Below are 60,948 nucleotides of genomic sequence, written 5' to 3' on the forward strand. Positions count from 1 at the left end.
AACTTGTACAATGTAACCCATAACCAATTTGTAACAACTGCATTCTCATTATTCATATCTTATTGTAAGCCACACTGAGCCCGCAAAGAGGTGGGAAAATGTGGGATACAAATACAAACAATAAATAAATAAATAAATAAAATTGAGCTCAGTTCCCCAGAACCAAAGTCCACCACCCTAACCACTAGGCCACTCCTCCACTCCATCATCCTTGAAAACCATTTCTGATACAGGTATTTATTTATTTATTTTATTTTTTAGGATTTATTTACTGCCTTTTTGAAGGAATTCACTTAAAGCATTGTAAAGTAAGAATAAATCAAACATAAGCAATTGACAATTACAGCAGTAAAAATATTCAAATAACAATACAAAGTATGGCCTAGTATAATATTTTCAATGTCAACATATACTCCCCTGTTTACTAAGCCGCACTAGTGGCTGCCGGGCACTAATGCTGACATATCCCATTCACTTTGAAAGGGCTGTGTCAGCATTGCTGTGCGGCTTAGTAAACAGGGGGATAGATAGGTAAAAGAGTAAGAGAAGTTAGAAAATAAGGGGACTAATTTAAAGAAAGTTGCACATGAGGTCAGAAAGATGATTAAATATTGTCTCAGATAGGGTAGGACTTCTTCTATTAAAGGCCTGATTGAAGAGCCAAGCTTCCATCTGTTTCCTGAAGTAGAGATAGTCTTGTGTTAAGTACAGCCTTTCAGGGAGTGCATTCCAGAGTGTGGGGGTCACTCTGGATAAGGCTTGCTTGGAATGTCTTTTGGAGATGGTGTTATTAGGGATAGTCCTTGAGAGGACCTTAGTGTCCTTTGAGGTGTGTAGAGGGTGATCCTGTTCTTCAAGTACTCTGGGCTATTTCCTTTAAGGGTCTTGAAGATCAGACATAGAGTTTTTAATTTAGCCCTGTATTGTACTGGTAGTGAGTAATGTTTTTCCAAAAATGGTGTGATGTGACCACGTCACTTGCAACCTTCTGTTAGTCTTGCAGCAGCATTCTGAATCAATTTTTTGTTGTTGTTGTTACATTTGTACCCCGCGCTTTCCCACTCATGGCAGGCTCAATGCGGCAGGCAATGGAGGGTTAAGTGACTTGCCCAGAGTCACAAGGAGCTGCCTGTGCCGGGAACTCAGTTCCTCAGTTCCCCAGGACCAAAGTCCACCACCCTAACCACTAGGCTACTCCTTTTGTGGTCAGACCAGATTACAGTGCATTACAGCAATCCAGTCTTGATGTGACAAGGCTTGCCTTCTCAATGTATGGAGACAGGCAGCGTAGTTGTCGCAAGTGAAAGAAGCTGCACTTGACGGTTGCTTGGATTTGGGGGATCAGAGTAAGTGTTGTATCTAACTGTATTCCAAGGTTCCTGACTTGTGATTTGAGGGGGAGTTCGTAATTCCCAAAAGAGATTTTGTTGTCTGGTATGTGCCTACTTGTGTTAGAGACCCATAGAAGCTTGGGTTCAGGCAACTTTTGTTGTGTTTAACCCATTCTTAAATTAATGTTAGACAGGTAGTAAGTTTATTTAGGGCTGTAGGTAAGTCAGGTTCAGTAGGTATGAGTAGCTTCACATCATCCGTGTAGATGTAGAACTGGGTGTCCATCGAACAAATCAGCTCGGCTAGTGGCTTAAGGTAGATATTGAACCATAGGTGACAGTATCAATCCTTGTGGAACCCCATGTATCAGTGCGCATGGTGGCAATGAGGTGCTGCAAAACATTATGGACTGTTGCCTGTCTGATAGATAGGATCTTAACCAGGCAAGTACTGTTCCTCTGATACCTGTTTCTGCCAGTCATGCTAGCATATCATGATCCACAGTGTCAAAAGCTGCTGAGAAATCTAGCAGGACTAACACTGAGACAAATCCCCTGTCTCGGTTTCTGTGAAGATCATCTAGTAGGGATACAAGAACTATTTCTGTTCCTTAACCGGGTCTGAACCCAGATTGACATGGATCTAGCCAGTGTCTCTCTCCTAGCCCATCACTGACTTGAACACAGACTGTTCTGTAAGTTTTGCTAAAAATGGGATGTTGGATACTGGTCAGTAACTTTCAAGTTTGTCCTGGTCAAGGTTGTTTTTTCTTTAGCAAATGGTGCACCACTGCCCTTCTTAATGCTATTGGTAGTTGCCTATTAGAAAGACAGGAGCTCATGATTTTTGTGGTGCCTTCTACAAGGCCCATACTTGCCTTCTGCACTTATTTGATCAGCAGTGGTCGAGAGAACAGGGAGTTGGTCGAAGGTCTCTTAGGATTTTGTAAAGGCTCTCCTCTGTTATTGGGTTAAAAGTGTCCCATATGTCTGTGTCAGGAGGGGGCAAGTTTGTGCGCTCCTGGTAAGCTGATTTGAGACTGGGTGGGACTGCCTGTAAATCCTGGAGGAGACTTTTTTTTTCATTTTCTTTGGCAAGGTATGCAGCAAAATCATTGCAGTTCTGTTTTGGGGGTTGCAGTAGGTAGACCTCTTACATCTTCTTCCATAAAGACCAAAGCAAAGAATTCAGTCTCTCTACTATGGCTTTCTCATCTCGGAGTGCCCCTTTTGCTCCCTGATGATCTAATGGTCCCACAGATTCCCTCACAGGATTTCTGCTTCTGGTGTACCTGAAAAAGTTGTTACTATGAGTTTCTGCTCTGTGGCAAGCTTCTTTTCATATTCTCTTTTTGCCTTCTTCATCAATAATTTGCCTCTAACTTGCCAGTGCTTATGTTGCTTCTTATTCTCTTCATTTGGAACTTTTTTCCATTCTTTGAAAGATGTTCTTTTGGCTCTAATAGCCTCTTTCACCTCACTTTTTAACCATGCTTGTTGTTTGCTCCTCTTTCCACCTTTGTTAGTACATAGAATACTTCTGGTCTGGGCTTCCAAGACGGTATTTTTAAATAGTGTCCATTCCTGATTTAAATTCCTTACTTTGCAGCTGATCCTTTTAGCTTCTTTTTAACCATTTTCCTCATTTTATCATATTCACCATTTTGAAAATTAAATGCCGCCACAGTAGATTTCCTTAGTGACTTCACTCAAGATATCAGCTCAAATTTGATCACGTTTTGATCACTGTTTCCTATTGGATCCAACACCATTACGTCTCATACTATGCCCTGCATTTCACTAAAGGCTAGATCTAAAATAGCTCCCAGTCTTGCCAGTTCTTGGACCAGTTGCTCTAAGAAGCAGTCATTTATTACATCTGGGAATTTTTCCTCCCTAGCACTCCCTGATGAAACGTTTATCCAGTCAATACTGTGATAATTGAAATCACTTAAAAAAAAACCCAACCACTTCTACAATAATATTCTGTATCAGAAGGAATGCTTCCAAAAAATTATGAGGTGGAGAAAAAAGACCTCAGTAGAAAAAGGAGACACACCTACTTGTAAGGCAGGACCTTCATTATATAGGAGGCTCTTTATAATCATCAGTCATAAAAAAACTCCACTTATGCAATAACTACAATATTCTTCTATACAGCAAAACACAGATACAGAATAAGCTTGGGAAACTGTGTAAAAATTCAGTTGCCACAAATAGTTCTACATAGTACTTATCTTGGAAATAAACAGTCTCTTCTCCATCTTAATATAATCCAACGAAACCATTCAAATCCCGACAGGGTTCCCTGTTTCACCACTCAAGCCTGCTACAGGGGAAAAATAACATTTATTTTATATCCAATCCAAGATATCCAATACTTGCAACTTTCAAGAGAAACTTTCCAACTCATGGCACTATCAATATGGTGAAGGACCCCACCAGGACGCTCAGATTTTAAATTCTGGCGTCACACATGCAAGACATCATGTTGTAGCACTCTCTACCTGTCACAGAAAGGCTTTCCATTCCACTGCTACATTCAACCCTTTAGGTGTCACAGACTGCAGGGGAAATTCCATCTCTGATGACATCTCTGTGCTCTGTGACCCTCAATTGTTCCAACACAGTACATTGGATATCAGCAAACACATTCTGTGTTTCCAAAAAATGCATTGCTAAAGGTTCATTTAACTTGTTCGCCTGAATACAATGTCTGTGCTCAATCAATTGGGGATGGGACGACTTTCCTATGAAGAGAGGCTGAGAAGGCTAGGGCTTTTTAGCTTGGAGAAGAGACGGCTGAGGGGCGATATGATAGAAGTGTATAAAATAATGAGTGGAATGGATCGGGTGGATGTGAAGCGACTGTTCACGCTATCCAAAAATACTAGGACTAGAGGGCATGAGTTGAAGCTACAGTGTGGTAAATTTAAAACGAATCGGAGAAACTTTTTCTTCACCCAACGTGTAATTAGACTCTGGAATTCATTGCCGGAGAACGTGGTACGGGCGGTTAGCTTGACGGAGTTTAAAAAGGGGTTAGATAGATTCCTAAAGGACAAGTCCATAGACCGCTATTAAATGGACTTGGAAAAATTCCGCATTTTTAGGTATAACTTGTCTGGAATGTTTTTACGTTTGGGGAGCGTGCCAGGTGCCCTTGACCTGGATTGGCCACTGTCGGTGACAGGATGCTGGGCTAGATGGACCTTTGGTCTTTCCCAGTATGGCACTACTTATGTACTTATGTACTTATGTAATTGTGTTTTTAATGATCTAGAAGTTTGACCAACATAATACATATTACACGGACATTTGATTAAATAAATTATATAGAAGAAGAACACGTGGTCTTAACATGCAAAGGATAAACTTTGCCAGTGTGAACATCAACAACCTGAGTAAAATCACACATCATGCATACAGAACAAGACCCACACTCACTATGATGACCACCCTCCATCCCATCCTTCACCCCACAATTCCACACTTCAGCCATACATAAAATGTCGTTCAAACCTTTGATATGCAAACAATCCTCAGATGTTGAAAACAAGAATGAGCTCTCAGTACAGGAATATATTCTTTTACAGCTCTCACTAACCCCTTGGTATGAGTGTTATATCTTGTGGCAAATGTTAATACCTCATCCTCCGTTGTATGATGCTTTTTTGGAGACAGAAGCAGCTCTTTGTGATTGTACAATGCTCTTTTTCTTGCACTATTTACTCATGAAACAGGATATCCTCTAGAAATAAATTTATCAGACAGTTTGGGTAATTGTTGCTTAAACTGAAGTGTGGTGGAACAGATTTTGAGGTACCTCAGAAATTGAGAAAAAAGGTATGTTGGATTTACAATGGAATGGGTGCATACTTGAATACTGAGGCAAAGTATTCCTATCAGTAATTGAAATCATCCATTATTATAGTGTTGCCCAATTTGTCAGCTTTCCTAATCTCTGTAAACATTTCTTCATCTGTCTGTTCATTGTGTCCTGGCAGACGGTAGAACAGCCCTACCAGTATACTCCTTCCTTACATACATGGAAATTCTATCCATAAGGATTCCATGCTGCTATCTGTTTCATGTTGAATGCTTACTTTGTTTGACTCAATTCCCTCTTTAACATCGAGTGCGGCCATTTCAGGGGGGAGCCCTTACTGCCACCCATTGAGGTGGCGGTGAGGGCTCCTGTGCTAACCAGTGGTAACCAGGCAGTGCGCGGAACTGCCTGATTACAGCTGGCACACTGGTGCTACAAAAATTAAAATATTTTTGTAGCACCGGATATGACAGTGCACTGGGGGTGGGAACTATCGCCAGGCTGCTGCGGAGATTTCAACTTGTCTGATGTGGATTGGAATGTCTTGTTGGCAGAATTAGAAAGAAGTAGGGAGATCGTGGATGCCTATCAAAGTGCCTTTTTCAGACAAATGGTGACAGAACCCACGAGGGAAGGGACGATGCTGGATCTAGAGCTCAAAAATGGAGGCAGTGTTTCCAATGTCCGGGTGGGTGCCCTCCTAGGTAACAGCGATCATCACATGATATGGTTTAATATAAGAGCAAAAGTGGAGTGCAGTCAAACAAAAGTCAAAGTACTGGGTTTCATATGTGCTGATTTTGGTAAAATGGGGGAATACATGAAGGAGGAGCTGATGGCATGGGTAAGCATGGGTGAAGTGGAAGTGCAGTGGTCCAAGCTGAAAGCTGCTATAGGTATGGCAACTGAACTTTACACACAAAAGTAAACAAAAACAAGAGAGACAGGAAACCTATATGGTTCTCAAAACAGGTGGCTGAAAAAATAAGGGCAAAAGAGGCTTTGTTCAAGAAATACAGAAGAATGCAACAGGAGGATCATGGAAAAGATTATCGGCTTAAACTCAAAGAAGCCAAGAGAGAAATAGCAGGGACTGTCTTTTTGTGTATGGTGTGCAGCGCTGCGTATGCCTTGTAGCGCTATAGAAATGATAAGTAGTAGTAATAATAATATGGCTAGTGAAAGCACAGGTGGAAATAACAATGGCTGAAGATGTAAAGAGAGGTGTTGAGACCTTTTTCAGGTATACTGGGGAAAGGAGAAAAGCTAGGAATGGAATTGGTAGACTGAAAGATGCTGAGAACAGCACATTTACTTTATCCTTATCACTCTCGACATAGCCAAACAAATACTTCTCTCTTCATCGGCAGCTGAAGATATGCCTGGGAATGGAGTGGATATTGCACCATTCACAGAAGAAAGCATTTGTAAACAGCTTGAAAAGCTGGCAGTGGACAAAGCTATGGGGCCAGGTGGGATACATCCCAGTATACTGAGGGAGCTCAGAAAAGTTCTGGTGGGACCGCTTAAGGATTTATTTAATAGATCTTTAGAGACTGGAGAAGTTCCTCTGGATTGGAGATGAGCTGATTAAAAGGAAAAATAATGGAATCGCTGCTGAAGGAAAGGATAGTTAAGTTTCTAGAAGGCAATGGAACTCTTTGCCGGAAGAGGTGGTAACAGTGGTTAGCGTATCTGGGTTTAAAAAAGGTTTGGACAAATTCCTGGAGGAAAAGTCCATAGTCTGCTATTGAGACAGACATGGGAAGCAACTGCTTGCCCTGGCATTTGTAGCATGGAGTGTTGCCACGATTTGGGTTTCTGCCAGGTACTTGTAACCTGGCTTGGCTACTGTTTGGAAAACAGAGTACTGGGATAGATGGACCATTGGTCTGACCCAGTATGGCTACTCGTATGTTGTTATGTAGGATCCGAGGCAACATGACTCTACCAAAGGAAAATCCTGCCAAACAAATCTGATTGACTTCTTTAGGTGACCAAGGAACTGGATAAATGATGTGCGCTAGATATAATCTACTTGATTTCAGCAAAGTCTTTGATATGGTCCCTCACAGAAGACTCACAAATAAGCTGAGAGGGCTGAACTTAGGACCCAAAGTGGTGAAATGGATTAGAAACTGGTTGACCGACAGGAGACAGAGGATGGTGGTAAATGGAATCTGCTCAGAAGAAAGGAAAGTGAGCAGTGGAGTGCCTCAGGGGTTGGTGCTAGGGCCAATTCTGTTTAATATATTTGTGAGAGACGTTGCTAGTGAGTTTGAAGAAAAAGTTTGCCTTTTTGCGGATGACACAAAGATAGCCAATAGAGTGGATACCCTGGAGGGTATAGAAACCATGCAAGGTTCCATGTTAGGAGTCACAGACCAAGAAAGGGATCTAGGGGTCGTCGTTGATGATACGTTGAAACCTTCTGCTCAGTGTGCTGCTATGGCTAAAAAAGCAAATAGAATGTTAGGTATTATTAGGAAAGGAATGGAAAACAAAAATGAAGATATTATAATGCCTTTGTATCGCTCCATGGTGTGACCGCATCTCAAATATTGTGTTCAATTCTGGTCGCTGCATCTCAAAAAAGATATAGTGGAATTAGAAAAGGTGCAGAGAAGGGCAACGAAAATGATAAAGGGGATGGGATGACTTCCCTATGAGGAAAGGCTAAAGCGGCTAGGGCTCTTGAGCTTGGATAAAAGGCGACTGAGAGGAGATATGATAGAGGTCTATAAAATAATGAGTGGAGTTGAACGGGTAGATGTGAAGAATCTGTTTATGCTTTCTAAAAATACTAGGACTAGGGGGCATGCGATGAAGTTACAATGTAGTAAATTTAAAACAAATCGGAGAAAAGTTTTCTTCACTCAACATGTAATTAAACTCTGAAATTTATTGCCAGAGAATGTGATAAAGGCAGTTAGCTTAGCGGAGTTTTAAAAAGGTTTGGACGGCTTCCTAAAGGAAAAGTCCATAGACCATTATTAAATGGACTTGGGGAAAATCCACTATTTCTGGGATGAGCAGTATAAAATGTTTTGTACTTTTTTGGGATCTTGCCAGGTATATGTGACCTGGATTGGCCACTGTTGGAAACAGGATGCTGGGCTTGATAGACCTTTGGTCTTTCCCAGTATGGCAATATTTATGTACTGATGTACTTATGGATCTCCAAACGTTGGAAGAATGGTCAAGGGTCTGGCAGTTAAATTTAACGCTAAGAAGTGCAGAGTGATGCACTTGGGGTGCAAAAATCCAAAAGTGAAGTACCAGATAGGAGGGGAGAAATTGATAAGCTCTGCTCAGGAAAGGGACCTTGGGTGATGGTGTCTGAGGATCTCAAGGTTTCAGAATTTGACCATGCACTAATGTTAGCATTTAGGTGCAGCCATTTACAAAAATTACCAGGGGAGCACTTACTGCCACCTATTTTGGAGGCAGTATGGGCTCCTGCATTAACCAGGCACTAATCAGTTTGTGCACGATAATGTAGCTGCACTAACTGGTTAGTGCAGGAATACCCAGTCTCGTAAGGTCCTCTTGCAATTTTTCACAATCCTCTTCTGATTTAACAACTGGGCATCCAAATAGTAGATGACATTTAATGTGAGCAAGTGCAAAGTGATGCATGTATAAAAGAGGAACTCAATAGCTACATGATGCAAGGTTCCACAGTAGGAGTCACCACCCAGGAAAAAGATCTAGGTGTCATCATTGATGATAAGCCTGAACCCTTTGTTCAGTGTGCAGCGGCAGCTAAGAAAGCAAATAGAATGTTAGAAGTTATTAGGAAAGGAATGGAAAACAAAACTGAGAATGTTATAATGCTTTTGTATCACTCCGTGGGATGACCACACCTCAAAGACTGTGTGTAATTCTGGTCACCGCATCTCAAAACAAATATAGCAGAATTAGAAAAGGTACAGAGAAGGGCCACGACAATGGTAAAGGGGATGGGATGACTTCCCAATGAGGAAAGGCCAAAGTGGCTAGGGTTCTTCAGCTTGGAGAAGAGAGGGCTGAGGGGAGATATGGTAGAGGTCTATAAAATACTGAGTGGAGTGGAACAGCTAGACTTGAATCACTTGTTTATTGTTTCCAAAAATACAAGGACTAGGGAGCACACAAAGAAGCTACTAAGTAGTACATTTTTAACAAATTGGAGAAAATATTTCTTCACTCAACGTGTACTTAAACTCTGGAATTCATTGCTAGAGAAAGTGGTAAACGCAGTTAGCTTAACAGGAGAATCCATTGCTTATTTTTAGGATAAACAGCATAAAATCTGCTTTACTGTTCTGGGATCTTGCCAGATACTTGTGACCTAGATTGGCCACTGTTGGAAACAGGATACTGGGCTTGATGGACCTTCGTTCTGTCTCAGTATGGCAACATTTATGTTCTTATGTTCTTACCTTCTTTATAGCTCTCTGTCCTCCTCTTTTGAGACTGGAACTTGAGAATCTACTCCTCTGGCAACAATACTATGCCCTTATACATAGTAAACATAGTAGATGACGGCAGAAAAAGACCTGCATGGTCCATCCAGTCTGCCCAAGAAGATAAATTCATATGTGCTACTTTTTTATTTGTACTGTCCTCTTCAGTGCACAGACCGTATAAGTCTGCCCAGCACTATCCCCGCCTCCCAACTACCAGTCCCGCCTCCCACCACCAGCTCTGGCACAGACTGTATAAGTCTGCCCAGCACTATCCCTGCCTCCCACCACCGGCTCTGGCACAGACCGTACAAGTCTGCCCAGCACTATCCCCGCCGCCCAACCACCAGCCCCGGCACAGACAGTATAAGTCTGCCCAGCACTAGTCCCGCCTCCCAACCACCAGCTCTGCCACCCATTCTAGGCTAAGCTCCTGAGGATCCCTTCCTTCTGCACAGGATTCCTTTATGTTTATCCCATGCATGTTTGAATTCCGTTACCGTTTTCATCTCCACCACCTCCCGCGGGAGGGCATTACAAGCATCCACCACCCTCTCCGTGAAAAAATACTTCCCGACATTCTTCTTGAGTCTGCCCCCCTTTAATCTCATTTCATGCCCTCTCGTTCTACCGCCTTCCCATCTCCGGAAAAGGTTTGTTTGCGGATTAATACCTTTCAAATATTTGAACATCTGTATCATATCATCCCTGCTTCTTCTTTCCTCCAGGGTATACATGTTCAGGTCCGCAAGTCTCTCCTCATACGTCTTGTAACGCAAATCTCATACCATCCTCGTAGCTTTTCTTTGCACCACTTCAATTCTTTTTACATCCTTAGCAAGATACGGCCTCCAAAACTGAACACAATACTCCAGGTGGGGCCTCACCAGCGACTTGTACAGGGGCATCAACACCTCTTTTCTTCTGCTGGTCACACCTTTCTCTATACAGCCTAGTAACCTTCTAGCTACGGCCACCGCCTTGTCACACTGTTTCATCGCCTTCAGGTCCTCAGATACTATGACCCCAAGATCCCTCTCCCCATCCGTACCTAGCAGACTCTCACTGCCTAACACATACGACTCTCTTGGATTTCTACTCCCTAAGTGCATCACTTTGCATTTCTTGGCATTGAATTTTATGGGTGTCAAAGTGCATCCCCAAGAGGGGCATAATCGAACAGAAACGCCTATCTCCATGGGCGTTTATCTCCGAGAACGGGTCCGTGAAGGGGCGGAGTGAACCGTATGTTCAAAAAAAAATAGACGCCCATGTTTTATTCGCCAAGGTGTGAGCTGGGCGTTTTTGCTTTTCACCGATAATGGAAAATGAAATCGCCCAGCTCAAAAACGAATAAATCCAAGGCATTTGTTCGTGGGAGGGGCCAGGATTCATAGTGCACTGGTCCCCCTCACATGCCAGGACACCAACCGGGCACCCTAGGGGGCACTTTTACAAAACAAAAAAAAAAGGTAAAAGAGCTCCCAGGTGCATAGCACCCTTCCCTTGGGTGTTGAGCCCCCCAAATCCCCCTCAAAACCCACTGCCCACAAGTCTACACCATTACTATAGCCCTAAGAGGTGAAGGGGGGCACCTACATGTGGGTACAGTGGGTTTGGGGGGGTTGGACGACTAGTAGCATTAAGCAGCACAATTGTAACAGGTAGGGGGGGGATGGGCCTGGGTGCACCTGCCTGACGTCCACTGCACCCCCTAACAACTGCTCCAGGGACCTGCATACTGCTGCTTGGGAGGAGGGTATGACATTTGAGGGTGAAAGTAAAAAGTTGTGAAACATCATTTTTTTGTGGTGGGAGGGGGTTAGTGACCACTGGGGGAGTCAGGGGAGGTCATCCCCGACTCCCTCTGGGGGTCATCTGGTCATTTAGGGCACTTTTTGGGGCCTTATTCGTGAAAAAACAGGGTCCAGGAAAAGTGCCCTAAATTCTAGCTACAAACGCATCCATTATCGGCGAAAGGCGCCCATCTCTGTTCGGGTGATAACCACGCCCCAGTTCCGCCTTCACCACGCCTCCGACACGTCCCCGTCAACTTTGTCCGCATCCGCGACGGAGTGCAGTTGAAAGCGTCCAAAGTTCGGCTTTCGATTATACCGCTTTATTTGTTTTTGTGAGAAAAACGCCCATCTCCCGATTTAGGTCGGAACTTGGGCGTTTTTCTCGTTCGATTATAAGCTGGCAAGTACTCCAGGCTCTATAACAGGAATGACTCTTGGCAAAATTCACCATCCAGCCTAGCTGCTGAAGATAACCGATCACCTAGTCAGATGTGGATGCACCTGTATGCTCTGCTTCCTGAGGAAGCCACCCTACTACTGTGACCTTGGAAATAATGTTCCCTCTAAGCTATGCAGGAGTCCTCTAACCACATTGCTTCCAGTGGGGGTGGCGTTTCTATATTGTATTTTTAACTAGTAGGAACATGTGGGTCCTTTGGAGTCCTGCAGAACTTGTCCCCCACTATTGAAAATGTGATATTGAAACAGCACCCACACTAGCAGGTGTATAGGTGGAAGACTCCCACACAGCTTAGAAAGAACATTGCCTGGAAAAGGTGCAAGGCACTATTGTAAAGCCAAAGAGCATGGCCCGGAACTGAAAACACTCCCCCAGGATACAAAAGTACAGAAACCATGGGTGCAGACCTCTGTTGGCAATGCGGAAATAAGCCAAATTAATACAAATGTTAATAATAATAATAATAATAATAATAATAATGTGGAAATAAGCCTCTCAGACATTCAAGGATGTTAGGAACTCACCCAATTTGACCAAGGCTACCATAGAGTTCAGTGAGTCTCTATCCTGAACTGGGGAACCCACAAGGCAGTGTTGACTGCAGGATAGGCTGAAAGACTCCCCATTTCTTTGGCACCATGAAGTAGATGGAGTAACACCCTTGACCCTACATCTGCTGGGATATAAGCTCCACTGTCCCCAGGTCGATTGCATTTATTTATTTGTTGCATTTGTATCCCACATTTTCCCACCTATTTGCAGGCTCAATGTGGCTTACATAGTACCATGATGGCGAACGCCAATTCTGGTATGAGAAATACAGAGTGGTAGTTGCGCTAAAGTACATGAGTTACAGAGTGAATTAGGTGGTTAGGAGAGAAATTAAGTGTCCTGGTCTGGTAGCAAGTGTCGTCGTGTTGTATGATTCAGGTGTTTAGGTTGGATCATTATGGTATGCCTTCTTGAATAAATTGGTCTTTAGTGATTTCCGAAAGATTGTTATGTCATGCGTTGTAGAGTGTCTTGAACTGCCCACTTTTTTCAGAGGGGACCTGCAGTGACCACCACCAAAACCACCTCACCGAGCGCTGGGGTCCTCGAACCAAAGCTTGGGGTTAGGAAACCAAGCACTTGGATCATCTGGGGGTATGGGTTGTACATATCAGTACTATCTGTGCCATCTGCTGGAGGTAGAGAATACTGAGGTTCACCAGTCTGCACCAGCCCTTATACCAGTGATGTCCCTGGTTTAAATCAGTATCTCTACGTCCATCTGCTACTCGAGAAGGTACACAACACTCTCAGCTACACTGGTGTGGCAGAATGAAAAGGAATGTTGAGTTTAATTATCAATATTTTGGGTAGAGTCTGCAGGCTAGGGGTCCGAAAGTTAATTTGGGGGAAAGGAGTGTAAGGCTGAAGGTTTGCCTATGGTCTTTCCGCACATTGATCTTCAGCTCCTTACAGTCATATAAATCCACCTCTAGCCTTCCACCTGTCCCCTGACATACCTGAGAGGGTTGTGTCACATCTTTAGCAGAGCCAGCATAACAGGTGAGCCAGCTCAGGGTGTGCTACATGAAGGGCACCAAAATGTCCTGCTGCTCATGTCACTGCTTCAGAACCCCCCACAGCCCAGTGTTATGTTTTTTTTTTAATGGAGCCAGCGGGAGGGGGGAGAAAAGGAGGGACCTGGCACCCACCAGGTTTACACTTGCTCACGAAGAGCCCTCAACCCCAGGTACTCAACAAAGCCTAAGTAGATAGGCGTGGAGACCAAGCCAGAGCTGCTGCGTGTGACCACACACCTGCTAGATAGAGAGAATACTGAGGATTTCCTGGTAGCACATGACCACATATAGAGAGGCAAAAGATTGCTCTCTATCTCCACCTGCTGGTAGATGGACACATCCCACCAGTCTATGGATTGATCTGCTTGATATGGAATCTCTCTCTCCCCCCCCCCCCCCCCCCCAGTATACCTTTAAATGTTTCCCTCTCAAAGGTCAATGGCAGCAGCAGTGATGTACTTTCACAGAAAGTGGCCAGTCCCAGAATCTTCCCTCTGCTGTGTCCTACCCATGCAGAAACAGGAAGGTATGTCAGATGCTCAGGACACGGCAGAGGGAAGACTCCAGGGCCAGCCACAGGCTGTATATGTTAATCACTGCTGCTGTTGCTGGAGACCTTGAGACGAAAATAAACATTTTAAGGTACACTGTGGCGGTGGGGGTTTGAGAGAGAGGGGATTATACTGGACCCAGGGAGAAGGGAGGAAGAACAGAGATGCTACACAATAGGAGAGAGAGAGAGAGAACCAATGACAGGAGGGTGAGGAGGAGGTCCCCAATGCAGAGGTGGGGTGGGATGGGGAGGCACTGATGGGGGGACACCAGAGCATAGGTTGGCTCATGGTACTACAACCCCATGAGCTGGCAGTGCTCTTTTATACCCATCTTTCCCCTCCCCCTTTTGTCATGCTGATTTCTTTTTCTTGTGCTGATGCTCAAAGGTTAGAGTCTTCACTGTATTGTGAAATTAGCACTAAAAAAATGTTGTGGCATGCTCAAACTATTGAGCATGCAAATTAATGCTGCGTTAATATTGCAGCAGTAATCTGCAGCTCAGTGCTAAACTTTCAACTATCCTGTCAGTGCCTGAACAGTGATTGGTTCAGACATTGACAGGAAAGTTGACATTTAAAAAAAAAACACAAGCATGCCATGGCATGCATCAGCCCCTTACCCCCTTACACCTCTTCCTGCCATCCCAAGCATACCCCTGGTGTCTAGTGGCTCCCACCTTACCCCCACATACTCAACCCCCTTTCCCTAATTAAAAAAAAAGCCCTGGTGGGCTAGTGGTCCCCCTCCATCCCACTCCCTACACACAAGTTCCTTGGTAGCCTAGTAGTCCCCCCCACACACACACACACATTACCAAAAAAATTCCCTGGTGGTCTAGTGAGACCCCCTCCACCCCACCCACACAGTGCATCCTAGGATACACTCGGCAGGGCTTGTTTATCATATAAGAGAGCATGGGGGTTTCAGGTACTTATGGCAATGGAGGGTTAAGCGACTTGCCCAGATTTCTGTAACTACAAAGAGGTTTATATAGGGTTAAAAGACTTGTCCAGAGTCACAAGGAGCTGCAGTGGAAATCGAACCCGGTGCCCTAGAATCAAGGTCTGCTGCACTAACCACTAAGCTACTCCGCCATTGTCACATCTCTTTTCAGTTTTATCCCACCATCTTTCCACTTCCCTTAGCTCCTGCCACCCTATCAGATCATTCTTCATTTTACTAACTTCAGCCGGTTGAGCTTGGTACAACTTTGCTTTTTTTTTTTTTTAATTGTTTTTAAATGAAACCATACTATCCGATGATCACTGGTGCTCAGGTGGACATTAACCTGGACATTACACACACTGTACGCTGCCCCCCCCCCGCTTATGGGACTTTTGTTTGTTTTGTTTTCACAGCTCTGTAAATGCCAGACAATAATGCAGGGCGCAGATCCAACACAGAGGGAAATATTTGAAAAGACATCAGTACATTTCCATAGGCCAGTTGTTTGCACCGTACATTTCACCCAGTGTAAGTAAAAGACCTTCAAGGGCTGTAACTGGGGGCCCTTCTGAGCAGCGGGCTGGCAGGCTGCCATGGTGTGGGGAGGAGGGGTTGTTTGACCTTCAGCCCGACTGAGCTCAGCTGTGGAGGCGGCACCCTCGCTGAGGGGCTGGTCCGGAATGTAATCCCAGCCTCGCTTCTCATTGGTTGTGGCACGGCCACCACCCCCTTCCTACCCGGACCTGCCTCCTCCACTCCCTCTCCATTCATAGTGCTGTCAACGGCTCAGGAGCTGCCAAAAATGGCAAACCCGGAGTTGCAGAAGTGCCCAAGCAGCATCCTGTGTCTCTTTGACGTGGATGGCACCCTTACTCCAGCCCGACAGGTATTGCCCCTCCTCAACCCCCTCCCCCTCCCCAATACCTCTATATGTCCATACTATGCAGCAGCAGCAGCAGCAGCGGATCCCCTAGAAGAGATTTCCAATTAAGTAGCTTAAAGGCGGATTCGGGGGTGGGGGGCTTTTCTACTGTTGAATTGCTTAAATTACCCTTGTGTATCCTGCTTTCTTTGGCTGTTTCTTGGTCTCTTTTCGGTTTCCTTATCTGGGCTTGCAGACAGTTTCCCTGCCCTGCCCCTTTGCCACTGGTTGATCAGTCTCCAAGCTGGTTTTTCACTTTTGCTCGCCTCTCTAACCGCAGCTGCAGCAGTGTTTGGACAATGGCAGAGGGACAGATAGACAACCCAGCAGCCGAGTAAGAGAGAAGGGGCAGGAGATAGTGGATTTTCACAAGAAATAACTTTGATGGGGAAGATGATGGGAAGGTAATACGAATCTTTTACCTTATCCCTTAATACAGGTGAAATCATTAAGCAGTAGTCTGTACAGGGGGCAGGTTGGATAGCATTCTTAGCCCCCTCAATCTAAGATGGGGGAGAAAAAGCGGATCTAACATTTGGGGCTAGCAAGGAGAAATGAGCAATTGAAATGGGGCTGCGTTTTCAGAGGCTTTGCTGTTTTAGGCCTGGGAGCTCCTGCTTTCCTGGAACTGGTCTTGGCTGGCCAGTGCGCCAGTTTGAGAGTGTCCCACTGAGGAAATACATATCTACTCCCATGACATTGGGCTCTGTCAGGATCCTGAGGTGTGCCTTTAATGTGCTCTAATAAGAATTCGGCATTTGATCTCCATACTCCAGTACAAGGGTCAGGGCCGGTCAAACCCAGTAAGCGAGGTAAGCACTGCAGGGGGGCGCCTGCCTTCAACAGCGCCGCTGAGGTGCTGCACCGCCATACCGCACTGCCCCTGGGGGTTTAAATCTTTTACTTACCTCCGTCCCAGTGGCCGCGTCATTTCAAAGCCCTGCCCGTCTCTAGCCTTCCCTCCCTTTGTGAATTCGTTCCCGCAGAGTCCCGCCTTCTGACGTCATTTCCTCGAGGGCGGGACTCTGAGGGAACGAACTCACGAAGGGAGGGAAGGCTAGAGACGGGCAGGGCTTTGAAATGACGCGGCCGCTGGGACGGAGGTAAATTAAAAAAGACTTAAACCAAGCAGGGTGGCAAGAAGAAAAAGGGGGATGTTGGGGGGAGAAGAGGGTGGGCAAGTGGCCATAAATGGGAGGGGGATGGGGGCGAAGAAGAATCGCTGGACAGGGGCAGGGTGGGAGAAAAGAGAAAGGAGAAGTTGGGGGGGGGGTGCCAACTGATAGTCTGCAGGGGGGCGCCAGAGACCCTAGGACCGGCCCTGACAAGGGTGGGCACAGTAGATCTTACTGGTGTTTGCATATAGTCACCAAAAATTGCAGGTTTTTGATACCTGGTGGGTGGCTCTTATCATAGACCACTCTACTCTTTTGCTTTAGCAGGATTTCTGTATTTTTAATTGGGGTGAGGGGGAGCTGGGTTTAATCTCATATCTGTGGCCAGATGATCAAGGGTGGAAGGAAATGATGTACCAAGACTTTCCAATGTACTGTAAAACGTGGTTTTAATAAATCAAGTCCCAGACATGTTAACTCAACACAGTCTGTGTTTTGGCTCTACTGTGTTGAGTTTACACGTCTGGGACTTGATTTATTAAAACCATGTTTTACAGTACATTGAAATGTCTTGATGCATCATTTCCTTCCACCCTTACGTTTGGCACATCAGCCAAATAAATAAATACAATACAGTGGTCATCTGGTCACAGATATGAGATTAAGCCTGGCTCCCCCTCCTATGGAAGACTCTTGGTTTTCTCTTTGGGATTTGGACCTTTATTTATTTGGCTCACATCTTTTTCAGTTGTAGCTCAAGGTGAGCTCCATTCAGGTACAGTGGGGTTCTGTCTCTGGGGGACTTACAGTCTGAGTTTGTACATCAGCTGACTGACGCCCAAAGAGCCACAGTGGGATTTGAACCCTGGCTTCCCTAGGTCTCAGCCCCACAGGCTACAAAAGATTTGTCTACAATGCTGGAGGAAAAGCAGGAAGCATAAGGGGAATGAGGTGCCTAAAGAAGCTCTCAGATAGGGCACCAGTCCCCCATTATTGCAAAGACCAAGGGAGCAGCAGATTTAAGGTGAGGATGGATACACATTTGTAATTCTCAGTATCCTTGTGTTGCAAACATGACAGCGTGTCTGCGGAGGGAAGCCATGGAGCTGTGCCAGGACCTGCTGCAGTGCCTCCCTCACCTTTCCTCTACATTCCCTGTCTGCCAAGGCTCCTGCTCTCTGAGATTCACATTCAGGAAACCTCACTGACATAAAACAGTCTGTGTCTGTGTCACTAAAGGAATACAGAGAACACAAAAGAAAATAATTACAGGCAAAGAGAAGACAATTTCAGGAATCTCCAGCTGCCCACTTTTGTCCCTGTCTCTGATTAGGTTTCTTATTTTGTTGCTGTGCTGCCGTTTCTCCTCTTCCTACCAAATTTTTTTTTTTCTTGTTCATTCTTTTGTGGGAAGTCTTTGGGTTTTCTCTGCTAGTTTTGGGAGGTATGTATCTCTAATGCCTTTGTATTTGCACAGTGCAATAAGAAATGCATTTGTGTTTCTGTTTCTTCACCATTGCATTGCATGCAGACTCTGGCTTCACGGGGTCTCCAGTTCAATTTTTGTCTGCATCTTTCTGTTTGTAGTCTCTGTGGTCACTTATTCTGTTTTTGGTGAGGCTCTATCTGTGCTGTACTTTGCATGTGTGACTAAGATGGGGGATTTGAAGCAGTCCAGTCTTCAGCTGCTCACTGGTATTCTAGTATCTGCTGGGCTGCGTTTTCATAGGTAGAGGTTTTGCTGTTTTAGGCCTGGGAGTTGGAAGAATTTTGGTGGTGTAATATTTTCAGGGCTTCATGTTTCTTCACATAGTGTCTGGCAGGGCAGGGAGTTTATGTCACTGTTCCTGAGGTGAGACCAGCATTTGAATATTCTTTCTGTGTTGCATACTAAAAGGAGAGAATTGGGTTTGCCCTGCACTCATTCTTGGGAGAGTTTGTTTAAGCAGAATGTTTGTTCACAGAACTAGAGGAGCAGGCTGGTCAGATGGTGTTTGACCTGCTCTGGGATTAGGATCTGGCATGAATCTTAATCTGTAACTACTTAAGAATTTTCCCCCTATTTATGTATCTCCTCCCAACCCCCACCTCACAGGTTGAAGAGTAGTGGGGGAGAGGGGATCTGTCACTGTACCTTTCTGTGGTACAATTTTTGCCACACTCCAGAACAATAGCATTGGCAGATGGCAAATTTTGGGTGGGCACAATTTATTTCTCTCTTCCCTGCTTGCGCCCTCCTGTTCTCCCCCCTCCCATCTCAACTTAAAATACTTAACAATTAAATGCCTTAGCTGGCAGGGATCCCCATGCCCTGCCTGTTGAAGACATCAAAAGCCTGCCAGAACTCCCTCCAGACAACCACAGCAGTCAGCAGCAGCTGTCCCAGCCACTGACAAGAGACACTCCATGCATGCTTAGTTCTCTCTTATGAACTGAGCGCTTGCAAAAAGTGAGCAAGTGCCAGCATGGATGATGCCACTGACTGCACGGTTGGCTGAGGGGGCTTATGGCAGGCTTTGGATGCCTTCAGCTGATGGGGCTTGGGGATCCCTGCCAGCTACACAAACAGTGTACCACTGCTGGGAGGTCCTGAGCTGAAAGTGGATGGGCTGGGCCCAGGCCATCCTGACCCACCTGTGGTTACGCCTCTGCTCCAGAAGAGAAACACTCCAAAGTGCAGGATCTTAAGGTAGTTGTCCCAGTGAGATTAGCCTCCCTGTCCTAGAAGTATGATCCCGCTTTTGTGCGATTTCTCTTTCTCTTTATGTTCTAGAAGAAAATATACTGTATTTTTAAACCAATGATCTTTTTTTTTGGGGGGGGTGGAGGGTTACTGCCTTCCAGCTTTAAAACTACAGCAGTTATTTGTTTTCATTTTGTTTCCTTATCCCTTCTTTATTGGACATAACTTAATACATTTCTTGATTAGCTTTTTTCAGATCGGAAGAAGGGCAACCTTCGAAAGCTAATCAAGAAATGTATTAAGTTATGTCCAATAAAAAAGGTATCATCTTATTTCCTTTTCCATGTTTTATTTTGTTTGATTTCTATTGATAACCTTTAAGAGTGGACTAACACGGCTACCACACCTCTCTACTTATCCCTTTTGAATGAGCAAAGGGTTCATGACAACCCCATGCTGGTGGCTGAAGTTTGAAGGGGTTCTTTACCCAGAGACCAGAGACATGAGCACTGTTCTTTGTCAGAAGGACTCACAGCTGTCCTCCTGTGGGTGGAGGGGTCCTGATTTAGAAAGGGATAGTAGCATATGATCTCCACCATGGAGGTTTGATAACAGGAAGAGACATGAGCCTATCTGGCTCATTATCTGGACTGAAGCCAGTGGGTGGAGTTTGCTGCCATATTGGTCATAGCAAAACAATAGCAATTGCCATTAACAACAATAGCAAAGTTGTGAGGTTTTTATTATTTTATTAAACCTCCTAGGTTTTGCATTCTCTCTGGTAGGAGGGGATCGGGGGGGGGGGGGGGGGGGGTTGGGGAGTTTTTGAGGGGTCTGTGAAGGGGTGAAAGTTACATTCAAAATGTATTTGTCAGTGCTCCAGAGCTTGCTTTGTTATTTGCAATGTTGTATTGTGGATTTCAGTGGCGCACCTAGAGATCCACACTGAATTTCAGGCATATTCAATAATAACATGCGTAACTTAATTGGCTCAAACTAATTAGCATTTATAACAGCACAAGAAGTAATAATGAGCACTAATTGGCAAGAATTTGAATTTACACACACAACTCGCTAAGTGTATTCTGTAACGCAGTGCAGCTAACTTCTAACACGTGCAGGTAAAAAGGGGCTTGGTTATGGGGAAATGGACGTTCTAAAATTTACGCATGTAGTTATAGAATATGGCCCAGTGCGCCTAAATCTATGTGCCGGGATTTGTGCCATGTTTTCATTGATGTAAAAGGACGAGCGCAGTTTTAGGCACTGGAATATTAACTAAGTATTTTCTATATACTGTGTCTAAATCTAGGCATCACTTATAGAATACGCTTAGGCAGAAATGTTTTCCACTCAGATTTTTTAGGCGCTATATATAGAATCCCCCCCCCCCCCCCATATGCCTTTATTTTTGCTTATAATGACAATAAAGATATTTGTACATAAAAACAATAGCAGCTGTGACCACAAAAGAAGCCGGGGTGGGGTGGAACTCTTAACTTGTTCCCCAGCTCGGTGATGTGCTGCCCTGGGGTTACACAGCAATAAACCAAAGAGAGCCTCAGAAACCAAGTCACGGTCCTTTCTCTACCCGGCGTTGAATAAAAGCCTTGGAGCTGGTAACTCACCAAGCTGAGCCCCTGCAGCCGCCTTCTCTCCCTCCTACCCCCACCCCTCAAGGTGCTTGCCGCCTCCCCAGTCGCAGCCTGCTAGCATCCATCTCCCCTGCCACAGTGGTAGGGTGTCCCTATTACCAGCCCCTCGAAATGACACACCAATTATAGTTTAGAACTAATTACTATTCTAACCGATGAAAGGTTATTCCATTCCTCTGTGTAAATCCATATGCTGCACAAGCCGACAAGTTTCTATAACAGAGATTTAAAATAAATGCTACCAACAAGCATGCGGCAGCGTATAGTTTGTTTTGGTGTCACCAATATGATGGCTGTGGGGGGGGGGGGGGGGGGGGAGACTGCTTCAGCTTTTTGACGTCATGCAGTCTCTTGTCTTCATTAAACCACCTTGATCTCCACATTGTGTGCATACCCTGCTGCTAGCCCCATCAGACGGAAGACAACTTCCTGGAGGAGTAGCCTAGTGGTTAGTGCAGTGGACTTTGAGCCTGGGGAACTGAGTTTGATTCCCACTGCAGCTCCTTGTGACTCTGGGCAAGTCACTTAACCCTCCATTGCCCCTGGTACAAAATAAATACCTGAATTATGAAAACCGTTTTGAATGTATTTGCAAAACCCTCAGAAAGGCAGTATATCAAGTCCCATTTCCTTTTCCCTTTTATAGTACAGATCTGAGCAATCATGTGCAGCTCAATGTGGATTAAAAGCCCCCCCCCCCCCCCCCCCAATCCAGTCCCCATCTCCTCCTCAGGATTCTGGGACTGGAATGTAAAATGAACCTGCTTGGTGGATGCAGCAAAGTTAGCATGAGCCTGATGTAATGAGGTCTAATTAACTGTGGCAACCTCCAAGCACTGTTGTTCCATTACAGACCAGGCAGCAGCACAGCAAACCAGAGCAGTTCTACTACTACTACTACTACTATTTAGCATTTTTATAGCGCTACAAGGCGTACGCAGCGCTGCACAAACATAGAAGAAAGACAGTCCCTCCTCAAAGAGCTTACAATCTAATAGACAAAAATAAAGTAAGCAAATCAAATCAATTAATGTGTACAGGAAGGAGGAGAGGAGGGTAGGTGGAGGCGAGTGGTTACGAGTCAAAAGCAACGTTAAAGAGGTGGGCTTTCAAATCAAATCAGTAAGGCTCTCGCTTCAGTCCAATTTGTATTTCATAGCTGACGCTGTTTGTCAAAGCTCCTTCTCCTCAACCACTCCCGCCATCTTGCATCTTCGTGAAGCAGATGTTGCTCTAGATTTTGTATTTAATTTTTTATATGCTGCCTGCAAACCCAAAAGCTATCCAGGTACAGCAGGCATTTTTCTGTCTCTGTAGGGCTCACCACCTAAGTTTGTACCTGAGGTAATGAAGGATTAAATGACTTGCCCAAGGTCACAAGGAGCTGTAGTGGGCTCCCCTCATTCTCCACCCACTACTCTAACCATTAGGCTACTCCTCCACTCCAGGTATCACACTGAAACATGAAAAACAGATGTAATCCCACATTGTAATGGGGATTACTAATGCTGGTATGTAGAACTCTCCAAAGTCTCTGGGGAGGGTTTAAAACGTGAGAATCCAGCCCAGGGGATAAATTGCAGAGGAAAAGAGTTTGGGGGAGTGATTGTTAGTTGGGGAGGAGTTAGAGTTAATAAAAAGGATTTCAGTAGGGAACACAGGGTCTTTGGTTGCCTGTACCCTGCCAGTGACTGAATAAACCTGGGTTGAACTTAAGGAGTCATTGTTACCCCTAACAGTAGCAACTGAGAAGGAGTAAGATGCTCGGGGTGGGTAGTCAGAGCAGGGGAAGCCTGTTCAAGGCCAGGCTGCAGCTCTGAGAAGTGCATTGTTGGAAGTAGGGCAGCCAAAAGGAGAACTGGATTGGGATCAGGATTATTAGGAGCAGGCCTGGATTAATGATAGCCCAAAGGGATGGGTAAAGAACAGGTGGTGCTGTACATATGTAAATGCTGGCAGTTTGCAAAGTAAATCAAGTTTGGAAAGTGGTTGAGGTTGTGAGGTTGTAATACACAATCTTGAATGAGAAGGATTGCTAAGACAAGTTGATGACTATACAGATGGAGTTATAAAGGGCTGAACTGCCTGTTTCAGAAAGTTAGTAAAGTTGAGTTTTCATTAAAAAGAAAATATTTGCAGCATTGTGTGGTTCTTTGGAGCAGGAGTGAGGACGCTTGCTCCCCTGGACTGGCAGAATGCCCTCAAGAAGCCCCAGCGTTTAGGGTTACCATATGGCTCCAGAAAAAGGAGGATGGATTGAGCCAGCCGGGTTTTACTTCCATTGCTTTCAATGGAAAGCAATTGCTTTCAATGGAAGTAATTGAGCCAGCTGGGTTTTACTTCCATTGCTTTCAACCCGGCTGGCTCAATCCGTCCTCCTTTTTCTGGAGCCCTACCAGCGTTACTCCCCATTGCTTCCGGATCTCTATTCCAGCCAGTGTTGACACCAGTGACTGTGTGAGTTGGAGAAACTGAGTGGAGAGACCCATAGAAGTTTCTGTTTTGTGACCCAGGTCTAAAGCAGGTGGAGGGGGGGTGTCCAGACTTCCTGGAACTGAACTAGTGCTGGGAGTGAGACCCAGATTACTCAGAGATATAGCATCAACCTTTAGAGACAGGGCACTCAGAAGAGAAAATGGCAAAAGATGTTTTGTTTTTTTTAATCATAAGAGCCATCTTTTGAAAACAACTGACGTGCTAAACTCAGTGTAAATTAGCCCTCCCTGTACACAGTGAAAGTGTTTGTTCAATATTGAGAGAGTAAGAGCCCACTGCTGATTCCTATGTTTTTTGTTGAAAATATATATAAAAAATTATTTAAAAATATACATCATAGAAAAACATAAAGTCTAAACAGAGAAATAATCCCCTCAACCAGGCTGTGGAACAAACATATTGATATTTTAAAGCCTCCATTTGACACACTTAGAGTGAGGCAACATATAACATGTTTTATTTCCTGTGGCTGCATGGTATGAAACGTTAGCAGTTGATGTACAATTAAATAATTAGGATATTCTGATGTGATTCAGTACTTTGGGAGCAAGCTGTAATTCAGGTGGGGCTGAGTGTTTTCCTGGCAGCATTAAGTTGTTCCTTGTTAAGTTTGCAAACTGCCTTCCTCTTTCCTGAGGGCTTGCAGCCTGGGTGAACGCTGTGGCAACCGTACACAGGGTTGGGCTTGAATGAGTCGTCCTTCTCTCATACTAATCTGGGGTTTGCCCCTTCCCTTATACCTCCCCTCCCGCCTACTCTTGACAGAAGAACTTCCTCTGACCTTGAGAAGTATGGATATGGACTCTCCCCAAACTTGATCTAGTTTAAGGTGGCTGTTTGGGTGCTGGAATGCAATTAGTCCAGAGAATACTGCGGCTCAGTTGTGACTTCACTCTGTGATTCATCAGCACCTTTTCTTCTGCTACTGTTCTTGACATTACCACCTTTTACACCAGCCACAAGAGCAATCTTGTCTTGTCAAGAATTTTGGTGATCTCTCAGTCAGACGGTTGTATCCGCTGAAACACAGCCCGTGTCGGGTCAAGTGTGTCAGTGCATCTTTTCTAGCAATAAAGGTGACGGTACTCAGATGCTAGGCCACCCTTCAAGGGTGGGGTGATCACTGAGGGACCCACCCCACAATAGCTAGGCCCCCTGCAACCAGTCACAGAATCTATGACAAGGCAGAATTGGTGTGTAGAGCCTGAACTTGTTCATTAAAACTTGGGGTCCATGGGTCAATTTTAGCAGACAATGGAAAAGGTGTCGGTACTCAGTACCCCCTCAAACAAAGCCCTGCTGGTACCTTCAATAAAGTATTCTAAGCAACATTCCCTGCGTTGGTTGATCTTTGTGTCAACTTCTACTTCACCTTGGTTGGACTGGCTTTTCCATAGAGATCCTCTCCTCGTTTGCTGCTTTGTCGTTAGCGGCATGGGCAGTTTAGGGGTGTGCCTAGAACTTATATGGGTATTAGAATTCAAGCAGTTAGGTGCAAGCATTTACATCAGCCATTGAGCTAGTGTAAGTGCTGACTCCTGAAGTTAGTCTAGTATTCTGTCATGTCAGCAATGTGTGAAAAACTACAGATAAAAGAATTTCAATGACAGGCTCATGGGGAAAGGGGAAGGGGGTGGGAGTGAGAAACAGGGAGGTGTGAACAGAAGGGGACAAAACAGTATAATTTTATGATTTATAAGGTGATGGGAAACTCAGATCTCTGTTAAAACCTCTTTTGCTGAGGCCAAAATTTCATCATCTTATCCTAAAAGGTCTTACACTCCTGGATTATTTTAAAGTTTTCTACAGGAATGTAAGGCTTTTGAAGTTAAGATGATGAAATATTTTGGTGTTCTCTCAGGCAGAGGGTTGTATCTGCTGAAACACAGACTGTGTTGGGTCAAGTGTGTCAGTGTGTTTTTGAGACTTGATATACTGCCTTTCTGTGGTTTTTGCAACTACATTCAAAGAGATTTGCATATTATATACAGGTACTTATCTATCCCCCCTTCAATCCGTTCAGAACTCTGCTGCGCGTCTTATCTTCCGCCTAGACCGATATGCTCATATCACCCCTCTCCTCAAGTCACTTCACTGGCTTCTGATCAGGTACCGCATACAGTTCAAGCTTCTCCTACTAACCTACAAATGCACTCAATCTGCAGCCCCTCACTACCTCTCTACCCTCATCTCCCCTTACGCTTCTACCTGTAACCTCTGCTCACAGGACAAATCCCTCCTCTCAGTACCCTTAAGGCTCCACCACCGCCAACTCCAGACTCCGCCCTTCCTGCCTCGCCTCACCCTATGCTTGGAATAAACTCCCTGAGCCCATACGCCAAGCCCCCTCCCTACCCATCTTCAAATCCTTGCTCAAAGCCCACCTCTTCAATGTCGCTTTCGGCACCTAACCATTGTACCTCTATCCAGGAAATCTAGACTGCCTCAATCTTGATTGACTGCACTTTTTGTCCTTTAGATTGTAAGCTCCTTTGAGCAGGGACTGTCCTTCTTTGTTAATTGTACAGCGCTACATAACCCTGGTAGTGCTTTAGAAATGTTAAATAGTAGTAGTAGTTAAGTGGCTTGCTTGGAGTCCCAAGGAGCTGTAGTGGGAATTGAACCCAGTTCCCCAGGATCAAAGTCTGCTACACTAGCCACTAGGCTACTCCTCCACTCCACATCAAAGCTCTGGGTTTCCAGTTGGCTTATAGACCATAAAATTATACTGCTTTGTTACCCTCTGATCACCCAACCATCTCTCTCTCTGTACCTCACTTCCATCTCCCCACCTTTACCTTTCCCTGTGACACTGTCATTGGAATGCTTTATAGTTCACTTATATACAGTACAGTCTCGATTGTCCAATGTAAATGGGACCAACCTGTTGTCAGATAAGTGAAAAGTTGGATAATACAGAAAAGACTGCATAGACTCCTCAAGCAAAGCATAAACAAAGGCACAGAGTTCCCGATTTTCATTATTAACAACACTATAGCACATTCTGCAGCATGATTGTAGCCCTAAAACATCATTACTGTATATCTGCTTATTCTAAAAAGAGTTTTAATAGAAATAAACGTGACAATGTCACCGGGGGTGGAGGAGTTTGATGGAAATGCTGGATGGTCAGATTAGCGAAGGTCGGAGACTGTACTGTATTCTGATATTGTCATCTGTTGCTCATTCCTAACCTGAGGAAGAAGGTTGCAGCCTTCAAAAGCTAATAAAAAATGTATTAAATTAGTCTAATAGAAAAAGGTATCATCTTATCTTGTTTTTTTGATTTGATTCATTTCTATCTATTACCTTAAAGTGGACTAAAACGGTAACCCTATTATTTTATCCAAGAGGTACTGAGGAAACGTACCCATCTTTTACATTCATCCCTGATAGTGTTAGTACAAATAAGGATCTTTTTCTTGAAGGACCAGAAGGGGGAGAACTGTGTTATTTTGCAGACTGTACATCTCCCTTTTAAAATTGCGCCTTCTTGCAGCTTTGGGATAGGGGAAATATCTCTGCATAGCTGTGGGTGAAGTCTTACAGCCAGTGTTGCCAGGTGGGCGGTTTTACCGCCCAATTGGGTGGTTTTCCGCGACCCGCCGCGGGAAATTTTTGCCCGCGGCGGGTTGAGGTTTTTTGGGCTGTTTTTGGGCTTCAGGGCGTTTTTTTTCGGCCGCGGGGGGGCGGGGTTAGTGACGTTTTTGGGCGGGGTTAGTGACGTTTTGGGCGGGGTTAGTGACGTGGGAGGCGGGGCCGATGACGGGGAGGCGGGGCCGGTGATGTGGGAGGCGGGGCCGGTGACGGCGGGGGCGGGGCCGGTGACGTGGGAGGCGGGGCCAGTGACGGCGGGGGCGGGGTTGATGACGGCGGGGGCGGGGGTGATGATGCGGGGGTGGGGGTGTCAGGGGCGGGGTTTGTGTTTGGGCGGGTTTCGGGCTGTTTTTTGGGCTGGATTGGGCTGGCAAAAAATTTTCCACCTGGCAACCCTGCTTACAGCACCAGATCATAAGCTTGGCTCTGATTGGCCTAAAAGCTCACAAGTAAAAGGGAAACTGCCTGCTCAAAAAACCATGGAATTAACCATGGTGGGGGTGGGGGGTAGCTGGAAATTTGTTGCAATGATCCTAGGGAGAAGAAAAAGGGACGTTGTCTCCAGAAAACAAGCAAACAGAAAAATTCTAGCAAAAATTCTGATTGTTCTTATACATTTGAAAGCTGCATTCAATCCAAGAGCATTTCTGCAGTGCCTCAGTAGAAGATCCAGTGCAAGTCTCTCTTGCTGTATCTTCATTTTATTTTTCAGGTTTGTTGCCAATGGGAAGGTAGATTAGGGCCAACATCCTGTTTTTAAATGTGGCCTGTAGACAGAATATGATTTTGCTGAGGTTGCAGAGAGGGGGCAGTGTGGGGGAGGGGAGCGATTCTTGCCTTCTCTCTTCCTCATGTCAGTCATGCAGGGGGAAGGCTTCAGCTTTCACCTTATGTCTCCCATATCATTGTGCAGTTCCTTCCTCCGCCACCGCAGAATATTCTACTCCTCTTGCACCTACCAGACATTTTGGTCCTTTGGAATTCACCTTCAGCCCTCTCTAAATTTAGCAGGGCAAACAAGTCATAAAAGCTACTTAGAGCAAAGAACTCCAGAGCCAAAGAGCAAAGGCATAAAAATAAAATGTGTCGCCTGATATGCTCCAAACACTGGTATATCTGTGTAATATAAACAGGAAAAACCCGCAGTTCTCCTTGTCATCATGGGTAAGTCACTTAACCCTCCTCTGCCTCAGGTATACATTTACCCCCCCTGTTTACTAAGCTATGCTAGCGGCTGCCGTGCACTAATAATAACACAGTGAATGGGCTGTGTCAGCATTGCCATGCGGCTTAGTAAACAGGGGGATTAGACTATAAACCCTCTGGGGACAGAGAAATACCTACTGTACCTCAATGTAATTCATCTTGAGCTTCTATTGAAAAAGCTGAGAGCAAAATCCAAACAAACTGGACAGCCTGGATATCAATGGGTTGTTTTCTGCTGTCCTCTCCTATGTTACTCTCAATGACCAAATCGCATTCCTAGACTATGAAATGGTTAACCAACAGAACCAGGTACAAAGCCATGAAAGCCAAAGTCAGGAGAGAGATGCAGCTGTGCAATATACAATCAAAGACCTTGAGACAGAGAAGTACACTGCTCAGAACTGCCATTCCCCCCCCCCCCCCTTTAACATATAAGTGTAAAACATTTCAGAAAGCCAGATCTACTTTTAGGATAAAATATTTTCTTTAATAGCAAAGCTGCCTTTAGATCCATTCAATCCTTTTGAGATTGAAAACACATTGGATTGGCATAGTCAAATGTACTTTTTATATGATTTAACTAGATTAAGAGTGATCTTAAAAATGCATAGAAACTTTCCTAAGTAAGTGAAAACTACACATATTTAACCATGTGAACATTTTTTAAGCAATATTGACTGAAATCTTTAGAAAGGAAAGGTGCAGGAGGTGGTGAAACTTTCACAAATATTGAAGATGCTTTTTGGGAGTTGTGGTTTGAATGCTAGTTGATGTACTTGCATTGTGTAAAACTGAATTCTCTGGAGGTTCTGATACCTTTCATTGGACTATCATGAAAATTATGCAGAAAGTTATAGTAACTGAGGTTCTGAAATCAAAAAGGTGCCTTCTTCAGATGAAGGAAGCGTGTCTACCCCTTGAATAAGCACTGAAGAGCAAAAATTAACACTGTAGGCAGTGTTAGATGTTGAGTGGTGATTTGATTAGCATTAGCTGGCAGAAGCTTAGTGTCAGGAATATCAGAAATGTGTCCTCATCAGAACTACTACTGGTGCTGGAAGGTTCCAGTGTCTTGATTTGGGTTGCTCACTTTATTTATTTTATAAACTTATTTAATTTTTTTTCAAACTCATACAATGATCTAACGCTCAGTTGGTTCTTTCGTGTGTCAGTCCATATTTCAGTATATAACAGTGAAGGGAGGTAGGGTCAGTCCTTTTAGAGTATAACAACAGATGGGTCTAGTATGAAATGGGCAAAACTTTGGGTCTGTGGGCTATACTGGAGGCCCAGTCAGGGTGGATCTCTGAGAGGGGTGATCCCAATATCCCTGGGACATCAGAGGAGCAGGGGGGAGAGGCCTGTTGATATCACTTTCAGCCACAGACTTATTCACTCTAGTAACGCATTTATCATCAATTTACATTTCTTGGTCAAGTAACCAAGATTGAAAGAGGTCTTAAGAAAAAAAGTATATACATGGAATATATTTTTTAAATAATAGTTACGTTGGTTAGGCGGCATCATATTCCTCTCTCTGATTTCTATACTGCTTTGCCGATTAGATTATTGCAATACCCTATGTTGTGGTCTTCCCTTAAAGCTTTACAGATGGTACAAAGCCCCTTTGTTAGATTATTGGCCCACCGTGGTCCGTGAGAGAATATGTTGCCTGTGTTAGCAGATCCACACTGACTTTGTTACCCAGAAGACTATAAAGATCTGTTGTTTGATTCATTGTGTTTTGCATGAGGAGAGTCCTACACTGTGATTTTGGCCACACTCGTAGATCTACTGAGACCAGTTTTCTTTGAATCCTTCCAGTTTGTCTGCTGAGGCTGGCCACTACTCAGAAAATGGCTCTCTCTGAGGCAGGGCTTCTGGAATGCTCTTCCTAGCTAGTTGAGAATGGGATTGAATTATTTGAGGTTCAATAAACAATTGAAAACATTATTATTTTCTCAAGCATTTGGGGGGCCTTTTTACTAAAGGGTTGCTGCGTGGCAACCCAGAAGTACCGCCGGCCCAATACAGCCGCTGGCAGTAGTTCAGTCTTGAGTGTGCGCCATTTCCGGCGCTACAGAAAATAATTCCATAATTTCTAGCGTGGTGCTAACCTGGTGGAAGCCCTTATCGCCACCTCAACAGGTGGCAGTAAGTGCTCCCCCCCTGCATGGCCACACGGTAAGAGTAATCTTACTGCATGTCCATGTCTTTTTTAGGGACTTTTACTTGCTGTGGTAAAAAGGGCCCTGGTGCACAGCAAAAACAGCCCCACCACTACCACAGGGCCCTTTTTACCGCAGCTTGGTAAAAGGACCCCCTTAGTGCTTTTTTGGAATTTATTTATTTATGATATTTATACCCCATATTATCCCAGACTGGCTTGGGCACAATGTGGCTTACAAGCAATAAACAGCATTGATTAATAAGGTTAAGTTAACAGTAAACATAGATTATTAAATCACACCAAAAGACGTGAAGGGGCATTTTCGAAAGAAACGTCTAAGTCGGAATTTGGATGTTTTACAAAGACGTCCAAATTCAGAGGCGGAGAGAAGGTCATTTAAAAAAAAAAAGATGGACGTCCATCTTTTGTTTTGAAAATACCATGGACGTCCCTGCATTTGGATGTCTTTGATTTTTGGCGATTTTCGAAACCACAGACATCCAAGTCTAAAATGTCCAAATGCAAGCCATTTGGATGTGGGAGGAGCCAGAATTTCTAGTACACTGGTCCCCCTGACATGCCGGGGCAACAATCGGGCACCCTAGGGGGCACTACAGTGGACTTCATAAAATGCTCCCAGGTACACAACTTCCTTACCTTACATAAGTACATAAGTAATGCCATACTGGGAAAAGACCAAGGGTCCATCGAGCCCAGCATCTTGTCCACGACAGCGGCCAATCCAGGCCAAGGGCACCTGGCAAGCTTCCCAAACGTACAAACATTCTATACATGTTATTCCTGGGATTTTGGAGTTTTCCAAGTCCGTTTAGTAGCGGTTTATGGACTTGTCCTTTAGGAAACCGTCCAACCCCTTTCTAAACTCTGCTAAGTTAACCGCCTTCACCACATTTTCCGGCAATGAATTCCAGAGTTTAATTACACGTTGGGTGAAGAAAAATTTTCTCCGATTTGTTTTAAATTTACTACACTGTAGTTTAATCGCATGCCCCCTAGTCCTAGTATTTTTGGAAAGCGTGAACAGACGCTTCACATCCACCTGTTCCACTCATTATTTTATATACCTCTATCATGTCTCCCCTCAGCCGTCTCTTCTCCATGCTGAATAGCCCTAGCCTCCTTAGTCTTTCTTCATAGGGAAGTTGTCCCATCCCCGCTATCATTTTAGTCGACCTTCGCTGCACCTTTTCCAATTCTACTATATCTTTCTTGAGATGCGGCGACCAGAATTGAGCGATACAACGGCATTATAACATCCTCACACCTGTTTTCCATAACTTTCCTAATAATACCCAACATTCTATTCGCTTTCCTAGCCGCAGCAGCACACTGAGCAGAAGGTTTCAGCGTGTTATCGACGACGACACCCAGATCCCTTTCTTGGTCCGTAACTCCTAATGTGGAACCTTGCATGATGTAGCTATAATTCGGGTTCTTTTTTCCCACATGCATCACCTTGCACTTGCTCACATTAAACATCATCTGCCATTTAGCCGCCCAGTCTCCCAGTCTCGTAAGGTCCTCTTGTAATTTTTCACAATCCTGTCGCGAGTTAACGACTTTGAATAACTTTATGTCATCAGCAAATTTAATTACCTCGCTAGTTACTCCCATCTCTAAATCATTTATAAATATATTAAAAAGCAGCGGTCCTAGCACAGACCCCTGAGGAACCCCACTAACTACCCTTCTCCATTATGAATACTGCCCATTTAACCCCACTGTTTCCTATCCTTCAACAAGTTTTTAATCCACAATATCCCTCCTATCCCATGACCCTCCAATTTCCTCTGTAGCCTTTCATGAGGTACCTTGTCAAACGCCTTTTGAAAATCCAGATACACAATATCAACCAGCTCCCCTTTGTCCACATGTTTGTTTACTCCTTCAAAGAATTGAAGTAAATTGGTCAGGCAAGATTTCCCCACACAAAAGCCGTGCTGACTCGGTCTCAGTAATCCATGTCCTCGGATGTGCTCTGTAATTTTGTTTTTAATAATTTCCTCTACCATTTTCCCCGGCACCGACGTCAGACTCACCGATCTATAATTTCCCGGATCTCCCCTGGAGCCTTTTTTAAAAATGGGCGTTACATTGGCCACCCTCCAATCTTCCGGTACCACGCTCGATTTTAAGGATAAGTTGCATATCACTAGCAGTAGCTCTGCAAGCTCATTTTTCAGTTCTATCAGTACTCTAGGATGAATACCATCCGGTCCAGGAGATTTGCTACTCTTCAGTTTGCCGAACTGCCCCATTACGTCCTCCAGGTTTACCGTGAAGTCAGTAAGTTTCTCCGACTCGTCCGCTTGAAATACCATTTCCGACACCGGTATCCCACCCAAATCTTCCTCGGTGAAGACCGAAGCAAAGAATTCATTCAGTCTCTCTGCTACGTCTTTGTCTTCCTTGATCGCCCCTTTTACCCCTCGGTCATCCAGCGGCCCAACCGATTCTTTTGCCGGCTTCCTGCTTTTAATATACCGAAAAAATGTTTTACTATGTTTTTTTGCCTCTAATGCTATCTTTTTTTCGTAATCCCTCTTGGCCTTCTTTATCTGCACCTTGCATTTGCTTTGACACTCCTTATGCTGCTTCTTGTTATTTTCAGACGGTTCCTTCTTCCATTTTCTGAAGGCGTTTCTTTTAGCCCTAATAGCTTCCTTCACCTCACTTTTCAACCAGGCCGGCTGTCTTTTGGAGTTCCATCTTTCTTTTCTAATTCGCGGAATATGTATGGCCTGGGCCTCCAGGATGGTATTTTTGAACAGCGTCCACGCCTGTTGTACAGTTTTTACTCTCTCAGTTGCCCCCCTAAGTTTTTTTTTTACCGTTCTTCTCACTTTATCATAGTCTCCTTTTTTAAAGTTAAATGCTAACGTATTTGACTTTCTGTGTACAGTTACTTCAAGGTCGATATCAAAACTGATCATATTATGGTCACTGTTATCAAGCGGCCCCAGTACCATAACGTCCCTCACCAGATCATGCGCTCCACTAAGGACCAAGTCTAGAATTTTTCCTTTTCTCGTCGGCTCCTGCACCAGTTGCTCCATAAAGCTGTCCTTGATTTCATCAAGGAATTGTATCTCTGTAGCGTGTCCCGATGTTACATTTACCCAGTCTATATTTGGATAATTGAAGTCACCCATTATTATCACATTGCCCATTTTGTTCGCGTCTCTGATTTCTTTTATCATTTCTGTGTCTACCTGCTCATCCTGGCGAGGCGGACGGTAGTACACTCCTATCACCGTTTTTTTCCCTTTTATACATGGAATTTCAACCCACAATGATTCAAAGGTGTGATTTGTGTCCTGCTGAATTGTGTGCTGAGCCCACAAAAAGGAACCCAAAACCCACCACCCCCAACTGTATACCACTACCATAGCCCTTACAGGTGAAGGGGGGCACCTATATGTGGGTACAGAGGGTTTCTGGTGGGTTTGGAGGGCTCACTGTTTCTTCCACAAATGTAACAGGTGGGGAGGGGGGTATGGGCCTGGGTCCACCTGTCTGAAGTGCACCTCACCTACTACGAAACTACTCCAGGGACCTGCATGCACTGTCATGGACCTGAGTATGACATTTGAGGCTGGCAATCAATATTTTTAATGATGTTTTATGAGGGTGGGAGGGGGTTAGTGACCACTAGGGGAGTAAGGGTAGGTCAAACCCGATTCCCTCCAGTGGTCATCTGGTCATTTCGAGCACCTTTTTGTGACTTATTCGTAATAAAAACAGGTCCGGGTGAAAAAGTCCAAGTTTTAGTCATGGACGTCTTTGCTTTTTTCCATTATGGCTCAAAGACATCCAAGTCTTAGGAACGCCCAAGTCCCGCCTCCACCACACCTCTGATACGCCCCCTTGAGATTTGGATGTCCTTGTGATGGACTTCCGTTAGAGACATCCAAAATTGTGTTTCGATTATACCGATTTGGATGTCTCTGAGAAATGGAAGTCCAAGTGCCAATTTATGTCAAAAGATGGACATCCATCTCTTTTGAAAATGAGCCTGATAGATGTAAGGTATTTATTTTACTATTGTTTTATTTATATGTGTTTATTTATAGTTACCATGTATATTAGAATGCTTTTTAATATGTGTTGCTTATCGACATGTTGTAGTCTGATAAAATTACTTTTTTATGAGATAAGTGAATGATAAAAACTGAATGAATGAATGTGTAAATGAAATTAGCCAAACAAATTCTATCTAAGGCATATACAACTCTGTTTTGCTCCTTGATGTTCCATCAGAGAATATTTAGAGGTGAAATCAATTCCACGGGTTCATTTTAAGATGCTAGATTAGCACAGGAGCAAACAGCTCGACCTGAATCAGTTTCTTTTGGGACAGCTTAGGTTTCCTCAGCCAATGAAAATCACACACTGTACACTCATCCAGAAGGAACTGACATGCTGTAGCATGATCTAGGTTATTCCATGGATGCAATGGTGTCACATTCCTAGTTATGATTCATATCCAAACAAACCAAGATGTTAATTACACAACCCTTCTAGAAATAGGTCAGATGTATTTCCTATTTATTTTAGGGAAATGTTACTGCAAACTCTACCATAGGGATTTTTTTTTCATATTCTTTCTATTGGCATTGCAACATCCCATGATAAATAATAATTAAATCTTACACATTGCTTCATTCTGATTACTTGCTCTCCACGATATTTTGACAAACACAAACCAAAGGAGACGAGCCACCCTATGTGAAGCCTACTCTGTCTGACCTTCTCTGTGATATTTTGTCAACAGTTTTGTAATTAATTTAACTCCACATCAGTGCTCTTAGGGGCCCTTTTACTAAGCCACGGTAAAAAGTGGCCTGCGCTAGTTTTGAAACGTGAAACTGGCATGCCTGGGCCAGTTTTTACTGTGGTGGGAAAAGGGCCTTTTTAAAAAATGGGGTAGTAAATAGCCGTGCGCTAATATTAAAATTAGTGAGTGGCTATTTACTGCCTGAGCCCTTACTGCCACCTATTTTATGCGGTAATCAGGAGGCACGCACAATGTGGCCATGCTGCCGATTACCATCAGGAGCACCCCGTGGTAGAAAATAGAAATTTTTTTTCTACCGCAGGAAACTGCATGCACCAACTTTGGAAGTACCACCAGGCATCCGCGCTACCCCAGCGGTAGGGTCGATTTGGCGTGCAGTAGCCTTAGTAAAAGGGCCACTTAGTACAGTATCTTCAAACACTTCTCATTTGTTCAGATTCTGTTTATTTCGGAATTTCCACCTTGCCACTGTCCTTTTCCATGTAAGTCTTCGATCTCCTCCTACAAAGATTCCCTGTGTCAGTCATTTTATTTTGCTCCTCTGGTAACCAGTCTACAAATTAACCCCATTACTGCGCTACAGAAAAGACAGGGGTCTAAAAATCTATTGTGAAGAGTCTTGACTACTGTAACTAAAGTTAACTTATACTCTGCAATGCTCTTATCTTGACTCTCAGTTCCTGCTCTTACAGCTGCTCTCTTTTCTGAGGGGAGGCAAGGGAGATCAGGAGGCCTCTGACTACTGCTGATTTCAAACTTTTCTATGCCCATTACAGCACCAAAACAACTACTTTCTCCAACGGTCTCTTTTCCAGCTTCTGACCTTCATGTATGCCTGGCCAGGGTTGCCAGGTGGAAAATTTTTTTCCAGCCCGATCGAGCCCAAAAAACAGCCCAAAACCCGCCCAAACACAAACCCCGCCCCTGACACCCCCACCCCCGTGTCATCACCCCCACCCCCGCCGTCATCAACCCCGCCCCCGCCGTCACCGGCCCCGCCTCCCCGTCATCAGCCCCGCCTCCCACGTCATCGGCCCCGCCTCCCACGTCATCGGCCCCGCCTCCCACGTCACTAACCCCGCCCAAAACGTCATTAACCCCACCCAAAAACGTCACTAACCCCGCCCCCCGCGGCCGAAAAAACCGCACTGAAGGCCAAAAACAGCCCAAAAAACCGCAACCCGCCGCGGGCAAAAATTTCCCGCGGCGGGTCGCGGAAAACCGCCCAATTGGGCGGTAAAACCGCCCACCTGGCAACACTGTGCCTGGCCTGCTTTACCTTTTGTTCAGAGTGATGTCATCAGCTCCTATGCATCATGGGAGCTTGAGGCTCTTAGAAACTAAGATGGCTTCCCTCTGGTTCCATATCATATTTAGGTTAATACTTATTTTCATGTAAAAAATACATTAGGAAACTTATCAAATACTTGCCTAAAAAAGGAAAGATTACCTCAAACCCTGCCCTGTCCAGTCTAGTGAGAGAGAGAGAGACAGTGCAATTAAGGCATCTAACCTCTTCCATTGTTCATCCCTTAGAAAATAGACCTGGAGGTGGACTTGTTTCTGCAGCAGCTGCGTCGCAGGGTGAAAATCGGTGTAGTGGGGGGCTCCGATTATTCCAAGATAGCAGAACAGCTGGGAGAAGGGGATGAAGGTAAGAAAAACACACTATGGTGAGAGAGATTATTTTTTACAATTTATTTGCATTTGATATATCGTTCATTGAGCACATTTGACACAACATTCCTTTGCTACTATAGCAATTATAATTTGATTTTATGTTTTATCTGCTTTTTCCTTACTTAAGAACATAAGCTTTGCCATACTGGGACAGGCCAAAGGTTAATAAAGCCCAGTATCCTGTTTCCAATCCATGTCACAAGTACCTGGCAAGATCCAAGAACAGTAAAACAGATTTTATGCTGCTTATCCTGGAAATAAGGAATGGAATTTCCCATCTTAATAATGGCTTATGGACTTTTCTTTTAGGAAATGATTCCATTGCTATAAACTCAGAACACTTAAGAGACATATTTACCATCAGCATCTGGGATAGGTGGAAATTGATGCCCCAGTTAGAGTCAGCTGTCCTGTATTTATGTCGACAGTACCTTTGCTATGGAAAAGGTGACCGGTTTTTCTGCAGTTCTGTAGAATTAGTCATTTATTGGGTCATTTTTCAGTACAGATCAAAGAACAGTAGGGTGATGTGGGAGTGGAAGAATAGGCCAAAGATTAGTTTGAACTAGTTGGAGAAGATTGAAGTTGGAAACTAGGTGGAAGCCTAGCTAAGATGGTGTGCCAGGTAAGAAATCACAAGAACTTATTCAAAGAGCTTGAAAGGTTTGGGAGACAAAAATGCAGAGATTTTTGAAATCTGAAAGATTTATAGGTGGCAGAAAGTATAGTTAAGTGGGAGTCACAGCTGTAGCAGTGGTGGATGAGGTTATAGGAATACCATCAAGACTGAGTTTGCCAGTAACGGGAAAGAATAGAGTTGGAGTGAGAAAAGGAGAGAAGCACAGTTTCAGCTGCAGAAAGTTTGAGAATATGAAAGGACATTCAGGAAGAAACATTTGAAAATAGAATGGAGACAGCAGTATGAGAGAAGGGACAGTCAATCTGTAGGCTATCCACAAATAAATTGGGGCTTGAAATAAGAAATCAGAGCATTTGCAGAGCACTGAGAAAGAAGAGTACTGTAAAACATCAATAAGGAACGCACAAGGATAGAGAAAGTGGGCATTCATCATGACAGAATAAAAGCAGATAGATTAAACTGGATGCGTTGGAGGGATCAACTGTAATAGACAGGAATGAAATCATGATCGATCTGTGGAGTTATAGGATAAGGAAGAGAGAGAGAAGAAAGTGTGGAAGGCAGTGTGCATACCACTGAGAACAGATGTTTTACCACTCTAGTCATGTACCCATGATGGAACCCACTTAAATAGAGACAAATTAGTGAGAAACAATCAGGGAGCTGCTGACCAAGGATAGTGATTTTAGTGAGGGGCTTTATTTTTCAGTGAAGGAAGCAATATGCTGGAGAGAAGAGATGGATGTGAGATAAATCCTAAAACTGGAGGAAGGGTATTGAGGAGCAGGAAGGAAGGATATGGATAGTCATTCGAACAAGTGGTGGTGATGTAACCTCCAGAATCTCAAGAGCCATTCAGTACTAAAGTAAAGTAAAAGAAGAGGTTGGTTAGACATCAAAGTTGTTCCCACAGAGACTTTGGAAACCAGTCTCTGGCCCTCCCCTCAGGGTTTTCAGTTGCTGATGCTATGTTGGACAAAATATTGGTTTGGCTATGGCCCTAGTAGCCCACTTTATTCCACTGCCTATGATAAAGACAGTTGTGAATGGTATGAATTTTAAGAATATTTGCACGTGTATATTTACTGCTCAAATACTGCCCTCCCTCATGTAGTGATGTATAGCCGTATTTTAAGGAGGCATGCTTGAGGGTTGTATTTGGGTTAGAAGAACACAAAGTACAATGTAGACTGACTTTCCAAATTTCCACATGTCAGTATTCACCGTAAATGCAGGTGTGCACATGGCAAGATTCAGAGTGTAAGTATATGCACATACTTTCACTTTGGAAACTGGCTCAACGTCCACAAGCAAAAAGTACCCACAGATGGTGTTCCAAGGTACACAGTGTGGAATTGTCCCTTTTCTGGTGAAGCAGCTAGTAAGACTGGAAAAAGGATGAGTAGGTGGAAATGGAGAACACAGGAGTGAATCAAAGGCTTGAAAAGACAATTTGGAAGAGGAAAGACAAACCAGAGAAGCAATTATAGACTAGTTAAAGGTCTTCTTGTCCCTGAAAAAGAAATGGAAGCATGCAAAAGTGTCACAGATGGCTTCAGAATGAAACGTCAGTTTTATTTATTTGTTTGTTTGTTTTTATTTGAGAATACTTGATATATCTGCTGCTGTTGGGGGGGAGGGAGCATGCAGTATGGGCAGAGAGTAAGTTAAATGTACAGGCATTTTTGGCTAAATCTGAAACAAGACCAAATACAAATTTCAGGCAGGTTTCATTGCCGAAACCAAAATTCAGTGGGCCTCTATTGGACCATTTTAATATACCCATTGTTAACACATGAAAGCTCTGATGTAGGCTATTTAATTTAAAGGACCCTGAGGGGACAGGTCTGTAATACTACTACTTAACATTTGTAAAGCGCTACCAGGGTTACACAGCGCTGTACAATTTAACACAGAGGACAGTCCCTGCTCAAAGGAGCTTACAATCTAAAGGACAAAAAGTGCAGTCAATCAAATTGGGGCAGTCTAGATTTCCTGAATAGAAGTATAATGGTTAGGTGCCGAAGGTGACATTGAAGAGGTCTGTGAAAAGCACTGGATTAATATCCTTTTATTGAGAGATAGAACTGAAAAAAAGGTGCAAAACTTGCTCTTCAGAATGAGGAAATGCAATCTCTACTAATGAGAGAACGTTTCTAGTCCTGCTTCCAGTAGTATGGCGTTGCATGGATTATCAGATCAGCAACCTTCTTTGATTCTCATTTTACTGACCTTTTAAATGAAAAGTCCCACAAAAACTCCACCTACCCTCCTCTCCTCCTTCTTGTACACATTAATTTATTTGATTTTTGTCTATTAGATTGTAAGCTCTTTGAGCAGGGACTGTCTTTCTTCTAGGTTTGTGCAGCGCTGCGTACGCCTTGTAGCGCTATAGAAATGCTAAATAGTAGTAGTCTGTAGGAAACAGTACTGCAGCCTAGACAAGAGGGTCATTTCTCTGCAGTGGACACAATGTACTTTGGGAACAAGATCCTAACAAGCCAGTAAAAAAAGGATTAAAATTACTTATTTCTATCAATTTATGGGGTAATTCTAGATGTAAGCAGATGGAACATACCAGTATTCTACCTAATTATGCGCATATGTGTCCACATATATGCATAAATTATGCGCATATGTGTCCACATATATGCATAAATGACCATTTTCCAGCTACCCGGTATTCTGTAGGTATATGCCAATATTTAACGGCTCGTACTTTTTCAGTGGATGTTCAAAAGGGCAGAATTCGGGTAGAACGTGGATAGGGCACAAATTTACACTCCTAGATTATAAAATAACTATCCTCTACATGTGTTACATAGAAACATGATGGTAGATAAGGGCCATATGTTCCATCCAGTCTGCCCATCCTCAGTAACCATTAATTCCTGGTAGTGTGCCCGCTTTGGAAAGAGTGTACCGTCTTTCAAATGAGTACAGCCTCCTTTGAAAGAGTATGCATTTTTCACTAAAAGTACACCCACTTTCAAAAGAGTGCAAACTATTAATGACACATGCAAAAAATGAAATTTGGGTTTTTTTTCCTGTTGTTTTGGGCAGAAAATGCAAACAAATGCACACCCCTACTCAAAACCCAGGCTGGCACTGGAACTGGAGAAACATGTTGAAGAAGCCTCTGTTATCAAACATATAAAAGACAAGTGACCGACTCACCCGCAAATGCGCAGTAGAGACTCCCCTCTCTGTCCTGCGCTCGTGTCAAGACATCATGACGTCAGAGGGCAGAACAGAGAGGGAAACGGATGCTGCCGGCCTGCTGCTGGAGAGCCTGGAGACGAAGGAAAGGAACATCGCCGGTGCACCAACCTCCACCCTCCCCCCCATCCCCGACGTCGTCGCCGCTACCTCCCCCCGCCGTATCGGGCCCCCTGCACTAACATGACAGCGCCTCTCACCTCCGTGTGGAAGCGCTGCAGGCAGCAGCAGAGTGATCTGCTGCTGCCTGCAGCACTTTCACACGGAGGTGAAAGGCGCTGTCAGGTCAGTGCAGGGGGCCCGGCACGGAGGGGGGAGGGAGCGGCGGCGAGGAGGGTAGCTGGACATGGGGGGAGGGCAGGGGAGAGGGGAGGGTCGGTGGACGGGGTGAGGCCAGGGGAGACAGGAGGGCTGCTGGACATGGAGGGGCAGGGGAGAGAGCAGGGTTGCTGGACATGGATCGATGGAGGGGAGGGGAGGGGAGGGGAAAGAGGAGGGTTGCTGGACATGGGGGGGAGGGCAGGAGAGAGAGGAGGGTTGCTGAACATGGGGGAGGGCATGGGAGAGAGCAGGGTTGGTGGACGGGGGGGAGGCCAAGGGAGAGAGGATGGTTGGTGGACGGGGGGGGGGAGGCCAAGGGAAAGAGGAGGGTTGCTGGACATGGGGAGGAGGGCAGGGGAGAGAGGAGGGTTGCTGAACATGGGGGAGGGCATGGGAGAGAGCAGGGTTGGTGGACGGGGGGGAGGCCAAGGGAGAGAGGATGGTTGGTGGACGGGGGGGGGGGGGGAGGCCAAGAGAAAGAGGAGGGTTGCTGGATATGGGGGGAGGGCAGGGGAGAGAGGATGGTTGGTGGACGGGGGGAGGCCAGGGGATACAGGAGGGCTGCTGGACATGGGGGGAAGGCAAGGGAGAGAGCAGGGTTGCTGGACATGGATTAGGGGAAGGGAGGGCAGGGGAGAGAGGAGGTTTGCTGGACATGGAGGTGAGAATTACAAATCTTGCCAGTTTTAACAGGCTTAACGGCTGGTTAGTACATAAAGGGCCCTGGATTTGATTCACGACAAGGATCTCCTACTTTAAGCTGACTGGGGCTGTACCCAGGGTCTACACATGGGGGCACTGTAATAGCCAGGCCCTTTAGCCAGCACTGTATCTAAATCTATAATTATGTTATGTGTCCTGGGTTGTAGAGGGATATGGAAGAGGCAAGGGCAGGAAATTTGAGACAATAAATGAGCCTGAGGCCCTAGGCCAGTGTTTCCCAAGGAGTACCCCATGCCAGTCGGGTTTTCAGGTTATCCACAACGAATATGCATGAACTTGATTTACATATACTACTTCCATTATATGCAAATCTCTTCCATGCATATTCATTGTGGATATCCTGAAGACCTGACTGGCAAGGGGTACTCCAGAACCGGACTTGGGAAACATTGCCCAAGGCCACAGGTGACTGTGCTAGGTTTAATTAGATGTAACATGCAAGCAGGCTGAGTCTGCTGGCCACAAAGCGCAAGAGCTGATTAGATGTGGTGTTAGGGGAGGAAGGCCTTGAAGAAGTGTTGGAGAGAACTGCTAAGGACATGAATGGAGAAAGCACACACACACACACACACACACACACACACACACACACAAATCAGAGGAAACGTCACTCATCTGAAATGGGAACAAGATTTCATTACACTGTAAACGGGACCGCTGCACCAGTAGGGGGAGGAAGAAAGTCTCCTCCCCAGGATTAATCCAAGCCCCACAAATTGCTACCAGCAGATACTTTCAAATATTCTTTTCTTTTTATTTTTGTTTCCAAGTTACAAACAAAAGCTTCAGTCCAGCCCTGGGGTTAGGGCTGCCCCAGGCAGGGTAGTGCTGCCCCTCACCCAGCAATCTAAAGTCTCTGACCGTTCTTGAGGGCTGCAATAGTCCCCTTTGGAAATACTTCCTTTTCACAGTACGTATCACAAGCTGTGCTGGCCCAAAGCAAAATTGTTCCCTCCTGTCCAACCAGGGTTTCCAGCTCCTACAGTTCTTACACAACAAACAGGAGCAGCTGGGGAACCAGGCTTATAACTCTTCCAGTCCTCTGCCCTTCCCCCACAGCAAACAGTTCAAATCAAAAACAGGCTTCTTCCTTACAACAGGTTTTAAATTACAACTTTTAAACACAGAGCTTTCCCCCTTTAGGTGCTACCTTCCTCAGGGCTCTCCAGCAGTGTTGCCAGGCGGAAAATTTTTTTCCCACCCAATCTAGCGTAAAAACAGCCCAAAACCCGCCCAAACTCAAACCCCGCCCCTGACACCCCCACCCCCGCATCAACCCCGCCCCCGCCGTCATCAACCCCGCCCCTGCCGTCACCGGCCCCGTCATCGGCCCCGCCTCCCCCGTCATCGGCCCTGCCTCTCACGTCATCGGCCCCGCCCAAAACGTCACTAACCCCGCCCCCCGCGGCCGAAAAAAACCGCCCGAAAAACCGCGACCCGCCGCGGGCAAAAATTTCCTGCGGCGGGTCGCAGAAAACCGCCCAATTGGGCGGTAAAACCGCCCACCTGGCAACACTGCTCTCCAGCTCCCATTCCATCCTCCTTCTGCCTCTTGCTCAGCAGCCTTAACCCCCTCCTCCACCTGCTTCTCACTCCACCCTTCCCTCTACAGGTGGGAGGCATCATGTATTGATTAGGGAGCCAGGGAACTGGGCTTCTTCCTTCTCCCTCCCTCTTGTGGTCAGAGGTGGTATATACCCATCTTGTCTATCCCTGGGGCTCCCTTTGCTGGGACGGGCAATGCATTCTGGGAGACGTAGTTCAGGATTTTGTTTCATTTTGTACCTCTGGGCTGTAGCCTTGTCACAACACCACACCTGAAAGCGGTGGAAGCTGTGTCCAAAAGGGAGACTTGTGACCTCTTTGTGTGAATTAGGCAAAGACACTCAATGCCAAGTTCCATAAATGGACTATAGGTTTAGTTATAACCCAATTGCATGAAAATATCCTGAACCATAGATGGTGAAGGAATAGAGAAAAGGACAGAGCGAGAGAGGAGAGGCACAGGGGTTTTGTTCCCTAAAGCAATCATGAACAAAACAAGTCATCTCTTCCACCCCAAAGGCATATGCACACACACTGTTCATTAGGAGAGGGTCTGCCATGTTTTTCCTAGATAAGAGGATGTGAAAGGGCAGTGTCAGCAAAAGGGACTGCTTACTCCACAGTGTGACTTAGACACCACAGTCAGACCCGGCTGGTGGCCCCAAAGCTAAGCAGGGAACAAACAAGCCCACAGCAAAGGAGAGAGAAGAGACATAAAAGTGACAGGGCCAGTGGCATAGCTGGGACTGATCTTTTTTGGTGGGGCTCGACTGTAAATTCCTGTAGGCCTGCTCTCTGGTATAATCAGGAGCTGTAATGCTGCTTGTGCCCTGCCCTCTGCTGATATCTTTCCTCCTTGCTTTCTCTTGCAGTTATCTGTAAGTTTGATTACATATTTGCAGAGAATGGGACAGTGCAGTACAAAGATGGGAAGCTCCTCTCCAGACAGGTAAAACCCCTTCAGAAAGGCCTCAGCTCTTTGTCTTTCCTCCTTACTCTCCATTCTAACCTCCTACCCCAGGATAACGTGACCAGAAAACAATATTTTTTGACTCGTGTATTAGTATGGTGGCCAACTTTGTCCCTTTTTTTTAACTCACAGGCAGACCCAAAGCTGTTTTTTGCACCATTCCATGTACAGATTTGTAGTTTTGATTTCCCTATAAAAAGTATGACTACATCTCCATGCTTGCAATGGGACAAAGCTAGGACTGGCTCAGCCTGTTATAGCACACCCCGTCCTCTTGCTGCACTGCTAATTCAGTTTTGTTCAGTGCTTGCCCATCTTCTTTCAGTGTGTCCTAAATGCTGTTTTGCAAATTAACAGCAACAAGTTATGGTGTCCTCTGAACATCAACACTTGCCACTGACTGGCCATTGAAAGGACTTGCTTCCTGTAACTTCTGTGAGATATATGCCACCTGAGGCACTGGTTCTCAGACTTCTGTATCTATTGTTACAGTATTTTAAATGGTGAAAGGATTATCTGTTGCCGTTTGCTGGCATTGTACCTCAGCCTCTCTGCAACTGCTTATCCAAATCACCCAGAATTCTTTGCTGTTTGTGCCTGGCTGCTTGTCCACATTATCCAGCATGCTTTTCAGTGGCTGTCTGTGCCTGCTCGTCCACATTACCCAGAATGCTTGTCAGCAGCTGTCCATGCCTGGTTCTTGTTCAAATTACCCAGAATGCTTTTTTTTGTGGCTGTGTCTGGCTGCTTGTCTATATTACCCAGAATTTGTTTTTGTGGCTGTGACTGGCTGCTTGTCCACATTACCCAGAATGCTTTTCAGTGGCTGTCTGTGCCTGCCTGGCTGCTTGTTCAAATTACCCAGAATGCTTTTCAATGGCTGTCTGTGACTGGCTGCACCCCCTGCTTACAAACTCCTGCAGCTCTAGGCTGTGGCTGGCTCCACTCGTACTCTACAGCTTCAGTGACCCCCAGAGAAAGATTGATCTCAGAACAGTTTCTGCAGTTTTTGTTTCTTTTTATAAAAGAACTGGAGGGTTACTACTATTTTGACTTCTAAAATCATGTGAGTCCTTCCAGAACTAGATTGTAAGCTACACAGAACAGATACGTTTATGATTAGCTGTACACTTTATATGTCTGGTGGCATTGTAGCAATAAGAAGTAGTACTAATGATGTTCATTGCAGACTTCTAGTTTTAAACTGTAAAGCAGCCCCTCTGCTCCAGCCCTCAGCATAGCCTCACTCCTTCTTGAAATTTCTTTGCAGACCATTCAGAGTCATTTGGGGGAGGAGCTGCTACAGGACCTCATCAACTTCTGCCTCAACTACATGGCTTTACTCAAGCTGCCCAAGAAAAGGTACCTCTCCATCATACAGCTACATACACAATTCATATATTGACACGTCCATACAGACACATACAGCATACATACACATCTGTGTAGCCCCCTTATCTCCCTCAGTTTCAGTGTAAGGGCATGTTTAGATACTGCAGAGGACTGACCAGCTCACTGCACCTTCTGGGTTCTTCCACTAGGCCAGGGAGCAGCAATTCTTTGGTGAGCACAGGGTCAGGATATAGATGGCACACAGGAGAAAATATGCTGTCCACACCAGCAAATATTGTTCTAAAATTAAAAATGTACTGAGGTACTTGTGCAATGATCTGATAAAATGTACACGTTGGCCTTCATTTTAATACCTGCCATACTCGAATATTACTCACCTTGAGCTGCAACTAAAAAAAGGCATGAGCCAAATTAAATAAATAAGTAAAACATCTTGTGCGGGAGTCTATAGAACGCTGCCCTTTTCCCTTAAGAATACTCCCTCACAGTGTCAGAACCACCTTAAGCCCCATAGTCCCTCCCAAAGAGGAAATGACATGGGGGGGATAGATAAAGGAGGACAGCTGCCAGGAAGTATAAAAGGCAGGGCCAGCGTTGGGTTAAGGAGGCCCAGGGAAAGGAGAAGTGGGCCCACAGTGTAATTTTTCACTATCTATGTGTAGCTACCATAACCTGGTTCAGGCCAAACCTTAACTTGAATAATTGTGAGAATCCTGTTCTTGAGGCCCGGCTGGAGCCAGATCAGCGTTTGTGCCACCTGAGGGAAAGACTGTGTAAACTATGCTTTGGGGCCTCTCAGACATGGGCCGAGGTTCAAATTTCCTCGGAATCCGAAGAGACTTTCTCCTTCATTTTCTGTACCTGTGAAATAACAGGTGAGGCCTCGGCCTTTGAGTTAATAAAGTGTCTTGCTATACCTTTGTAACCTTGTCTGGTTGTATAATCTGAAGGCCCACCCTCAACCCTCTCTCATCACACCTATATTATAAAGGCAAATTCCATATCATCAAGCTGATCAATCCATAGACTGGTGGGTTGTGTCCATCTACCAGCAGGTGGAGATAGAGAGCAAACTTTTGCCTCCCTATATGTGGTCATGTGCTGCCGGAAACTCCCCAGTATGTTCTCTATCTCAGCAGGTGGTGGTCACACACAGCAGCAGCTCTGGCTAGGCCTCCAAGCCTAATTCTTAGGTTTTGTTGAGTGCCTGGGGTTGAGGGCTCTTTTGAGCAAGTGCAAACCTGGTGGAGCCAGGTCCCTCCTTTTCTCCCCCCTCCCGCTGGCTCCGGTAAAAAAAAAAAAAAATTTTAAACGGCCTTAAAGGCGTTTATTTCGACGTTTATTTAAACGTTCATTGCAGCTACTCACTGGGACACCAGTTCGTTACAGCTCGGAGCGGCAAGCAGGTAATTTTTACCTTTTTATAGCGGGCAGGGGGTTCCCCGATTCTTCTCCTCGTGGCATATGGCGTCGGAGGGCGAGGGCGCAAAGGGTCGCTCCCCGGATCGCTTGAGCGCTTCTAGAGGGGATGCGGGGGTTTTACAGCCTGATTCGCCCTTGTTGAGTGACAGTTTAGTGACCGATGAATGTCCCGGTCCTTCCTCCGGCGTGGCGGTTTTTCCCGCCATAAACGCCCATCCCCCGCTCCTCGCCTCCGCCATCTTGGCCGGCCACACGGCTCGGACGGCTTCTTCGTGGGCCGCCCTTGAGGTTGGAGACATTAATGCCATGAACGCCCTTAATTTGGGCGACGGCACAAAAGCGGCTAAAGTTAAGCGCCGCTCTTCCCGCGCGGCTCCTTCGCGGAGTGTCGCGCCGGACGCCATTTTGGATGCGCAGCATGTCTCTCCCCCGCTCTTGCGAGCGCCGGTTGAGGGTGCGTCTAGGGCTGTTGCCCAGGCTGCGGAAGGCACAGTCTGGGGGGTTTCTCCCCCGAGTTTGTTTTGCTGCTGCATCAGGCTTTCCTCATGCAAAACGCTGCCCCTGCTCCCTCGTCTGGTAAAGAGGTTGAGGTTCCCAGAGGTAAACGTCCTCGGGTTGATTCCCAGGCCTTGGAGGACTTTGTCTCCTCCGATGTAGATGAGGGCAGCGTGTCTGAGGTCTCCCAACGGTCCTTTGCGGATTCCTTGGAGGAGACGGATCCCCGCTCGGATGGAGCGGATGACCCCTCTGCAGCGCGGCTTTTTAGCCCAGAGGATTTGCCCAACCTGTTGTTACAGGCCATGGACACTTTGAAGATTTCCTCTCCGGAGGACGTCTCTCCCTCAGCCCCTGTTGGCTCTGCCATTATGCTGGGGACGAAGCGCCCGCCTAGAACCTTCCACGTGCATGATGCCATGCACACCTTAATTTCGGCTCAATGGGATGTCCCGGAAGCGAGCCTTAAAGTGGCTAGGGCTATGTCCCGCCTCTATCCTTTGGCTGTGAGTGAACGTGAGGCCCAATCTGTGGCCTACCGTGGATTCTTTAATCACTGCGGTGACTAAGAAAACGGCGTTGCCGGTGGAAGGTGGCACGGCCCTAAAGGACGCCCAAGACAGAAGATTGGAGGCGGCCTTAAGGTCGTCCTTTGAGGCAGCTGCTTTAAGTTTGCAGGCCTCAGTTTGCGGCTCCTATGTGGCCAGGGCGTGCCTGACTATGGTGCAGCGGGCTTCCCCCTCGGATCATTCCTTGAGGGCTGATTGGCCGGCCCTGGAATCGGGCTTAGCCTATTTGGCAGACTTGCTGTATGATGCCTTGAGAGCCTCAGCTAAAGGCATGGCTCAGACAGTCTCTGCGCGGCGGTGGCTTTGGCTGAAACATTGGTCTGCTGACCACGCCTCTAAATCCCGCCTGGCTAGATTGCCTTTTAAAGGCAAGCTGCTCTTTGGGGTCGAGCTGGACAAAATCGTGACCGATCTCGGCACGTCTAAGGGCAAGAAATTACCAGAGGTCAGGGCTCGGGCTAGTACTCGTCCCGGTACCTCCAGAGGACGGTTGCAGGAAGCCCGTCGGTACCGCCCGGGCAAGTCGGGCTCCTCTGCCCCTGCTTCCTTCAAGAGGAATTTCTCCCCCAAGCAGCATTCCTTTCGCAGAGACCGCCGTCCCGGAGGTGCTCCCTCCGGTCCTCCCCCAGGGTCTCGTACCCAATGACGGGGCCTTGGTCCACGCCCCAGTGCAGATTGGAGGACGGCTGTCCTCGTTTCTGGGCGAGTGGACCACAATAACTTCAGACGCGTGGGTGCTGGAAGTCATCAGAGACGGCTACAAGCTAGAGTTCTGCCGACCCTTAAAAGACGGGTTTGTACTCTCTCCCTGCAAGTCTCCGGTCAAAGCTGTGGCAGTGCAGCAGACCTTGGACAATCTGATCCGCCTGGGCGTGGTCGTTCCGGTGCCAGAAAGTCAGCTTGGCAAAGGACGTTACTCCATTTACTTTGTGGTACCAAAGAAAGGAGGTTCTGTCCGGCCTATCCTCGACCTCAAAGGGGTCAATCGGGCCTTGAAAGTGCGGCACTTTCGCATGGAGACTCTCCGCTCTGTTATAGCGGCAGTGAAGGCAGGAGAGTTCTTGGCTTCCTTGGACATCAAGGAAGCGTACCTGCATATTCCCATCTGGCCTCCTCATCAACGCTTTCTGCGTTTTGCAGTCCTGGGACGACACTTCCAGTTCAGAGCCCTCCCTTTCGGGTTGGCTACTGCTCCGCGGACCTTTTCCAAAGTAATGGTGGTCATCGCGGCCTTCCTACGAAAGGAAGGGGTACAAGTCCATCCTTATCTGGACGACTGGTTGATCCGAGCCCCCTCTTATGCAGAGTGCGGCAAAGCTGTGAACCGGGTAGTTGCTCTTTTGAGCTCCCTGGGATGGATCATCAACTGGGAAAAGAGCCAGCTGCGCCCGACTCAGTCCCTGGAGTACCTGGGAGTTCGATTCGACACCCAAGTGGGCAGAGTGTTCCTGCCAGACAATCGGATTGTCAAACTTCAGGCTCAAGTGGACCAGTTCCTAGTAGCCTCTCCTCTTCGGGCTTGGGACTATGTGCAGCTGTTGGGCTCTATGACGGCCACGATGGAAGTAGTGCCCTGGGCCAGGGCTCATATGAGACCACTTCAACACTCTTTGCTGCGGCGCTGGACTCCGATGTCGGAGGATTATGCTGTGCGCCTTCCCTTGGACCCAGCAGTGCGCAAGGCGCTGAGCTGGTGGATGCAGACAGACAAGTTGTCTGCGGGAATGCCTCTGGTGACCCCAGAGTGGATTGTCGTCACGACGGACGCCTCTTTGTCGGGCTGGGGAGCCCACTGCTTGGGAAGGACAGCGCAGGGGCTCTGGTCTCCTGCAGAGGCAAAGTGGTCTATCAACCTCCTGGAACTCAGAGCCATTCGGTTGGCGCTTTTGGAGTTCATCCCGGTACTGGTGTTGAAGCCTGTACGGGTCCTGTCGGACAATGCCACGGCTGTGGCCTATGTCAACCGCCAGGGAGGTACCAAGAGCGCCCCTCTAGCCAAGAAGGCTATGAATCTTTGCCAGTGGGCGGAAGCGAACCTGGAGCAGCTTTCAGCGGCCCACATTGCCGGAGTCATGAATGTCAAGGCGGACTTTCTCAGTCGCCATACCTTGGAGCCCGGAGAGTGGCAACTATCTGCTCAGGCGTTCTTGGACATCACGAAGCGCTGGGGCCAGCCGAGCCTAGATCTGATGGCGTCATCGGCCAATTGCCAAGTGCTGCGCTTTTTCAGCAGAGGACGGGACCCTCGATCCCTGGGAGTAGATGCTCTTCTCCAACAGTGGCCGACACAAGAGCTCCTCTATGTGTTCCCGCCCTGGCCCATGTTGGGCAGGGTGCTAGACCGGGTGGCAAAGCATCCCGGCAGGGTAATCCTGGTGGGTCCGGATTGGCCCAGACGTCCCTGGTATGCGGACTTGATCAGGCTCTCAGTCGACGATCCTCTGCGGCTGTCAGTGGAGCAGGGCCTGTTACATCAGGGTCCCGTGGTGATGGAGGATCCCTCCCCCTTTGGTCTTATGGCCTGGCTATTGAGCGGCAGCGTCTGAGGAAGAAGGGCTTCTCAGACAAGGTCATCGCCACTATGTTAAGAGCGAGGAAGCGCTCTACTTCTACTGCTTACGCCAGGGTTTGGCGTATCTTTGCAGCGTGGTGTGAAGCAGGCTCACTTTCTCCCTTCACTGCTCCAATTTCTTCAGTGTTGGCGTTCCTGCAAGAAGGTCTGGAGAAAGGCCTGTCGCTCAGTTCCCTTAAAGTCCAGGTAGCGGCTCTGGCTTGCTTCAGGGGCCGCCTGAAGGGTGCTTACCTGGCTTCGCAGCCAGATGGGGTGCGTTTTCTCAAGGGAGTTAATCACCTGCACCCTCCTCTGCACTCAGTGGTGCCTGCGTGGAATCTCAACCTGGTGCTAAGAGCATTGCAGAAGCCGCCTTTTGAACCCTTGTCGAGGGCATCTCTGAAAGACCTGACGTTGAAAGCAGTCTTTTTGGTGGCTATCACTTCAGCCAGAAGAGTTTCCGAGCTCCAGGCGCTCTCATGTCGAGAGTTTTTTCTGCAGTTCACTGAGGCAGGAGTGACTATTCGCACAGTGCCTTCCTTCCTGCCCAAGATTGTTTCTCGCTTCCATGTGAATCAGCAGCTCTGTCTTTCGTAGGGAGGACTACCCAGAGGAGTACTCTGCTCTTAAATATCTGGATGTGAGGCGAGTCATCATCAGATACTTGGAAGTGACCAATGATTTCCGGAAATCGGATCATCTGTTTGTCCTGTTTGCAGGTCCTCGTAAGGGTCTGCAGGCTGCTAAGCCTACAGTGGCAAGATGGGTCAAGGAAGCCATTGCAGCGGCTTATGTGGCTGCAGGGAAGGTGCCGCCTATCCAGCTGAAGGCTCACTCCACGAGAGCTCAGGCGGCCTCGATAGCAGAGGTCGGATCCGTCTCCTTGGAAGAGATATGCAAGGCGGCAACTTGGGCTTCGGCTCATACATTCTCCAAGCATTGCCGTTTGACGGTGGCTGCACGGGCGGAGGCCCGGTTTGGAGCTTCAGTGTTGAGGTCAGGGATTTCAATGTCCCGCCCTGGGTGAGTACTGCTTCGGTACATCCCACCAGTCTATGGATTGATCAGCTTGATGATATGGAAGGTAAAATTATGTATAATCATACCTGATAATTTTCTTTCCATTAATCATAGCTGATCAATCCATAGCCCCTCCCAGATATCTGTACTGTTTTTATTCTGATTGCATTTCAGGTGCAAGTTTAGTCTTCAGTTACTTCAGAAAGACTTCGTGTTCAAGTTTTTCACTTGGATTCTTCAAGAGTTGAGACGAGTTTGTGTTACAGTGAGCTGCTGCATTCCTCTCCCCCCCGTTTTACGGGGCTGGATTGAGACATAAATTCTGCCGGCACTCCCTCCCGCTTCGTGCGGCTGTAGGGCAGCTTTGTACCCCTCCCGCTTCGGCGGTGTTAGGGTCAGTCAGCTCCTCCCGCGGTTGCGGTTGCAGGATAAGCCAGATCCCCCCGCATCGGCGGGTGTGGTGTCCCTCCCCCGCTCCGCGGGGATGAGCTGGACGGATTCCCCTCCCCCACTTGTGTGGGGATGAGCTGGGTTAATTCCCCTCCCCCGTTTCGGCGGTGGTGAGCTGGGCAGAGTGTCCCTTCGTGGGTGTAATTCTCTAAGTGCTGAGTCCTGCGGATGGAGCTTTGATATCGACATACTGAGGAGTTTCCGGCAGCACATGACCACATATAGGGAGGCAAAAGTTTGCTCTCTATCTCCACCTGCTGGTAGATGGACACAACCCACCAGTCTATGGATTGATCAGCTATGATTAATGGAAAGAAAATTATCAGGTATGATTATACATAATTTTACCTTAAGTGTCTGTGTACCTGTATAATATAGCTTCACAAAATGAGCCTGGTAGTGCACAACTGCTTTCACATAAATTCTACACCTTCTCTGAAGAAGGTACAAATATGTGCAGATAGTTATGTATTTTATAAACTATGTGAATTGTGACTTCATCCCTGCCCAAAATACGCCTCTGAGAGCACCTGTACACAGATTGTATAAAAGTAAGGGCACAGGAGCCCCAGTCAACCACGTGAGCAGAAGGGCAGCCTAGGAATTGCACCCAGGTTTCCTATATGGCAATATGCAATATTTATCTCTGAGCCACTGCCTCTTTCATCTCTGTGAAATTGTCCAAACTATATTAATAACCTTAGTAGTGGCTATGAGCATATCATTGAGGTAGTGCTGGGAAAAAGGGTTTTCCTAAATTTAAAGACAGGAGATAATGTGGAATACACAGCATTGGTTTCCAGGTAAGATAACCCTCTCCCTGGTCTCTCTCTGTGTCTGCAGAGGAACCTTCATAGAGTTTCGCAATGGAATGTTGAACATCTCTCCGATTGGTCGGAGCTGCAACCAGGAGGAGCGAATCGAGTTCTCAGAACTGGACAAGGTGACTCAGACTGTGCAGACATGAACTAAAGGACCCATTACTCTCATCTACCCCCTCCAGAGCCCTTGGCTGGCCTGATATTCCAACCTTTTGTGTGCTCTATCTTCCCCTCCAGACTGCCTGGGTGGGAGACACAGGGAACATGAGCAGATATGGTGGCAGCAGTGGAAGGGGAGCAGATGTGGAAGGAGAAGATGGAGACACTGGGAGGGTGGGGGAAGAAAGGCAGGTGTGAAATGGCAATGATGGGCCCGATAAGTTGGAGAGGATGTTGGGGAAGGGGGTTAAGAGGCAGAGGATGGATGCTGGGGGAGTATGGACTCCTCCCTTCATCACTCACTTGTAGAGAAAGGTTGTGTATACACACACCCCCTGCCAGTCCACACCAAGGACAGGATGGCAGATCAATTGTACAGGTAACCATCAAAGATTTTCACCCAGAATGCCCCTCATCCTAACGCATCCCAGATTATTGCCTCTTCTAATTATAGCTTCATGCAGTCTGTTAGTAATTGTGTGCCTGTCACTTGTCTCTCCCTTTGTTCTCTCTACCCGCAGAAGGAGAGGATCCGTGAGAAGTTTGTGGCCGCTTTACAGAGGGAGTTTGCTGGGAAGGGCCTGAGATGCACACGAGGTGAGTGTGGATCATTCCAGGGAGCCAGCTGAGAGCTCTCCTGTGCAGTTTACAGGCAGCAAATGCCAGGTTCAGCTTTTTGTCTTCAGGTGTTACAGTGGCTAGTAAGATAAGTTCTAGGGAGAAACACAGTGATGAGATACCAAGCTGGTTTCTGTTTTTTAGGAAATGTACCCCAATTTGCCACTGGATCCAAGGATATAATTATTGAGGTTACATGAACAGGAGAGAAATTGTGGATGAAAGTCTTGGGCTGTAGAATACCAAATCATAGTAGTAGTAGCAAGAAAGTGGAGGGATAGAATGGCTGAATCATCACAGAGTGAATTTTAAGAGGGGGGAACTTATGTATTTAGGTAACATAATGTATAACAAGCTGACTTTGTCACCTCAAGCAACCGTGATCTTTTTGGCAGGACGGAATCCCTTTTGCCACAAAATATATTCTTTAGTAGAGAACAACTTGCAAAATATACTATCCAATGGGAACCTGAAATTTTATTTTGTTTGTATTAGGTTTAAAAGTTTGATAACAGTTATAATGTCAGAGTGTTAAAAGTATTTGAAAATTTTCCCCGAAGAGACTAAAAGCAAACAGAAAGAGGTGTGTATTAAGACATGTATTTGGTGGCATGTGCATTGTATTTTACTATGTACTAGAGTTGGTCAATAAAAATGAAAAAAGATGGCCGCTGCATCCCTTCTCCAGCAAAACTCCTGAAAATCCCTGCTGTAATTCTGTTCTCTTTCCAGGAGGCATGATCAGTTTTGACGTGTTCCCTGAGGGCTGGGACAAGAGATATTGCCTGGATATTCTGGATGGGGAGCAGTTTGACACCATTCACTTCTTTGGGAATGAGACCTCGCCGGTGAGTCTCCGGATCAGCTTCAGCTCTCGGCTTCCAGGCCTTTCTGGCATTCAGCAGTGACCTCTAGTGTTCCAGTGGGGGAAGTGGAAAGGCCATTTTCCCAATGGCATTTCCATGGCAGTGATGGATCTCATGTGTTTATTGATCCTTGATTTGCCACTTTAACTAATTAATAGGACAAAGCAGTTTGCAGGAATGTTAAGGGTCTTTTTACTAAGCTGTGACAAAAGTGACCTTAGTGCAAGTTTTCCCCACATGCTAAGCCATTTTTTTTACTGCAGCCATAAAACTGGCCTTTTATTTGTTTTCATTAATGCCATTAGTGCATGGCCATTAAAAAATTATACTGTATGAGCATTTACTACCACCCATTGTGTAGGCAGTAAGGGCTCACCTGGTACTCTTGTGCTAACCACTAATGTAGCTGTGCTGATTAGCGCAGGAACACTCACTCTCCATGCTCCTCTCAACAAAATGTTTCAAATATTTTTTAGCACGCCAGTGTGGCAGTTAGCACAGGACTCCTGAATGCATCCTGCAGTACACCATTTTAAGCTGTGGTAGGAGTTCGTTCGCAACTAACACAGCTTAGTAAAAAGACCCCTTAGTTATCTTGAATTACCCAAATGAACATCAGCACATAGGGATAGGATAAAAAGTCCAGGTCGTTCCTGCCACATCAAAAGATCCCCAAACAGAGGTACAGAAACAAGCAGCGCTCACCCATAAAACCCCCAGAAGCTGGGCCCCAAACACAATTCGAAAAGTCCTGATCTTATTGAGTTAATCTTTAATAACTGGATGAAAACACAGCATCCAAGGGTGAGCTCAAGTCAATGTGTGTTCCGCAAACACTTCCTCGGGGGTCATCACCAGAACCATGATGTTCTTCTAAACCCACAACACCAGGGGGGCAGTACAGCCCAAAATAGTCCACATCATTCTGTTAGTGAATGAATTCGTTACTTCATAGGAATGAGTTTGTACTGCAATTCCAGTCACAGCAGACAGCACGAGTTAAAATAGTTTAATAAGGAATTTGATATACCAATAGCACAACTGTGTTGATCAAAGCGGTTAACAAACTACAGAAAGAAAATGAAGAAAGGAACACCAATTATAATAGGATTCATCCACAAGGAGGGGTCATAATGGTTAAGATACAGGGGCTGGTGTGCCTTAGTCTGCAACAAACTATTCAGCTAGATAGGGTTGAGGGCCCAAAGGCCAACTGAAAAAAAATGAGTCTTTAGTAATTGTTTACATTTTGGGATAGAAACCGCAGATCTCAAAGGTGTGAGGTCATTCCAATGCTTTGGAGCGATTAAAAACGAAGGCCATGAAACATGACCTTTCCAGTCTCACCCATGCCAGATTCACACATTCTGGTGATTTACAGGTATCCCTTCAGTGTTGTAATGTTCTACCAGAGAACATTGTGGTTCTAGAAGCATGGGTGAAAGGCGCATTGGTTCGAGTTCATTCTCAACTACTGTTTCAGAGCTATGCACTTTATAGCCTGTTAAAGCTAAACCAGCTATAATCTGGCTGTTGATGGGTTTGTTTGGTTTCTGTAGGCTGTTGTTGGGCGAGTGCTATCCATTTGCCATCTAGAATTACTCATTTTGTGCAGTGCCCCTTTCCGGGGAGTGTTGGTATTCGTCTGCTTTCCAGAGAACTTATCCGAACTGTTCTTAGATCAACTTTTTTGCTGTCCTATCTGGATAGTTAGCAGTGATATGAAGTGCTGCCATCTGGATGATTTGTGCCTGTACCCCAATTGGCTTGGCACTATCTGGATAGTCCAAATACAGCTTCACACACGCTGCGTACCAAAATCAATAAGTACTCCCGCTGTCACCTAAGAGGCCAAACATGACCATGCACTATATAGTGGAGAAAAAAAGCCTCAGTAACGCCACCCAGCCAGACTAAGATTACAGACTATAAGGCGTGGACCCGGCCCACCATCATCTGGCTAAAAAAAAAACTCCACGTAGTGCTCCTTAGTATATCTAGGTATGTGTTGAAAACTTCTCTCAACTCAACTGGTAAGGTGACAAACGTGTATATATACTTTATAGAACACAGAATGTAGTTTGAATCAATTGCTTTCTGTTCTAGTCATACAGTTTACATCAGTTCAATACTAATCATCAATCCTGGTGAAACAGCCACAAATCACTTAGCTTCAATCCAATTGCTGCAGTGTTCCGCTGTCCTTAATATCACCAGCTTCAACCCAACAGGGAAGCCCCGTTTCATTTCCACTGCATCAGGGGTTTCAAAGCTACATCTGGGATTACAATCCCATCTCTCTTCTGCTGTATCGAAAAACAGAGCAGGTAACTGACAAAAAGATGCCTATGCCAATCTTTAAATGGATTACGCACCTCCCATTCTGATTCAGACCAACCAATCAGCAATGGTCACTAACTCTATCGTCACTCCATCCGTAGCACAAATCAGAATCGAGGAGGAAATACCACAACACAATCAACTCAAAAGAACCAAACAAAACAAAAATCCAAACAAAAATAATTTTTTGTCGGAAGCATTTTTCAAAAAAATGCCGACCACTCCACCCGGACATTCAGTCCATCTGGTTCCATCAAGTTGAAAAAAAATATCCACTTCTGTTCTGATTGACGCAATGCACGACTCATATCCCCTCTCCTTTGGGAAGGTCTTAATTGCTCCAATACTGCACATAGTAGATTGTCAAACTGATGGTGCTGGGTCTCACAGTGAGTCACTAGCGGAGCCTCCCGCTTCAGAAGCTTGAGGCAGGAGCGATGCTCCATCAATCTTGTTTTTAAACTTCTCATGGTCTGCCCAATATACAGTAGGTCACAGGGGCATTTAATTAAATACACTACCCCAGCCGATTCGCAGGTCATGTTAGATTTCCAAATGCATTTCTGATCTGAACCAGAGTGGGAGGTGCGTAATCCATTTAAAGATTGGCGTAGGCGTCTTTTTGTCAGTTACCTGCTCTGTTTTTCGATACAGCAGAAGAGACACGGGATCATAATCCCAGATGTAGCATTGAAACCCCTGATGCAGCAGAAGCGAAACGGGGATTCCCTGTTGGGTTGAAGCTGGTGATATTAAGGACAGCGGAACACTGCAGCAATTGGATTGAAGCTAAGTGATTTGTGGCTGTTTCACCAGGATTGATGATTAGTATTGAACTGATGTAAACTATGAATAGAACTGAAAGCAATTGATTCAAACTCCATTCTGTGTTCTATAAAGTATATATACACGTTTGTCACCTTACCAGTTGAGTTGGGAGAAGTTTCCAACACATACCTAGATATACTAAGGAGCACTACGTGGAGTTTTTTTTTTGAGCCAGATGATGGTGGGTCGGGTCCACACCTTATAGTCTGTAATCTTAGTCTGGCTGGGTGGCGTTACTGAGGCTTTTTTTCTCCACTGTGTAGTGCATGGTCATGTTTGGCCTCTTAGGTGACAGCGGGAGTACTTACTGATTTTGGTATGCAGCGTGTGTGAAGCTGTGTTTGGAGTTTCGATTTAATTTCAAAGTGTGAGTGGACTTGGTCAAAAGACTATCTGGATAGTTCCAGAGCGGTCTGTAAACGTACTCAGTGGCACCATTCGGACAGGGCCACTGAATATCTCTCTCAATACCTTCTACTTGGATAAATGCTTTTAAATTTTAGTCCCATGTTTAATTCAGACACCTTTTTTTTTTCTGACATACTGGGTCAGACCAATGATCAATCTAGCCCAGTATCCTGCTTCCAACAGTGGCTAATGCAGGTCACACATACCAAAAAGTAGCAACATGCCAGGGTAAGCAGTGGCTTTCCCATATCTGTCTCAATAGCAGACTATGGACTTTAACTCCAGAAACTTGTCCAAACCTTTTTTAAAACCAGTTACACTAACCGCCATTACTCTCCTCTGGTAGAGGAACATAAATCATCCTGATGGCAGCATTAAATATCACCGCTAGTTATCCAGATAACTTAGGACATAATTTTATCCATAAGTTTGGATTTTTATGTTTTTCCTGTTTTCAGATTTGCGGATTTTGCTTCTTTCTCTTTTTGTTTTGTGGGGGGGAGGGGGTAGTTGTTAATACCACTGTGGCATTCATGGTTTAATGGAAAGCATAGCATTTACAAGTTATAAATCTATGAGGAATTCAGATTGAATCATACACATTGCCTTCATGCAGAGCAAACAATTGCCACAGAGCAGTTTACAGGAGGAGGGGGTAAGCCTATAATGAAGAGAAAGCCGTACTAACCTGGAATGAATCAAGAAAAAAATACTAGGAGGAGGAATAAGAACATATCTAACTGTGCTATTCCCTGCTTTCTATTCCCTTCTCTTGCAGGGTGGGAATGACTATGAGATCTTCACAGACCCTCGTACAGTGGGGCACACTGTGAGTTCCCCACGGGACACCATCCGCAGGTGCACTGAGCTCTTCTTTCCAGAGAGGACCAGTGAATCCTGATGCTGGCAAAGCCGCCATCCCCACATGAACTGTTGGGTTGTCTGAAGACATGACCGTGCTGTCGGGAAGTTTCTGCCATCCTCCACAGAGACGGGACGAGAGAGGCTAAGGGATCACTCTTCATGGGCTCTCAGCCTGCTCTTGCCTCCTGGTGTCATAGGTCTATCTCCCATTAGTGCCACAAGTCTCTGCTGTACGGGGAAGAAAAGTGTTGGGAAAGAGAGGCTGGGATCTCTCTTTCTTGGCTGAATCACACCCTTCTAGCAGATGGTTGCACTTTAAAAATTGCTTCATTCTAGGGAATGCACATGGACCTGTTAATATTCATGACATGATGTAATCTATACACTGGAATACAGCAAGACAGTCTCTGCTCCTTGACCTGAAAGACACAGTGACCTTGCACAGCTTCACACCCATGAGAAGTAATGCCTGTATCACTAATTACTCATGTGGGAATAAAGTACAGTGTATCTCAATGGCATACCTATGGGAGGTGGAGCCATTTGAGATTTGTAGGGAAGGTCCACTTTTGAAGAGCCAAGTTGAGAACCGGATACTCCATAACATACCTCAGCCTCAGGCAGCTGTGTGTCTGGGCTACATGTCATCCAGCTATGCAGTGAAGCCCTACATGACACTATCCAGCTGTGAGTAGGCACAGTGCAGCAGTTTGGAAATGAGGTGGGACCCTCATGTAAGGCGCACCGTCTGAAGACATGTTTTACTTTTTGAAACATTTTTTTAAAAAGTTTATTCTTCAATTGGGTTCCTTCTACCTTGGTGAGCAGTTTGACAATACTGTCACTGCATGCTGTGATTCTACCTAGGCTGTGGACCAGTGGCGATGTCATATGACATCACTAGCTGTAAGGACCAATGAGAAATGAGTGTGATTCTTAAAGCATGCTGCCAGGCGTGTGGAGGAGTTACAGGGACCCTACTGCTTAAAGAATTTCAAGCATGTTTGTTGACTGGGCTGTGTTGTGTGAGTGTGTTCACTGTTGTATGCTCTCATGGTACTTCAGAGTGCTCACTGAGCTCCTTTTTTGGTGATGATGTTTAAAAGAAAATATCTAACACTTTAGTTCCAAGGTTTTTGTTTGTGCAGAATAGTTTTTTTCTATAATGTATTATGGACCTCAGTGGTGACGCAGCAAAAGCGAAACATGCTGCATGTCGGCCACTGGTCCTGTTGTTTATGACTGCAAACAAAGCAAAGTCTTTTTTGTAAAAAGTTTTTTTTTTACATATGAGACAAAGGTAAAGATTTAAGATGGGATATGAAGTTGCGCTAAAATGTCAAGAAATTTATAAAAAGTATTCAAAAAGTTAAAATAAGGAATTTGATTTAAAAATTGGACCCTGTGAAGAGGCAAGGTGAGCTAAGAGATATTCTGGCTCTTATGAAATGAGTCACCACTGAGGTCCACAATAGATTATACAAA

General features: G+C 45.7%; 1 protein-coding gene across 1 annotated transcript; it reads left to right on the forward strand.

Moving 5' to 3' along the window:
* The first annotated feature begins 15,740 nt into the window (after positions 1-15,740).
* PMM1 (phosphomannomutase 1) lies at positions 15,741-60,545 on the forward strand. Its single transcript, XM_030207792.1, has 8 exons — positions 15,741-15,824; positions 37,138-37,255; positions 44,602-44,678; positions 45,970-46,061; positions 53,403-53,502; positions 54,061-54,136; positions 54,890-55,005; positions 59,378-60,545. The coding sequence occupies exons 1-8, from the start codon at positions 15,741-15,743 to the stop codon at positions 59,498-59,500; spliced, it is 786 nt and encodes a 261-aa protein (XP_030063652.1). The 3' UTR covers positions 59,501-60,545.
* The last annotated feature ends 403 nt before the right edge of the window (positions 60,546-60,948 follow it).

Source organism: Microcaecilia unicolor, chromosome 1 (assembly GCF_901765095.1).
Source record: "Microcaecilia unicolor chromosome 1, aMicUni1.1, whole genome shotgun sequence".
Lineage (NCBI taxonomy): Eukaryota > Metazoa > Chordata > Amphibia > Gymnophiona > Siphonopidae > Microcaecilia > Microcaecilia unicolor.

Bases quoted from the DNA above. Each gene is read 5' to 3' on its own strand.
- PMM1 (XM_030207792.1), top strand. From the start codon at position 15,741: ATGGCAAACCCGGAGTTGCAGAAGTGCCCAAGCAGCATCCTGTGTCTC. The intron at 15,825-37,137 runs GTATTGCCCCTC...TTCATCCCTTAG, and splicing joins CCCTTACTCCAGCCCGACAG to AAAATAGACCTGGAGGTGGA. The intron at 53,503-54,060 runs GTGACTCAGACT...CTCTACCCGCAG, and splicing joins AGTTCTCAGAACTGGACAAG to AAGGAGAGGATCCGTGAGAA.